This window comes from Taudactylus pleione, unplaced genomic scaffold, assembly GCF_031769625.1.
Source record: "Taudactylus pleione unplaced genomic scaffold, aTauple2 ptg000556l, whole genome shotgun sequence".
In the NCBI taxonomy this organism is placed as follows: domain Eukaryota; kingdom Metazoa; phylum Chordata; class Amphibia; order Anura; family Myobatrachidae; genus Taudactylus; species Taudactylus pleione.
The window spans coordinates 17,034,904-17,106,992 of record NW_028284958.1 but is presented as its reverse complement, the minus strand read 5'-3'; the positions used below and the strand labels follow the sequence as shown (position 1 = coordinate 17,106,992).

The 72,089-nt window shown below is 45.6% G+C and overlaps 1 protein-coding gene across 1 annotated transcript; it reads right to left on the bottom strand.

The window, feature by feature from the left end:
- Positions 1-43,589: 43,589 nt before the first annotated feature.
- LOC148481911 (paraneoplastic antigen Ma1 homolog) lies at positions 43,590-44,504 on the bottom strand. Its single transcript, XM_088452891.1, has one exon. The coding sequence runs from the start codon at positions 44,502-44,504 to the stop codon at positions 43,590-43,592; it is 915 nt and encodes a 304-aa protein (XP_088309017.1).
- Between the last annotated feature and the right edge of the window lie 27,585 nt (positions 44,505-72,089).

The window sequence follows — 72,089 nt, the reverse complement described above, 5'->3', positions numbered from 1 at the left end:
GTATTGCTCCCATTGTACCACTGTTATCCAGATGTCACTGCCAAATACAGTGTGAATTCAATGGCTGCAGTGATGATACACAATAATTATACAGTATAACTCACCAGCTCTAGATGTAGGAGAGCACTGGTGAAGCTGCACCTGCATAAAGTGTCGTATTATAGGTCCTTCCTTACAATACTAATATCTAAATAAAGGCGGTGCACCCTGGAATAAACACACCATATGTATAACACCAAAAGAAAAACTATTCCTTAGTGTGGCACTCTTAGACCAATATATACAGTATACAATTTGATACTGGGCTGTCAACTGAATTGAGGAATGTAAGTATGATTAAAATATAACCTTTATTATTCTTAGTATGAAATATAAAAATATATATAATAGCCCACGAAATATAAAGTGTACAGTAAAGTCTAAATGTAATTAAAAATGTATTACCACCTCAAAATAATTGTATGTTTACTTTGATTGTCATCATGGTATATTAATAATCCATGATTAATGTGTCTAGGGGGTGTCAGTATACAAGGGACGTATCACATAAATTCTGATTAACAGATATAACTACAAGGTTTCTATTTCTCCCGATACTAGACTTATTCAGTATATGGTCCGAGACTCCTCATTATTGGACTGGACCACTGATGACACAAGAACTTATCGATTAACAGATTAACAGGTATATGATAGTTATCAATGACTGGGGAGCCAAGAATCCCCTATATAAGTGTCTTTGTGTCAGTAGTATATACCATATAGGCTAGTTTTCCCTAAAATCGTAGCACACTGCTTTCGGGAAGATTGCAGAATCCCAAATATACAATACACAATAGCTGTGGATTATAATATACTAAATCCACCTGGAGTACATTTATTGTTATGGTCCCCCATACATGATTAGCGGACTCAGGCCCTGATTCAGAGCCGGACGCTCTGACCAGAGCGCTCGCTCTGAATCAGGGCCGTCCTATTTAAATTTGGAGCGGCCTTTTGGACGCTCGCATAGCTGTGGGTTACTACCCACAGTTTATGCGAGCGTCCATGATGATGGTCGCGATGGTCAAGACCATCGCGACCATCGGGCTTGTGATGAGACCCTGCGGTAGGGTCTCGCTGCCGCAAGCCCTGGAGTGATTTTGGCTCTATCAGAGCCAAAATCACTCCCACTGACATCACTAGTGATGTCAGTGGGGCCGGACCCAGACGGTAGGCGTTCCCATGGGAACGCCTCCGTCTGGCAGCCACGCCCCCGGCACGCCCACCAAAAGGGGCGTGCTGTCAATCACCATCGACAGCACGCCCCCTTTGGTGCGAGACCCGGAGCGACAGCTTGGCTGTCGCTATCTGGGTCTCGCGCATGCACATGATGGAGCTCACTCCATCGTGCGCATGCGCATTTGGGTACCATCGACCCGCTTGCGAGCGTCCTGCGCTCGCGAGCGGGTCTGAATGAGACCCTCAGACAGCATCGGTCTTAAAGGGGTTAATATCCTCACAGATATCAGATTCCGATTATCTGTGACAAGGAACATGAATAATATTCATTGCTACATTAGCGACCATAACACCCAGATAACCAACAAAGCAAAGTAACCAAGTGTTAGGTGCCCTAGTGGGGAGTAAGAAGTAGATGAAAGTAGAGTAAGGAGAAGCACAAGATGGTAGAGGGCCCTGCTTGTAAGAGCTTACATTCTAAAGGGGAGAGGCAGACAAACAGGTGTGACACAAATGGGGTAGGCAGGGAGGAAGAAATATGTAGCAGCAAGTTATGATGAGAGCTGGAAGGTTTTGAAGAAGTAGCGTATCTTGAGAGCCTGTTTGAAGGATTGCAGAGAGGTGGAGAGTCTGATGGGAAGAGGGAAAGAGTTCCAAAGGTGGGGAGCAGCGCGGGCAAAGTCTTGGAGGCGGGAGTGGGAGGAAGTAATCAAATGGCATGAGAGGCGGCGTGCATTTGTTGAACGCCTTCAAATAAATTACCCACAAGCAGAAAGTCAAACTCACGGGTATATTATTTCCTGGTTTGTTATTCCTTTAAATACACATCTGCTTTCCACCAGTCTTGTGCCAATCAGGGGCTGGCTGGAAACTATTAGCTCTGGGAATTGTTCAACTGAGTAACTCAGTGTATGCCACCACTGGAGGATGACCAAGGTAGGGGCATGATTAACACTAGCCTTCCCTCCAGGTTCTTCCCTCTCCATGCATACAACAAAAAACTGTAACCACCCACAAACCAGGCGACACCCCAAAAATGCCCTTTTCACTTGCTATATATAATTTGTATATCTTTTCTCAGCAAATAAAAATAAATATTTTTTTTTACATGTGGACGTACCATTAAGTGCACAAGTGTGCCTAGCACACAATTACATTTTGAATGGCTGTTTGTGCCGATCGCTGCCTTTCAGAGCATGTTAAATGCTGCACCCCTACAGGTCATATTTTCATATGTACACGTTATGTGTGCAATTTAAAAAAAGGGCACATTACAACACATAACAATTTGTACTTGTAGTGGGTAAGTTCAGACGACCAATGGGAGACTGAGATGATGCAAACAGGTACGCTTTTTATTCCAGGCTTAAAAAGGCAGAGCCAGTGTAATGACTTTTTTTTTTTTAATCTTTTTTATTATTGTTTTCAAGAAACAATGATAAAACAATACAAAATACAAAAACATTGAGATGCATATAATATTGACTCAATAAGTCTGGATTACAGAGTGTAGTAATTCTCTGCAAAATATCACAGAATACAGTGTAAGCAAGACATAATGTAAGCAAGGAAATTAATCAAAAACAAAAACAATATACACAACCCAACAGTATCAAAAAGAGAAGTAATAGAATATAAGAACATACTGAAAAGAAAAAATCATAATATAACATAAAATAATATAAAATATAAATAAAGTAAAATAAAATAAATCAAAGAAAAACTTAATGAGACCAGAGTACACCAAAAAGAAGATTCTAAATAAATATAGAAGTATACATTTTCAGTAGTCATATCCAATGGGCTTCAAAACCTACAGAAGTAACTCTCAATTAAGTCAGATTGTGAGTCAAAAACCAAGCGGTTGTTTCAAATACCTTCATTATATAAATTTGTGTAGAGGAGTCAAGTGAATCCACAAGAGGGCCCCATTTTTTATAAATTGAAGCCACGCCCACTTCAAGAGCAGGAAACAAGGCATGCCTATCAAAATAGAGGGTTTTAACATTAATGATGTAACTGTGCCTAAAAAAGGAGGAGTAGAAGATGTCCAGTTACACAAAATCACTTTTTGGCAATCGTAATGATAATAGTCAATAAGGGTAGAAATTACTTTTCCTTTATCCCCGATTGCCACTTAGAAAAATCAGCACCTAATAAAACAGTGGGATCCATTGAGAAATGGCAGTGAAAAATAGAGTTTATATAGTTAATTACTTTTCCCCAAAATTTTTTAATCTTGGGGCATGGCCAGAAGTAATGGTAAAAAGTCGCATTAGGGTGTTTACATATCAGACAATCCCCCGACTCTTCTGAAACCATATATAGTCTACGGGCTTGAGAAATGTAAACACGGTGAATGGTTTGTAAATGTGCCTCCTGTAGCCAGGAGCAACGTAGATATCTTACGACAGAATCATAATGGAGTAGATTCAATAGAGGGAATATCACATTTCCATGACTCCACAGTTTGTTTCCATATCCAAGAAGGTGTCTTTCTCAACAATTCTGAACATAAAAATTCTGTTTTGTATGGATGTAATACAATGAATGCTAGCAACGAGTGAATAAAGTCCGGGGATTCCAGCTCTGTAATTGTTTTAATACTGATTTAGCATAATGGGTTGCTTGCAAATACAGAAAAAACTGTCTATGACGGATTTGATAATTGTCATGCAATGTGGTAAATTAATGAACAACACCCCCTGGATCAATCACATCTCTGATTTTAGAATACCCTTATCTTCCAGTGTTGAAAAAAAGGGTTCTCAACACCAGTGGAAAAAGTGGGTTACCCCAAAAATAAATACATTTAGAAGCTGTGTAAGGCCTAGACAGTTTAGAGAAAATGGATTTCCATGCCAGATATGTGTCATAGAACAGAATATTGTTATAAATATGACTGGGTATGAATCTCTTGGGCATATGGAGCAAGGTTGCTGCAAAATAAGGCGCAAATAATGCTGATTCAGAAGGAGCATGGGTGTATACTTCCCTAGAAAATAGCCAGTCACTAATTTATCTAAAGAAAATTGCTTTAGAAAATAAATTAATGTTAGGCAAACCCAGTCCGCCCTTTTCCCTGGGCAACTGCAATTTAGAGGCAACAATTCTTGGACAAGAATTCCGTAAAAAGAATTCCACAAGAATTCCGTAAAAATTTTAGTATAAAGTTTTATATGTGAGAGTGAGATAGAAATGGGGAGTATTTGGATGGGATAAGAAAGTTTGGGAAAAACCACACTTTTAATCAGAGCTAGGCGACCTAGCAGACACAAAGGTAAAAGTTTCCAGGTCTCCAGCAATTTTGTCATCTGGGTTAATACAGGGGTGAAATTCAAGTTATAAAGAGAGGACAACACTAAAGGAATTGTTATACAAAGGTATTTCAAACTATAAGTGGTAATACGAAAATGACTGTAAGCTGGGTCTTTCAAATCCTCATTAGTAATACCACCCATAGGTAGCAGTTCAGACTTATGCAAATTGATCTTATAGCCTGCAAAAGAACCGAAATTGGACAACAATGATATATAATGGCAAGAATAGAATTTGTCGGGTTTGAGGCAAAACCAACATATCGTCCTCAAAGAGCGAAAGTTTAAGCTCCGTCTGACCAATAAATATACCAGTAAATTCAGTCAGTGAACGGAGGGCTACAGCCAGTGGCTCTAATGCCACAGCAAATAATACAGGGGACATGGGGCATCCCTGGCACGTAACCCGGCAGACCTGAAATGGAGAGGATAAATACCCATTGCTGGAAACTTGGGTGGATGGGGAGGTATACAACGCCTGGAGGAGGGAGACAAAATCAGGAGGAATACCAAATTTAAGCAAGGTCGTGTAAAGGTGATCCCAAGTGACCAGGTCAAAAGCCTTCTCAGCATCCATAGAAATAATGACCTGAGGAGAAGGGACAGGAGAAAAGGCTGACGTCTGAATCACCAAGATCACCTTTCTTATATTAACTGTGGAGTGCCTACCCCAAATAAACCCAATTTGATCTGGGCAATAATAGAAGGTAGTATTAATTTCAGTCGATCATAAATAATCTTCATAAATAATTTATAATCCACATCTAAAAGTGAGATGGGGCAGTATGAGGCAGGCAATTCAGGGTCATGACCTGGCATTGGTAACACCTTAATCACTGCTGAATTGAAATATTGAGGGATATTATAATCAGATAGAATAGAATTAAAAAAGGACGTTAATGGAGAACAAAAATCTTTACTAAGTATTTTGAAGAATTCCCCAGAGTATCCATCTGGATCTGGAGCCTTCAAAAGTTTACATTTTTTGACCGCAGCAGCCACTTCCTCAGGTGTTATAGGAGCCAGCATAGAAGTAGCAGCATCTGAGTAGATAGAGGGCAAAACAATAGAATCCCAGAAAGCTGTCTTACGACTCAAGTCTATAGAAGGGGTAGAATACTGGTCAGCATAAAACATTTTTAATAAATTAGCAATGTCTTGACCCTTATGTACCTGACTATTATCAGAAGTGCAAAATACTGAAATAGAAGAGGGAGCAGTATGACTGTGTAATAGATTAGACAGGAGCCTACCCGCCTCGTTTCCATGCTTATAAAATTGACTTTGCTTACGAAAAGTATGGCGGGAGGCAAGCTGATCTAAAACACCTTCAAGATGGGTTTTGGCTTTTTGATATTTCTCACGAGAACTAGGGGAGGGACAAGATTTAAATTCCTGAAAGGAGGACGTGAGATCTGATTGAGTCTGTACATATAATTGGGCACATTGTCTTTTATGTTTGGAGACATATGCAATGATATCACCTCTCAGGACAGATTTAGCGGTCCGCCAAAATAAGGAGGGAGAGGATTTGTGTATCTCATTATTCTGGAGATATTCCTGCCAACGGGATTCCAGCATCTTTCTAAATTTAACTGAATTTGCCAATTAAGATGGGAACCACCAAGGCCTATACGAACCGCTATCAGTTTTTGGGACTAAAAAATCCATATTAAGGCATGATCTGATAAGCTGATAGGTTCAATGTTAGAGTCCTCAACTCCGGAGAACAGCTTTTCTGACATTAAAATGTAATTGATACGTGATAAAGTGGCAAGGGCTGCGGACAAGCACGTGAATTCTTTATCAGTAGGATGGAAAGTTCTCCGAACATCCACCAACTGGAGTTCTGAATTCAATTGTGGGATACCAATAGAAGGTGGGCGTTTAGGGCGAGTGGGGGGGAGATTGCTGATCCATAAAAGCAGAGGCCAAGATGTTAAAGTCTCCTCCCACAATTAAAGAGGAATCTATAAAAGGACTAAGCTTGGCCAATATCAATTGAAAAAATGTTTGGAGTAAACATTAGGTGCATATAAATTACAAATGGTGAACCTATCACCTGAAATAGTGACATCAGAGATGACGTTTCTTCCCATGGGGTCTACCAGAGAAGAATGTAATTGGGGTGCTGTGGCCGGAGGCCGACCACACGTGATTAAATGGATGCCAAGGCATTGAGGGGATTAACCCTCATGCCATTGCGCCATTTTTAAAAGCACACTGGTTTATAATAAACTGTATTAAAATATTTATGTATTGCTGTGATGCACTGCAGCTGATCTGCAAAGCATTAGTGCATGAAGCAACGTATATTTAATAGGCTATGCACTATATGGTTTAAATGTATGTTTTGTAGAGAAAATGCACTTTTTGTATATGACATGACCAGCCTCTGTGGCTGCAGGAAACTAGATGCTAATTGTCATTCCCTTAGCAGGAGGTCTGATGAATAGGCTTAACTGGAAGTTCTCTGTGTAAAGGTGTGACTAGTGTCATATAGCCAAACACTGCAGTTACAGAACTTCCTTTGAAAAGACAATTTGTTTTTAAGAACCTTTTGGAAGTTACTGAATGTGTTAAGGAAATTTATGGATACTTCCATTGGGAAGGATGAATGTCATTTACCAGTTCCTGTGAAATGTTATATCCACAATTTAGGAGACATATATATTGTATGCTAAATCAGTTTGTTTAGGAAGCAACTGCTTTTAGGTGGTGGATTAGAAAGGATGTCTCCTTTGAAATGTAATATGTGGTTAAATTATATTACTGTATGTGAGGAAGCATTGACTGGTTGGGGACCACAGGGCGGACTTACCCCTGTGGCGCTGTGCCCTGAGGGAGCATAAAAGAAGGCTTCGTGCCTGGTAATATGGTACAACCCTGTAACTTCTTTGAGAAGAACTGCTTGATAAGATTTCTTGTATGCGATGTACCCCTTCATCTGGAAGGACGAGTCTTCTTCAAGACTTTGAGCAAAAAACATCTTGCCTGACTTCAATTGTATCTCAATCCTGTGACCATCAGAATTGCGCCAAACGCTATTCCGTTCTCCGGCTGTTCTGGGTAAGAGCTCCGTGTCTCCAAGTTCAAGCCCTCTGCCAAGCTACCGTGCAGACCTGGTCCATTGCGAGGGATCAGGACGAATAAGCCGACACTAATCAGGGGGTATAGCTGCAGCTAGTCAAACGCATACGCAGCAGAAGCGGTTCCAGGTGCCGAGGTAGGAGCCTGAGGGTAACGTAAAAAGCAGTTCCAAACGCCGATGGTAGAGTTTGGTGGTGGCAGTATCGTTACACGCCCACGGTGCAGTGGGCGGAGTCAGTGACAGGCGGTCACTGACGGTGAGTGGGAGTCCAAAAGCGCTAACCCATGACCAGGGCCGGCATAGGTGAAAAGTGTCCGTTCACAGGTGCTAATTGTTTTCTGACCAGCGTAACTATTCCACGTTTTGGGATGAATAATTAGTATAGGATAGTACAGAATATCCCATAATATTTAACCAGTAAGTGTGTTTGCTGCAGCATTACATCATCCATATCCAGCTTCCGTATATAGGTGAAATTTTTTTTTCTTTTTATGGGAGAAAAAAAGAATCTGCAGTGAATATGCAAAGACGGGCAGGGAACAATAATGGAAAACGACGGTTACTTTTAACCAGTCCCGCACATATCACGGAGAAAGCACGCCTTGCTCTTATCATTTCTGCGCAGTAATCCTGGGAAAAGGAACAACTTGTGTCCCTCCCAAGTTATTGAGCGTTGACGTCTAGACGCTTGCCACAGAGATTCTCAGTGAAGAAAGTTAAGGCAACGAAATATGGTCACCCTAGGGCGTGCATCAGTGTTAAGGACCAAGCCGGTGTGCTCTTTCCACTATTATGCCTTCGCATGAGCCCTGCACTTGCAGTAATTCCGGTAAAGAGACAGTAATGAAATGTATCAGTACGTCACCTTTCACGAATTCCGGGAGACCCACAATACGTAAGTTATTTCTTCGTGAGCGGTTTTCAAGGTCGTCCACCTTATTCATAACCTGCATATGTGCTTATAAAGCAAATCGGATTGCTGCTTTAAATTAGAGACCTCATGGAAAGTATCACCCAGTCTGTCCTCAGTAACCAGGGCCCTGTGTTTAAGCTGGACAATGTTGGAGTTTGCCTCCTGTAAAGCTGAAGGAGTCAGCCTGCTCTTGCATCATGGGACCCATAGTCTCCTTAATGGCATCAACAATGTCCGCATAAGACAAGAGCAGACCTGGTTGTACATCCTCAGGAGGGGCACCAGATGGTGAGGAAGGGGCAGAGGAGGGCACAGGAGAGTGATGAGGCTGTGGAGAGGCAGGTAAGGGTATGGTCACGGGGGCCGTGGCCGCCATCTTGGATTTGCGCTTGTCTGCTTCAGAACGATGGCGCTGGCTTTTACCCGGCACTAGAGGGGAAAAATACCTCTCCATACATGGAGGAGGTAATCCCCTTTGTAGCGGTGGCTTTGGTCCGGCTGTGTGAGCCCGCTAAAGGGCTAAAAACGTAGGTGCTGCTGCGACTATGGAGGAGCTGGCTCAGCCTACAACCATCTACATTGGGGGCAGAGCCGGAAGTCGTGTAATGACTTCTAACATAAAGCAAAAACAGTTCAGGAACAATAATTCAGCTTACATGAGACAGCAGTTCAAACGAGCAGAGTATTCCCAGCACAGTCATGGTTCAGATTGTCCGGCATAGAGAGAGCTGCTGACCTCACATTTCCACTGACTAACTCAACTTACCAGGTTTTTATACCTTAGCTGGTCTTAATTAAGGTAAGGATGTGGTTCCTCCCTGTCTACAGGGAGGTTAACCATTTCCTCAGAATGTGGGAGAGACCCACTCTGTCACAGTACTACATGCCCTTTCAGAAATGATCCTTAGTACTCCTTCTCATAGCAACCTGTCAGAAGATGATGTATGACTTTAGTCTTTCTTTGGCGTATCCCACGCCAGGTCTATGACCAGCTCGTGGTACAGGAGGTAGGAAATAATTACTTTGCATTGACATAACATTTTGGGGGGGAAGTGTAAACACTGGTGGATGTCAGGGCAGTATTGACCATCTGGCACTTCTGACATTTGCTGGCATGGTCTCAGGGCTGGTTCGAGGAGGACGGAAGTTCCCTTACCCTCCACCCCATGCCGCCGGATACATGGTATTAGCTCCGGCGGAGGGAAGGGGTGGCGGCAGTGGGCCGGGAAGAGAGGGGGGCATGCCACCACCCTTGAAAGTAGAATGCGCTCCCTTGGTGAGCGTGCACAGGGCGGACTGCCAGGGCTGATGTACAGCCCCAGTCCGTCCCTGGTGGACGTTGCAATACAATAACATTGGTTATTGGTGTGCAGTGGCATAACATTTGTGGGGCAGTGGCATAACATTGGGGGCAGTGTAAACATTGGTGGACATTGCAATATAATAACATTGGTGTGCAGTGGCATAACATTGGTGTGCAATGGCATAACTTTGGGGAACAGTGTATGGTGGGCAGTGGCATTACATTGGTGGGCAGTGTAAACATTGGTGGCCAGCATTGGTGGACGTTGAAAAATAAAAACATTGGTGGCCAGTGGCATAACATTGGTGGCCCAGAGGAATACATTGGCGCTTTGTATAAGAAAAAACATTTGTGTGTATACTCACATAAACCATCGCAGGAAGCCAATATGATCCAAAGCTGTCCAAAATGGTGGAGGGCAGTGGCCAGGAAAAGTGATGTGTTTCAAATCGTGAAAGACAGGTCGTGATTTTTCTGCATGTTCAAAAGATCACAGACCACGTCCAACGACCAGCGGGAGCAAGCATAGGCATCGTTATCGTGCCTACACACGGCACTTTTTAAACAATTTGTCGTTCCATTGGTCGAACACGGCAATATTGTTTATAATATCGTACCATGTGTAGGCACCTTTACTTTATTATGCCTTGTTGTTTCTAGAAGATTTGTTCCCATATGTTTTGTATTTGCAACAATATTTATTGAAAATATTATTTTAAAATTTCCCAGTTGGTTATTTTTTTGTCTTAGATGACATGTTTGCCATTTACAAGCTTCAATACATCTCTGCTCAAATTTTTTTTTTGTAATGATTTATTGTAATTGAAGTGAAATGTTTCTATGTTGTGCTTACAATTAAATTAGATAGTACAAAGTTCAGCAGCGATTCCTCTATAGTTGGTTATTCTATCAAGATAAAGGTAATCATCATTTAAAATAGACACAAATCAGCTTCCTTTGCCAGGACCACTACATTTGTTGTCCCAATTAATATCCGAATAGTTATAATCGCCCGGTAGGAGGACTACTAGCGATATGTTTTTGGATATACTAATTAAGATCTGGCATATATTTACAACTCAATTTCCATTTGATATATTTCTCCTTTGAAATTTTACAATACGTTGTTCTCTGGGGGTATAGTAACTAATTGGGTAACAGTCTATCCCCAGTGGATAAAATACCATCTATATTCATTAACAAGGACATGTGCAAAATGAAAAACAAGTGCCTTGGTTTATTAGATATTTTAAGATAATTAATGAGCTGCCTAATACAATTTATTGTTTCAGTCTATTTCCTATATACTGGATGATAATAATAATAATAATAATATAAGTTTATTTATATAGCACTTTTCTCTATAAGAACCCAAGGAGCTTATAACCATTGATATTAGGGAAAGGTGGGCTACAAAAGTACGTAAAAGGCCCCTATTATAAATAGGGATGTGCAGGCTCGGATAGGTTCGAGTTTGCACGTGGAGTTCGGATTTTTCCCTCCAAAAAAACGGAACTCAGAACGAGGCAAAACGTCATCTTACATGGACGAACATCATCATTCCTGGTCTTTTGTCCAGGAATGATGATGTTCGTCCATGTAAGATGACGTTTTGCCTCGTTCTGAGTTCCGTTTTTTTGGAGGGAAAAATCCGAACTCCACGTGCAAACTCGAACCTATCCGAGCCTGCACATCCCTAATTATAAATAAATTATAGCACAAGTCTACTTAAAATTGAAGGTATTTTTTTGCTATCAAATAGCAGTGCCTTACAAAACAAAAATGTAAGAGTTAATCCTAATATAAAGAATTGTGGGTGGAGACATACAATTTGATCCTTAATATGTCACAATAGGCAAATTCTGGTCACATGACTTATAGTACAACATGATATACAACTTACCAATTATAGTCTTAGCATATTGGTATGTAAGATACACATACGGAGGCTGATTCAAAGTCACAGGCAAGTCAGTGGCCACACTGCATGCACAGAAATAGAAGTGGTTCTATGGCCCCATCACTACGAGTGCAACACCCTGCATCCCCCTATACACTGCACTACATCACTACACTACATCGCTGCACCACATCACTACACTACTCTACATGCCATCTATACGCTGCACTACATCACTACACTACATCCCTCCATGCACTGTACTACATTACTACATTGCACTACATCCCCACAATAACATTAGGACATCACAGTGATGCCCTCTACATCTGCCCTGTGGAACTCCAGACAGAATAGAACGAGGGTAGCATGTCAGAGTGCAAGGCGCTAGAGGGCTTAGCACTTGCATCACTAGGGGGGTGCAGGTCGCACCGGCTGGCACCATCCAACGGGATGACACCAAAATAGCAGAGCTGCCATGCCAATTTGGTGTCATCCCCTTGAATGGTGTTACCCAGCAGCCACACTCCAGAGAGAGGCAGGGGAGAGGCTGCGGGCTGCCCCGCATAGAATGGGGGACGTGGCATGTGGACATGCCCCCAAGATTGGCACACTTAAGGGGGCATGGCTTCATTGGCACAAGCCCACACACCTCGGCACGCGCGAGGACTCCTACAAGTCGTCACTAAGGTTAGAGTAGAAGGAGGGAGGCAAAATAGAGGGGAAGAAGGGGCAGACCTGGCCCTCTGGATGTGAGGGAGCAGAAAAAAGGGGGGCAGGGTAGAGGAAAGGTTGCTATAGTTCCACAAAATCAAAACTACACATTCGCGGGGATTCCGCCGGCACAGTCAACCCGTACCCATAAACCCCATAATATGGCAATTACAATGCTGTGAAGGCAAAATACAGGCTGTACATATATTTTGGTCATGTTTGGAGATTTAAAGCACATTTAAAGTTCACAATTTATCCTGACTGTATGCATGTTCATTAATAAGAAAGGTGACCACTGAAAAATTAAAAATGTATTTTTTAACGCTCACACTACTATAATGTGGATTGTTTTCTTTTTTATTTTAACAGCCCACACACACAGGACACTGGATTAAGTTGTTTTAACAGCCCACACAGGGCACTGACGCATACCCTGGCCTGGTCCCTCTCAGAAAACGGTGGTACGCCCCCCTTTTCGGGAACACTGCCGAGGAACACCCCAGCTTCTGTCAATCAGGCTGCGGCTGGGAGGCACTGCGAGCAGACTTGCAGATGGAGGGCTGCACATGTTCAGTACACATCCTGCCCATGCGCAGTTCTTTTAACAATCGAAGATGTGCGCTAACCATTGGGTTGGCGTGCATCTCTGAATCAGGCCCTAAGTTTTGATGTGTGATTCCCTTGTCACTGCTGGTTCTCTGGAAGATGACTGTCACACTGAAAGAGAGAAGCAGTGTTATCACCCTTTCACTGCTGTTAGAGCAGCTAGACTTAGCATAGACTGAGCGCTGCTGGAACTGAGAAGTCAGAATGGCTGCGACGGCACAGCTGGCAGGAAGACAGTAACAGTTGTCTGCAGTTGGTATCATAGTGGCCGACCGCCGAGGACCATGTGTACTCTGATGCGTCATCTGACCCGGCAGTTTACTATCTTCCACCCATCCACCTCAGCAACTAGCTCGAGACCTCTTAGCCTGGGCTGGTATTGGAAAATAGGGGCAAAAAACAGCACCAGGCCGAAACGGCCGGGGTAATAATGCTATAGCAGGGGAAACACACAGTGTGGGGTACCCCTGCCATCACATTACCCATCACCAAACTGGTCAGCCCAGGGTTGGAATTCCTTGGAAAGTGGGGACCCCAAAAAAATAAAATAGGGTCCTATTTTTGTTTCGAGCAACAACCTTTTAGCCCAGGGCTATTTCCTGCACCCCTGGTGGTGGTGGGTGCAGAGTTAATGGAAATAGTTAATATTGTACTTTACAGGCGGCCTGTAGGTCCCAGAAAGCCTGCCCGGCCATGTCAGCCTTGTGGAATAACAAATGCCAGCATGCCCGGACAGTAAGGACCCGCTAGCACCTGTAGTCCACATGCAGGGCTGCCATCAGGAATTGTGGAGCCTGGTACTGGCAAACTAGGCAGGTGGTGCACTGCTGTAACCTGGGCCCCTGTCTCTCGGGGCCTGGTACTTGAGTATCCCCTTGATGGCGTCCCTATCCTCATGTAAAGAATATATTACAGTCAAGACAGAGCACAGACACCAATTGTTGTAATCATTTATTCTTCAGCATCTTCACCAAGTGGGCGGCGATTTTAAGCTCTTTTGCATGCCGTTGCCCCTCAGGACTTCCGGGGTCTTCTATCCTCTATATTCACCTGGTGGGCGACCTTTAAGCTCTTTTGGATGCTGCCGCCCCACAGGTCTTCCGGAATCTTCTATCTTCACCTGGTGGACGTCGGCCTTTAAGCTCATTTGCGAGTCCGCCACCCCCCAGAACTTCCGAGGTGTTCTATCTTCACCTAGTGGACGATGGCCTGTAAGTTCTTTTGCATGGCTGCCACCTACCAGGACTTCCTTGGCATCTACTATCTTCAGGAGCACTTCTCAGCTCCTCCTCCTTCTTCGGATTGACTGCCCCTGCCTCACACTGGTGAATTTAAGCTGGCCCAAGGGGGCAGAGTGATGACTCTGTGAGCCGCGATTAGCTCACCACGGCCATCTTGAATTTCACAGCTCAAGGCACCATTTTTGAAATGGGATATTCGTCACCATGTGCTACCACTGCCCTACGGCCACTGCGGGCTGGAGCTGCATTAATGGCTGACGGATCCAGGTCCGCGGCAGGCCCAAGCCCCTTTGAAACCAGAAAACAATGTTCGGGACACTGGGATGTACGTCTGGATTCTGGGATGTTCCTGGTAAATCCGAGACGTATAGCATCCATAGAAGAAAAGTAGGGCGCCAAGGTAGAGGGGAAGGAGTGTGTGGACCTGGTCCTCTGGATGGAAGAGAACAGGATAGAGGGTGGTAGGATAAAGGGAAAGCAAGTCAGCATGGTAGAGGGTAAGGAGGCTGGCAGGGTAGAGGGGAGAAAGAGGGCAGACCTGGTCCTTTAGATGGGAAGGAGGAGAATAAAGGGTGGTAGGGTAGACGGTAAGGAGGGCGGTAAGGTAGAGAGGAAGAAGAGGGCAAACCTGGTCCTCTGGACGGGAGAAGCAAAATAGAGGGCGGCAGGGTAGATGGGAAGGAGGGAGGCAAAATAGAGAGGAAGGAGGCTGGCAGGGTACAGTGGAAAGAGGGGCAGGCTTGGTCCTCTGAACGGAAGGGAGCAGAATAGTGTTAGAAGGAAGGAGGGGGCTGGCCGGGTTCTGCAGAAGAGAAGGAGCATGGGACAGTACAGTTGCAGCACATGGGTGGCTGGTCCTGGAGGAGGGACCAGCCACCACATAACAGAACACTTGCAGAGGAGGTGGGCGCAGCAATGTTTGGATCCACTGACACTGTGAAGTTTTCAAGTCAAGTGTCACTGTCAGTGATGGCTGACAGCCGCTGTCCCCTAGAAGGAAGGAGGGGGCTCCCCTCCTATCTTCCAGCCAGACCACCTTCTCCTTCATTACGGCCTGCGGTGCCCGGCCGGCCAGCGTACTATAATGAGTCACTCAGACTCTTCTTAATAAAGCTAATATTGTCACCAGTGGGCCCTGTCATTGCCATGGGCTTCCGATACAATCCACTGTCTACACTGCTGGTTGTTCCATCCCTGATGCAGACCACCTACCATTAAGGCGTAAATTAATTTTACAAGAATGTCATCAATGATTGATTGTTAAACAACATTCTCCATTCATGCTGTCTATGTAGCAACACAACCAGTGAAATACAATTTGTCACACAATAGTTTTACACAAGGTATCTACACAGGTGACCTCTGACATCATCATCCTCATTCCTGGTATGAAATTGACAAGTACAAAATTAAATTTGTCCAAAATAAGTATTTATATATTTTAAACCTATTGTTTAGAGATGTGCGACTAAGCTTTACTCAGTTATGTTCGGATCTCAAAAACTGCATCATATTGGCTATCTGGCTCTCACGTGTTTTGGATAGCCAATAAGGTAAATGCGGACTAATCTGAACTTGCGCTAATTTGGTGAAGAGAACAGAATCAAAACTGAACCCGCACATCTCTAATTTTGTTTCAAATTCTATGTAATAAGAAAAATATTAAAAGATCAAAAGGGTGCATAGCTGTCAGTGAAAGAGTTAATATCCATCTGGATTCACATCAGGATGCTTTACGTCACATACACACTGAAAATACCTTTTACCCTGCAGAGACCAATTTCTTTTTCCATCACCTGTGGCTCTCTCCGCCGGCAGGTTCAGCAGCTTCATACCAAATGCATCTGCAACAAAGCTGAGAGCTTAGATGAAGATAATGAGGGGTATTCAATATGGGAGCGAAAAGTCCGTGCTGGACTTTTCGCTCCACATCGGAGATTTTCCTGGGATAAAGTATGGGGCGCACGCCCGCTTTATCCCAGTATTCAATATAAAAGCTACGAAAACGGGAAACTGCGAAATGGGATCTGCCTAAAAAAACGAATTTTTCCTTGAATAAATTGTAGGAACCCCCTAAAGTTGTAAAAACATGGGGGATCACTATGTGTACCCCTGTTTTAGCCTGCAAATGAAAGTCGGGGATTTAAATAGCCGAAGCAGGTGTTTTTTCCCAACATTGAAGAAGTGTTTCAGAAGAGCACTTAGGTTATTTTTTTCGTTTTTTTAAGTGGTCCCATCAAATTTGGGGTACATGAAAATGGGTACTAGCATATTTTTATGTCCCTAACGTAAGTTTCAAAAAATTCTGCAACTATGCACCTGCCGCTAATAGCCTATTCTAGAATACACCTGCCGCATATTACAGAATAGCCCTGAACCTATTTCCCTATTTTTAAACACTTTTCTCCCATTTTTTTTTTTTCACCCCAATTTTTTAATTAATTTTTTGGGGTGTCCCTATTTTTTTTTTTTTACTTTTTTTGACACAGTTATTTTTAAAATGTTATTCCCAGGGGTGCAGACTATTTTTTTTAAGCCTGCACCCCTAAACCCCAATTCTGCACTTTTTTTCGCCACCTATTCAGTGGTGAAAAGTTATCCCCGTTTTTTTTTCAAAGACTTTTCGAACCTGCGAAAAGTCTTTGAAATTGAATACAGTGTAAAACCAAAACCAGCCTATTTATGAATAGTTGCAGTGCACTAAAGCTCTGAAAATATGTGGCATATTAATTTAGAATATGTATTCAGAGCAATTTATGAATGCTCCAATTGGGTAAGAGCCCGTCCCAGCAATGAGTTAAAAGTAACAACGTAACTCCAGGCTTGGTAACAGAGGGGGAGAACACCTGTAATAGGCCATAAGATCCCAAGGGGCCCCAGCCACTTGGTCCTGCTGATGCAGTCTTTCTACCACTTTCTTTCCCCGGGCCACTTCGACCATGCCTGACAGAATAATGCTAAGCCATGTCAATGGCACAATAAAGTTTATTTTTATTCGGTGCAGCACTCTTGATGTCCGCGCCGCTGAAGGAGAATGTAAGAGGAGTAGACAGAGGAGTCAGGGCAGGTAAGTGTGGGATGAAGAGGTGGGGGAGGGGCTGAAGTTACTTAAGAGACATGGGGGTAACTAAAACCACTAAAGAGACAAAGGGGGGATGCTGAAGTCCCTGAAAAATAAAGAGTGTACTGGGGCCCAAGATTTCTGTTGCCAGCCCTGGCTTAGTGGCTAACTCTAACACTTTCCTTCCAGGTTCAGGCCCAGGCTCACAACTGCTCATTCACAGCTCACATGCATGTGTAAACTGAAAATAATGCAATGTGCATCATGAACAGCTCCAGAAGAAGATTCTTCTCAGCCGGGCCATCCTCTATAGAGTAGGAAACAGGAGATATCTCTGCTATCTGCTCCTTTCTAACCTTCTAGGTGGGAGGTGCTAGGAGTATGATGCTGTAAATCTCTTCATCAAGCCCTTTCACCACCAACTTCACTGGCAGTGAGAAGAATTCCAGAGGCTGGCCACGGCATACTTGCCTACTCTCCCAGAACATCTGGGAGACTCACAAATTTAGGGCGGCTCTTCCAGTCTCAAGTTCAGTCCGGCAAGTCTCAAAGAGGGCACCGCTGCCGCCGCTGCCACCACATCTGAGTGAAGTAGATGGTCTGGGTGGCTCGATGATGCGATTTTTGCTGAACTGCATCATTTGTAGCCCCGCCCCCTACTTTACAATGCTAGCAATCCTGGTATTGTATAACAAAGGCGGAGCCCCAAAGACGTGATCGCAGCATCCTGCCTCTCTCACCACCCACTTAGACGTGTACTGCCCCCCCCCCCCCCCCCGCTCCACTGACCCGGCAGCCAAAAAGCAAGTACGGTCCACGTTAACAGTTGGGAGAACTCCTCACAATTCTGGAGTCCCCTTGACATTCTGGGACAGTAGGCAAATGTGATCCTGTGCAGGTGTCTGTGCTTTTATATAGTCATGAACTCCTAAGGGGCTTCTAATATCTTTATATTTCACAGCAAGTAATGCATTATTCATATATAATAGATGAGTGATTAAAGATTTCATCATCCTTACACAATCAAATAGAATGTTTGCTTTGTAAAAACGTGATGTTTAAGGTATTTTATGGGGTCTATTTATTAAGCCTTGGATGGAAATAAAGTGAGCAGAGATAAAGGGGGTCATTCAGACCCGCTCGCAAGCGGCAGTACGCTCGCAAGCAGGTCGATGTTCCCCACTGCGCATGCGCAGTGGGAGGGAGCTCCGTCGTGCGCATACACGAGACCTGGGGAGCGACGGGCTTTCCATCGCTCGGGTCTCGCACCAAAGGGGGCGTGCTGTCGATGTTGATTGACAGCACGCCCCCTTTGGTGGGTGTGCCGGGGGCGTGCCTGCCAGACGGAGGCGTTCCCATGGGAACGCCTACCGTCTGAAGCCAGCCCCACTGACATCACTAGTGATGTCAGTGGGAGTGATTTTGGCTCTGATAGAGCCAAAATCACTCCAGGGCTTGTGGCAGGGAGACCCTACCGCAGGGTCTCCGTCGCAAGTCCGATGGTCAAGACCATCGCGACCATCTTTTTGGCCGCTCGCATATGCTGTGGGTGGTCACCCACATCTATACGAGCGGCCAGGAGGCCGCTCCATTTTCATGGAGGAGGGCCTGATTCAGAGCGAGCGCTCTGGTCAGAGCGTTCAGCTCTGAATCAGGCCCAAAGTACCAATCAATCAGCTTTTAACTGCCATGTAACAGGCTGTGTTTGAGTATGACAGTTAGAACCTGATTGGTTGGTACTTTATCTCTGTCCACTTTATCTCCATCCAAGGCTTAGTAAATAGACCCCTAAGTCACCAATATTAAAAAGAAAAATGACCTGCAACCTTGTGCTTATGTATATGAATAAAACTCATTAGTGTCTTCTATTAAAGTATATTCCACATGGGAGGTGGTCCTGACAGCCAGGATCCAGGCGCTCACAATGCCGGCGCCGGAATCCCGACACCTGTCAGAATCCCGGCGCTCTCATCCCGATCTCTTGACAAAGGAGACAGAGATCTCCGATACACGCGGATGTTATAGTGAGAGACTGCCGGCCCGGTGAGAGGGAGCGCAGGGCGCCGTGAGGATTACACCTGCCTTATTCAGTAGGACCTTTGGGCCTGATTCAGACCCGCTCGCAAGCGGGTCGATTGGCGGGCAGTGCACACGCGTGGCGCGCGCACTGCGTGCGTGAGTCCTGGAGCAGCAAGAAATCACTCGCTCCGGCGCACGCATCCAAAAAGGGCGGCTGTCGATGTTGATCGACACCTCTCCCCGTTTGGTAGGCGGGTTGGGGGGGGCGGCTGGCCAAACGGAGGCATTCCCGAAGGAACGCCTGCCATTTAGGGACGGCCCCACTGACATCACGATTGATGTCAGTGGTGAGTTTCCGGCTCTGTTAGAGCCGGAAGCTCACTGGGGCTTGCGGGAACGAGACTCTACCACAAGGGTCTCGTCGCAAGCCCGATGGTCGCGACCATCGCGACCATCACCTGGCCGCTTGCAAAAGCTGTGGGTCACCCACAGCTATGTGAGCTGCCAGGAGGCCGTTTAAAAAAAAAAAAAAAAAAAGTGGCTGCCCTGATTCAGAGCGAGCGCTCGCTTTTTGCGTGCGGCTCTGAATCAGGCCCTCTGTACGGAGCCACGTGGAGTTTCCTTCCTGATCTCACCCCCAGGTACGAGACTTTATTTTCAGTTTAAAACGTATGCCTTGTTATTTTATTATTTTTATGTATTACATATTAGGCTCATGTTTGGAGCAAATTCAAATGATCTTTTCCGAACGCTGCATGATTAGGATCCTTTTTACATTTTTTTTGCATGCCGATACATTGTGTGAGCGAAAGAAAAAAAAGATTTGAACACTGCATGACCTCTGATGGGAGACTGATTGCCTGAAAAGAAACCTTAATGTGAACTGCTGCCAGATCACATAAATTTGGGGATAAAAGTGAAAGAAGTTACTTTTTCTGACACATAGAGAAAGATTTGTGTGGAGGAGGAAGAAAAGAAACCTTTACGCGCACATATGGCGACATATAAATGTGAGTCATTTTATTTGTGATTTACCATAACAGAAGTAAACTGTAAGCTGAAGACTTCAGACAACTTGTACCACATAAAAGAAACCTTTATGCGCATATAAGGGATGGTTGCATATGTAAGTTTTATTTTGATTGGCCCAGACCGCTCCTGAACAGAATCAAATTCAGTCTCTATAGACATCATATTTTATTCCGTACACAATTACCTATAGCTAAGCAACTTATAAATAATAATTTGCTGTTATGTAGAAACTTGTTTATGCTGTGTTAATCACTCATGAGCTTATGGCTTTGATGCTACTATGGTCATTGAGTGTACAGAAACAGGCCAGATAGCTGCATTTTCCTTTACTGAACAAGCCAGTGCATGGAAACCCAGCTTGCATAATATCAGTCCGCGCACGACTGCTGTGTCTGACAGTGTTATGTGACAAAGGTCTGGACAAGGACATTTTGACCTTGGCAGTGAGTGTCTGAGGTGTTCTGAGAAACATGACAGCTGGTAGCTGGGACTAGTCTGTACTTAGCGTAGCATTATCTCTTTCAAGGCTTATGATGTGTCCAATGTTAAAAATTTAAATGTCATGATATTAACTTGAAAAAAGATCAACTATTTCTTTCTGAAGAAACATTCATCAATTTAATAGCTTCTTGCTTTATTATAATTATAAAATGTGCAGTAGCAAAATCATAAATATATCTCAAATAGAAGGTCTGACTTATTGTCATTTAAGTACAGTGTGCTATATGAATTTATATCACAGAAATAATTTTATTCCTCAGAATGTCCTTTAATAGCTAGATTGTTATGTAAAGGCCCCCATACATCAGAGATGGATTGCAGCAATCGTGCAATTTGCAATCGATTGTGTATAAAAATCTGCAATGTATGGGCTTCACAGATCACAGATTGCAACCAAAAAGTGATTGGAATTGTTTAATCAGATTGTCCAACATGTTGGATTTCACAGATCGATTGGGGCTATAGATTGCTAGTGTATGGCCATGATCAGCAGATTTGCAGACCGTTTCTAGCAAAATGATGGGCCTTTCAAGATTGCCAGATCTGTTTTTGTTGCAATCGATCTGCAAATCACTGAAAAAGATCTGTAATGTATGGGTGCAGATTGCTCAATTGGGAAATCCTAAGATCGGGCAATAAATCTTCAAATTGTTCAATTGTGGTTTTCAGATTGCTGATGTATGGGGGCCTTTAGGCACGGTTATCCACCTGATGAGCAGTGTGTTACAAGTCACGGTAACGACTTGTCTCCCTCGAGCAGTTCGCCTTCCCTGGATGTTGTTCCGGTTCTGTTAGGATCTGTAGTTAAGCAGATCATATTGTTTGCAGTTTCCAGCCTAAAGGCCCCCATACATCAGCAATCTGAAAACCACAATTGAACAATTTGAAGATTTATTGCCTGATCTTAGGATTTCCCAATCGAGCAATCTGCGTCCATACACTACAGATCTGTTTCAGTGATTTGCAGATCTATTGCAGCAAACACAGATCTGGCAATCTTTAAAGGCCCACATTTTGCTAGAAACGGTCTGCAAATCTGCTGATCATGTCCATACACTAGCAATTTACAGCCCCAATCGATCTGTGAAATCCAACATTTTGGACAATCTGATTAAACAATTCCAATCACTTTTTGGTTGCAATCTGCTATCTGTGAAGCCCATACATTGCAGATTTTTAGACACAATCGATTGCAAATTGCATGATTGCTGCAATCCATCTCTGATGTATGGGGGCCTTTAAGGCGTCTGAAGTGTCATCCCGGCGGCACTGGTAGGAACTCAGCATCCTACGTGTGCAATCCAGCGCACCGTTGCCAGTGTCATCCCGGCGGCACTGGTTGCAACTCAGCACCCTCAGTGCACCATCCAGCGCACCGCCGCCAGTGTCAACCCGGCAGCACCGATAACAACTCAGCGTCCCAAGTGTGCAACAAGATGCACCACCGCCTGTGTCAACCCGGTGACATTGGTAGCAGCTTTACATCTTTGTACCCACTCTGTCAAAGGCTGCATCAAACCCTAGGGCCCCAGGTCACACCTAGCCAAGGCAAATCAACCCTCAAGACTGCTTCAACAGCCCATTGGCTGCATCACATTTCTAGCCCCAGGTCACAACTAGCCAAGACAAATCAGCCCTCAAGGCTGCTTCAACAGCCCATTGGCTGCATCTCATCTTTAGCCCCTTGGCTGCAACTAGTAAATTCAAATCAACTCTCAGGGCTGCTCCAACAGCCCAAAGGCTGCATCTCACCTTTAGCCTCTTGGCTACAACTAGTCGATGCAAATCAGCCCTGAAGGCTGCTTCACAGCCCCAAGGCTGCATCTCACCCTTATCCCAGGGGCCACAACTAGTCAATTTAAACCAGCCCCAAGGCTGTCTTCAAACTGGGTCTAGCTAAACTAACCCTGTATTCATAACAGGTTCCCTCGATTGCTAGGTGATCAGCACGCCTCAGGACGTCTCATGCTATCCTTAGCACTGTGTGATTGGATGGTCCTCCTATTTGAACACACTGGCCTTTGGCCGGCTCACCGACTATAGCATTCCTGTGGGTTCCCTCGGCTCAGCTGCATGGTCAGCATTCTGTTCCACCTCGTGGTGAAGATTCTGAGTTTCCCGTAGTGGCTTCCGTGCTGTCTCTGGCTATCCAGTTTCTCCTACAGCCTTCTAGCCGCACCAATACTACCGTGCTGCCATCGGCTCTCAAAGCCGCAGCATCTACTACCAACTCTCTACCACTGGCTCTTGCCGCATCATTGGCACCTTAACTCACATCAACTCACAAGCCACACCATCGGCTCTCAAAGCAGCAGCATCTACTACCAACTTTCTACCATCGACTATTGCCGCACCATCGACACACAAGCCGCACCATCGGCACATTGGCCGCACCACTGGCTCTCAAAGCCGAGACATATACTAACAACTTTCTACCATCGGCTATTGCCGCACCAATGGCACACATGCCGCACCATCGACACATAAGCCACACCATCGGCACTCTTGCTGCACCATTGGCACATGTGCCGCACCATTGGCACACAAGCACCATCAGCACATTTGCTGCACCATCGGCACTCAAGCCACACCATCGGCACTCTTGCCACACCATCGGCACACAAGCCGCACCTTGCTAAGCTACATCATTGACTCTTCTTGATTTTAACTCTTTTCCTCATCACTGGATTCCAACCAACACTCCTGTAAGCTGCTACTACTCCAAGCAGTAAGTCCAGGGGGGCGCTAAGTACCGGTGAACTAATAATCTCCTAAGGGAACAACGGCTGTTAGTGGCGGAAGACTGCAGAAATATGCACAGGAAATATGCACAGGTACCCACGCCTGGGGACATGCTGCTGATAATGCTTATGATAGCTGCAATACAAATCTCTCATCCATGATCCTCCTGCTCTTCCCACTCCCAGCACATTCCAGTGGCCGTGCCTCAGCAGCAGTGGGGATTGTGACACTGGTGAGATGAAGGGGGCAGGAGTGAGAAGCAGGGGATTGTGATGAGATGCAGGGGGCTGTGGTGACAAGGCGTAGGTTGTTATGAGATGCAGGGGGCTTTAGCGAGATGAGATTACTCCCGTACGAAACCAAGGCGGGTTGCTAGTATGTATTATCATATATGTAGCTTCATAAAAAGTGGACAAAACATTTTGCTGCCTACCTTCCTTTATATGCACTTGGAGTAGGAACATTCATTTCCTGATGGAACTTGCACCCCAGTATGCCAGAAGGCAGTGGTCCAGACAGTATCCACAGAAATGCATTTAACTAGAATACCAGCATTTGTTATAACCTATTCCATTGAAATCGAGGAAATAGCGCTATATATAAATATGAGTAACCCACCATTCTTCATAACCATTGAGACTGCAAATCTCTGCATTCAAAACTGTGAGATTTCTATAAAGATTTTACTTTTGGGACTTTGGGGGAGAGATGTATCAAGCTGTGTAAAGAGTGGAGAAGTGGAGAAGTTGCCCATAGCAACCAATCAGTTTCTTCTACATATAATTTTATAGAATGGACTTAATAAATGCTACCTCAAAGCTGACTGGTTGCTATGGGCAACTTCCCAACTCTTTACACTGCCTGATACATCTCTCCCTTTTATTTCCTAAAACACTCTTAAGCGGCTTATATGGACAAATGATGCATGCTATTAAAGTTCTACTTAGGACCGTAACTAGTGGTGCGCGGCAAGTGCCACCGCGCAGGGCTCTGTAGGCGGCACCGTTGCTGCCCCACAGCCCTTGCGTCTGACTAGAATGCTTCAGGCAGGCACCCTGCAGTCTGAGCAGCTACTCGGAATGTCCTCAGTGCTGCACTTTCCAGTGTAGCCCCATATGTTATGACATCATGTGCTAGGGGAGGGGGCCAGCACAGAGCTCTCTGGAACCCAGCTAGATATCATGTAATTGTGCATTGTTTTATGATCATCAATAATGGTATGACTAAAAAAGGTGTTCAGCGCAGAAGCCATAGAATCCTGCTTTCCGGTGTCATGAGGCTATTCTCATGTCATTGTATCTGCTTTTATTAGTTAGAAAGAAAATAGCGCCTGAGTAGCACTAGTGGTCTCTAGTTACATAACACTCCAGCAGCGGCCTCGAGATAAAGGGGAATTGTCGACCCCACATATAAGCTAATTAGAAAAAGACGCTGACATAGTAGTTACAGTACCTTAGAATATAAATGATAAAAACAGATCAATGCAATAATAAATGATTTATTTATTCAAAATGCATAAACATCATGTTCATGAACATATAAAAAAATATACACTGTACTAACAATAAACTATAAAACAAAAATTGCAATTCCTAATTAGTTAGGTAAACAATAAGATAAAGATGATGATCATAAAACAATTCACAATTACCATTATGCTTCACTTTAGAACCACATTTCTCAAAAATTCCATGTTATTTATGAGTCCTAAAGAATATATTCCAAATAAAATGATTGTTTCATTTAATATACAATTGAAATCTAAAAAGATGTAAAAATGTAAAGTGAATTAGTAAATGTCTATAAGACATATAGACGTTTAATGGGGAAGAGCTTTGCCTTGGGAGGTCCTGATTTTGTGTTCAGACCATTTGGTCTCCATATCACATCAAAGAACCACATGTTTATGTGAGGTGTAGGAGCAGCTGCAGTCTCACTCTTTAAGGATTCCACAAATTCATATCATACTCTGTACAAGCAACTGTATCAGCCTGTGTCCACAGGGAATGTTGCACAGGAACTACCCTGGAGCTCACAGATGACATACAGGGCCTGATTCAGATTTAATAAATAAATATGGATCATCTCCTGTATTTAAAGTTGGCCACAACAATGTGACCTTGCCACCTCAGTCATCATCACTATTTACATGCTTTTGACTAGCACAATACCTGATGCAATGCAAGGGATCCGTCCGAAATCAGATGTAGGCACAACTCTGAATAGCCTGCCAGTCCGTCTACATGAGCACTCAGGATGCTCTCAGAACACATAGCCAGGTGCGAACGTGTACTTGCCGCCAAGTTACAGCGACTCAGCCACAGGTGGAAATGAGATGTGTACAATTTGAATTGCTGTAGGTACTCAAAGTTGCATATGCTTGGCAACGGAGCATTCACTGTGCGTATAAATAACATCTGACCACAAATCGGCGTTACATCCAACTCTGAATAATGTTAACTCTGTATTAGCCCTGAACTCATCTCTTTATTGTTTATGAACTCACTGATCTAATGCCCAGGAGTTTATTGCTGTCATAACCTGGACCTTACCGCTGTATTTACCCTGTATTGTTCATGAACTCAGTACTCTAATTCCCAGGAGTAAATTGCTGGTAACCCTGAATGGAAGACCTCATCTCTGTATGGGCCATGAACTGGCTGCTGTAATTCCCTGGAGTTTATTGTTGTCATAACCTGGACCTCACCTCTGTAGTACTAGTACCCATGAACTCTCCGCTCTAATGCTTCAGAGCACATTGTTGTAATGCTCACCTGAGCATGTGTTGTGAGCTCTGGGGATTACTTTCTCTATAAATAGCATGGGCTCTGTCATCTTCAGTATAGGGTTATCCGGCCTGTCATTGTCTTTATATTTCTTTGTTTGTATGTTTTTTTATCTCACTGGATAATAAACTGCCAGCTATATCATGACTTTATCCCCGGAGAGGTGTCATATATTTACAGGGCAGTAGACAGACAGAATGACACATTCATCACATATACGTATTTGTGCAAAATGTTGATTTAAGTATCCTCATGTTAATAAATTTTTCTCTTTATAGTACATACAAATCACATTATTTGTTTGAGATATTCATAGCATTGCCCAGTATAGTCACATTGTCACATGGGCTAAACCTGTGACACCTTTATCCTGGTATGTGTACTCAGGGGCGTCAGAATGATTTTATATTGTGGGGGCAATATATCATTTCTTTTATTCATGCTGCTGTGTGCTGGGCTCGGGAGAGAGGCTGCTGGAGGAGCAGACAGTATTCTGAATCCCTCTGTGAAGTGCGGCGGGGGGGGGACAATTGCACCCACGCCCCTTGTATGGCTGAAGCACATGTGTATACTATATTTTTTTTAGGATTCGTAAGGAGGGGGCCTGGCCACACCTCCATGAGTCGGCCATGCACCCACTCAGCCCCTAGGCCCAGCGGCACAGTCGGTAGCCCTGCACTGAGTACCAACTGAATAGAATGCTGGGGACCACAGTAGAGAGTAAGAGAGACATTGTGCAGACAGCAGGGCAGCGCTGAGGACCACGGCAGGATCTGTGGAAGCAGTGAGTTGTGCTGTGCAAGGAGATGTCCCTGTTGTAAGTGAGCTGCAATCTAATTTGCCAAATACTGAGTTATACATATGCCAAAAGACTGAGTTTGCTAATCTACAAATAGAGAGACATTTATAGAGATATAATACAAGGGTTGAATACAAGTACACTAATGACTGAGATATAATTATTGCTAAGTGCTGAAGACAGTTGTGCTACTAAAGGCTGATCTATTTATACATTATTATTTGAAAGTTGAAACTGTTGTTTTCTCTGAATCAAGGATGATCAGCATTGTATGCTAACTTTGTCTATTGTGAATTTCAAATACATGCATATAATTCATAATTGCCTACTTTTGAAAAAGCAGTTCAGGGAGATTATAAAATCAACAACTACAAGTGCACATTAAAGTGAACGTGTAGTGCTACATCTGAGAGGTTTGTCATAAAATTGATTTATATCCAAACGTAAATGAGCCCCAAAGCAGTTAGTAAGATCTATCTGTTAATGGAAACTAGAGATGAGTGGGTCTGGTTCTCCGAGAACCGGGCGCACCCGAACTTCACATTCTGATGCGTGATCCGAGTCCGGCTTGAGTTTTCCCGCCCGACTCGGATCCAAAAACAAGGCAAAACACATCATCCTCCCGCTGTCGGATTCTCGCAGGTTTTGGATTATATAACGGTCCCCGCGATCGGCATCATTTTCACTGTGGAGAGAGAAGCTAGCAGATGTAGTCAGTCACTGTCAGTCACTCAGTGTATGGTGTCCAGTCGGGGTCTTGGCCTGAAGGCTGCTGCTGTGTTGTCCATAAAAGGGCTTAGGCTGCAGTATATAAAGGGGGGCTTCCTCCAGTGGGTGCTGCAGCTGTTGTGTCTCTTGTCCTGTCAATTAACTGTGGCTGCTGCTGTGTTGATGCCCTGTCCACCAGGCTAGGGCTGCAGTCCATAAAGAGGTGCTGTGTTGTCCAGGGGGGGTGCTCTGTCAATCAGGGGTGCTCTTCCCCAGTGTAAAAAAAATAAATGTACTGGGGTTTTTTTGTGTGTGTGCATTAGCAACTTAGCTGCACTATTATTGTACGGTGACACTGCCGCAGTTTATCGTCCACATATTTGTGAATCTGCAGGTGGTCTGTCCGCACTCAGCAGGGGTGCTTTGTTGTCCATAAAAAGGGGGTGCTGTCTCTGTTGTTCATCAAGGGGCTGCTGCCTCATTCAGGAGTGCTCTTCCCCAGTGTCCAAAAAAATAAAAGTGCTTTTTTTGTGTGTGTGCATTTGCAACTTAGCTGCGCTATTATTGTACGGTGATACTGCCGCAGTTTATTATCCACGTATTTGTGACTCTACAGGTAGTCTATCGGCACTTGGCAGGGGTGCTTTGTTGTCCCTAAAAAAGAGGTGCTGTCTGTGTTGTTCATCAAGGGGCTGCTGACTCATTCAGGGGTGCAATTCCCCAGTGTAAAAAAAATAAAAGTTAAATTAATATCAATCCAGAATTTTTTTATTTTTTTTTGTGTGTGTGTGCGTTAGCAACTTTGCTGTGCTATTATTGTATGGTGACACTGCCGCAGTCTATCATCCATGTATTTGTGACTCTGCAGGTGGTCTGTCCGCACTCGGCAGGGGTGCTTTGTTGTCCATAAAAAAGGGGTGCTGTCTGTGTTATTTATCAAGGGGCTGCTGTGTTATTTATTCAGGGGTACTCTTCCCCAGTGTAAAAAAAAATTTTGTTCGGTGACACTGCCGGTCAGACCGCAGTGTAAGTATGTTGGTTTGGAAGACGGTCAAATGAGAGGAGCGCAGGATCCACATACCAGTCTTGCAGCTGCTGCCAGCAGTCATGATGACAATGCAAGGCCGTCAATGTCATCTACGAAGGCCGATGCCCAAGGCTTAACTCAAAATCAAACAAGCAATGTTTTACAGTGTTAAGGGAAAAAAAATTAAAAGCTAAGTTAGCTGCAGAAAAACAAAAAAATAGCAATATGCCATTTACTACACGAAGTGGCAAGGAAAGAATAAGGCCTTGGACATTATTTATGACTGGTGGTTCTGCATCTTATGATGATGTAAGCCCTTCTCCTTGTAGGAGTGTCAAAAATGTTTAAATCACTAAGGCACATGAACCAACTTTGTGCTCAGAAAAGTCACAGATCCCCAAGGAGAGTCCAAGTGTGTCTGCGGTTGCCATGTGTGAGCCTGACCTGTCTAATACTTTACTTGAAGAGGATCCTCCTTCCACCATCAGCAAATGTGGGGATGAGCAGCACAAATCAACATGCTGATGTAGAAATCGAGAATGCTTCTGTGGAATTGCACCCGGAGGATGAGGAGGATATTTCTGATTTTTGTAGTTGGCGCTAACAAGGATGATAAGGATGTTGTTTGTGTAAATCAGGCAACAGTTGTTGCCCATGGTATGAAAAAGCCCATTGTTGTCATGTTGGAGCAAAAGACAAAAAAAATCCACTTCTCATGTGTGGAATTATTTCCACCCAAATCCGGACAGCAGTTGTCAAGCCATCTGTAACGTTTGCCAAGCAAGAGTGAACAGAGGTAAAGACCTTAAACATCTAGGAACCTACTCCCTGTTGCAGCGCATTCATCAAATTCAAAAGTGTTTTTCAAATTCAGAAACTTTGGCTAAAAATGTAACAATCAGTCCAGTGTCACCTAGCTGCTCCCTTCTCTCTTTTAGATCCTGCAATCTCCACCACCAATACCTGCATCATCATCAACATCCTCAATCGTGATCGGAAGTAGTACTGCATCCAATTTCATTAGAATGACTGACTCCTCTCCTATCCGTGATTCCTCAGAAGGATTCTTGAGTGCTATGCCTGTTGTTGCTGCTGCTGCTCTTGCTGCTGTTAGTGGCTCTTCATACCAGAAGGGGACCAGGAAGAAGACTACTTTAGTAGTTTAATAAAACAATTGACTGTCATACAATCCTTTGCAATGGGGAACAAGTATGACAGCAGTCACCCAGTTGCACAGCGGATTACTGACGCCATAACAGCTATGCTGGTATTAAATGTGCGTCCAGTATCCGTAATTAATGCAGTGGGTTTTAGACAGTTAATTGAGGTCCTGTGTCCCTGCTACCTTGTCCCTTCTAGATTCCACTTCACTAGAACAGCAATTCCCAGTTTGTATGAGGACATTAAAAAAAAGCTTATTAGTGCCCTCTAAAATGCCGTTGTGCCCACTGTCCACTTAACCACAGATATGTGGACAAGTGGGACAGGGCAAACTAAAGATTACATGACTGTGACAGCCCACTGGGTAGGTGTATTGCCTCCAACAGTGCAAATTGCAACAGCAGCAGCATCTAACAAATGCCAGCTCATTCAGAGGCAGACTACTCTGTGGACCTCATTCAGAGTCGGTCGTTGCGGCCGCTCGGTCGTACGCCACCGATGTCCGCTAAACTGCGCATGCATAAAATTCGGAATGCGCGTGCGCAAACTAGCTATTACGATCAGAAATTGCTCTCTCCTTGAACACAGCCAGGTCATTAGTTTGAGTGACAGGATGAGGCATTTGTGGGTGGTAACAGGGGAAGGCGCTTGTGAACGTGGAGTGGAGAGCCGAACGCAGGCGTGCCTGACTATGCAAACGGCGTTTTATGGGAGTGCATAATTATCTAAGTAGTGTCATGGCACATGTGACATGGGAGGTTTTTACACTGACTAGATCGTAGTGCTTAAGAGAGGGTATGGTCAACCTTAAGCTCTGCGAGCAGCTCCGATGGTTTCCGATGGTCTTGATTAATCCTTATATGCTCGGAGATGACGTGTAATGCGAACGAGAAGGGGACATATTTTTAGTCTTACGGCCTCATCCTCCCCTCGCTCGTCCAGCTAACGATCCCATCTTAACGACGCAACTTGCGAGCGCTTCATTTGCATATCCGGCCCCTTTTACCTTACAACCGTGCAGCCGCAACGACCGACTCTGAATGAGGTCCTGTGTATCACCAGTTTCACTAAGAGGCATACCACTGAGAACCTCTTAGAAAAACTCAGGGAAATCATTGCAAAATGGCTTATCCCGCTTGGACTCTCCTCGGGATTTGTGATTTCTGAAAATGCCACCAATATTGTGCGAGCATTCTATCTGGGCGAATTCGAACATGTCCCATGTTTTGCTCACGCAATTAATTTGGTGGTGCAACATTTAAAAAAAAATGCCAGGGGCGTGCAGGAGATGCTCTTGGTGGCCCGAAAGATTTTGGGACATTTTTGACATTCAGCAACTGCGTATCGAAGATTGCAGCACCAGCAAGTACTGTTGAATTTGTCATGCCATCAGCTGATGCAAGAGGTTGTAACTAGGTGGAATTCTACCCTCTATATGCTTCAGCAGATGGAGGAGCAACAAAAGGCCATCCAAGGCTACACAATGGCCTATGACATAGGGAAAGGAGCGGAATGCACTTTAGTCAAGTGCAGTGGAGAATAATTTCCGTGTTGTGCAAGGTTCTCAAACCCTTTGAACTTGCCACATGTGAAGTTAGTTCAGACACTGCCAGCTTGAGTCAGACTTTTGCAAAATCAGCTGGAGAAACTGAAGGAGGAGCTGAAAGGGAGCGATTCCGCTAAGTATGTCGGACTTGTAGATCAAGCCCTTCATTCGCTTCGCCAGGATCCAAGGGTCGTCAATCTATTGAAATCAGATCACTATAGTTTGGCAACCATACTTGATCTTAGGTTTAAGTCATACCTTGGGTTGACTTATTCAGTTAGTTTCACATCGGCGAGAAAGTTCCGCCTGCCTGTTTTTCACCGCCTTCATGTGTTTTGGACACGAAAACTTTTTGTGCACGCTCCCGATTTACTCCATATTCATTTGTCAAACAGGCGAAATGCCTGTGGTATGCCTCAGTGGTATGCCTCTTAGTGAAACTGGTGATACACCCAGCAAATGTGAAGCAGGTGAAAAGTGCCGGTTGAATCGGGGGAATCACTCTGTACCCGAGATAAAGATGGGCTGACTTCGGAAATCATTATGGTAGTTTAGTATTAGCCCTAATTGTACTAGTTAGGGTACTTAAGTGGTGGTAATTGCTTGCTATTAGCGTCTTGGTAAAAGAGGTGAAGAATGGCATAAAGCAGTGTTTTTTTTGTGCAAATAAGTAGTTGCTTCAAATTTGGGATGCTTGAAAATGGGTACTACCACATTTGTATGTCTCTAAAGTGAAGTTTTAATAAAAATGAAATTCCTCCTTTATACAAGCACCTGCAACCCCTGAAACACTTGGCCCCTTCTTAGAGCACCCCCAGAAGCTTATTTCGCCAGTTTTTTAAGTTGTCCCCCCACTTTTTTAATTTTCGCCCCAAATTTGTAATGTGTTTTTTGGGGTGTTCCTTTATTTCTTTTTTTGGATGAACTGTCCTTTGGGGGGGGTGTGTACCAAGGGTTCTGAGTGGTTTCCCAACATCTGCACCCCAAAATATGGATTTTGCACTTTTTTTCTCCTTCTCTGTGGAGAAAAAGTTCCGCCTATTTCAGTGCTTTGACTTTTCGCATAGGCGAAAACGGACTGGAATTGAATACGGAGATACATTTCAGCCAAAATTTTTGCCAAAAACCATGTGAAAACGGCTTTTCACTCCGAACTGAATACGGCCCCTTGTGTCCTTCTTTCTGATGGACATAAATCTGAAAAGATGCAAAGCTGTTGTGAAAAAATTGTCAGCTCACGCGGCACATGACACGGCAGCATCTCCTCCTTCAGTTTCTGCTGCCTGGAAAACACTACATTTTCCTAAGAGACCCACTGCTGGTTATGCAGATCAGTCAGCAAAACCTAATGACATCTGGATGGGTCTGAAAGAACTGCCTACAATAAGTAACATGTCTAACATGACTTTGTCTGATACGGCCACCATTCATAGAATGGTGGATGATTATTTTAGGGATAGCATCCAAATAGGCATGTCACACAGTCCGTTTTACTACTGGCAGGAAAAAGAGGCAATTTGGAGTCCCTTACACAAACTGGCTTTGCTGTACTTAAGTTGCCCACCCTCCTGTGTGTACTCCAAAACAGTTTTCAGCGCACCCGGGAACCTTGTCAGTGATCGGCGTAGGAGGTTACTTCCTCAGAATGTGGAAAAGAGGATGTTCAGCAAAATGAATGACAAATTCCACGAGGAAGACCTTTACCAGCAATTAAATAAAAAATATACAGAGACGCCTGTAATGGTGGATTCCAGCGGGGACAAATTAATTTTGTGTGAAGAAGAGGATGTACACTCTTATGGGGATGATGATGACGATGATGACATCTGATCTTACCTATGTTGTAAAGCCAGTTTGTGTATGGGATCATTGCCACCAATGTCCACTGCGCATTGGCAGCTTGTTTTGTGGGAGTCCAAACAAACCAATAATTTCAGCCACAAGTGGCAGTCCCTGTTGCTGAAGTGATTGGTTTGTTAAACTGTGAATGTCCTGTTTCATATATACAACATAAGGCTGGGTGGGAGGGCCCAAGGACAATTCCATCTTGCACATCTTTTCTTTGCATTATGCGCTGTTTGGGGCATTGCTGCCTGATATTTTTAATGTTATGGTTTAAGAATGTCCAGAAATTGTAATGGCCACAGACAGCATCCCCTGTATGCCCCTTTTATTTAAAAAAAAAAGAAAAATTCTGAACCACCAAGTTGATGGGGTGGGCAAATATGAGCAGCAGCCAGAGCATCTTCCTGCCATGATGTGTGCAATAAAGTGCAAATGTGTTTAATACAAAAATTAGCTGTGTATATTGGTCACATACATATATATTTATATGGTACATACAATGAGTAAAGCAGGCTGAGGTAACCTGAAGCACGCCACCTGTTGTTGACAAATGACTTCCAGTAGGCCCAGCAAACCTCCCTAATTCGCCTTTAGCGGTGTCTTACCCTAACCTCCCCCCCTAGTGCCCAGTGGCGTAAGTTCATCCCAGATGCCCGGAGGCAAGGTATAATTTGGTGCCCCCCTCCCCATCACAGCCACTGACACTGTAATGTAGGAAATCGCATGCAGACGGGCTATAGATAGACGAAGGCGGCAGCTGATGGTGTAACATGGAGCTCTCCACTAGTGTATGGTGGCTTCTCAGGTGCCGGGAAGGAGTGCCATGTATTGGGCAGCCATGATGGTACACTCTGGGTACATAGTTACAGCCCTAAGTGGGGTGAATGTGTTGTGGACAATGGAGGAGGTGCCCCCTTCAGAGCTGGAGCCCGGCGGCAGGCGCCTCCAATGTCTCCCATAGTTCTGCCCCAGCTAGTGCCTAACTCTAACCTCCCCCCGTTAGTGCCTAAACCTAACCCCCCCTCCCCGCTCCCTAAACCTAACCCTCCCGGTGGGGGTGCCTAACCCTAACCCTCCCTTCCCCTAGCCGGAATGGGTATGATTCCCGTCAGCGGCAGCCCGACAGGAGCAGAGTGCGAAGCAGCGGAAGCCTGACAGCGCTGGAAATCCCGACCGTGGCTAGGTAAGTATCTGCTAACCTAACCACCCTAACCCTCCTTAGGGGTGCCTAACCCTAACTTCCCCCCAAGTGCCTAACCCTAATCCCCCCTCTAAGTGCCTAACCCTAACCACCCCCTTCCCCGCTGCCTAAACCTAAGTCCCCCGGGGGGGTGCCTAACCCTGTCCCCCCCTGGGGTGCCTAACCCTAACCCTCCCTCCCCCTAGCCTAACCCTAACCCTCCTGGGGGGATGCCTAACCCTAAGTCCCCCCTGGGAGCCCTAAACCTAACCCTCCCCCCCCCGCGGCTGTCCGCTCGTGGCACCCGGCATCACTACGATCGTGATGCCGGGCGCCGTGATGCCGGGCGCCGGTCTCCCGGCGCCGGGGAAATGCGGGCGTCTACATCTAGACGCCCGGCATTTCACCCATGCCGGGATAAGACAGTCGGGAAGCCGGCTGCCGGTATTTAGACAGTCGGCTTCCCGATTGCTTCCCCCCTAGCTTAACCCTAACCCTCTCCAGGGTGGTGCCTAACCCTAACCCTCCTTCCCCTAGCCTAAACCCTATCCCTCTCTGGGGTGGTGCCTAACCCTAAGTCCCCCCGGGGTGCCCTAAACCTAATCTTTGCGGCCGCTGGTCATATAACTACATCCCGATCGGCGCACGTCCCTAATGGAAAAACACTGTAGCCATAGGAATCACTGTGCCTTATAATTATAATGCAGGAAAATTATACTAATTTTCCCATTTGAATGTACATACAGCGGGTAAAATAAGTATTGAACACATCAACCTTTTTCTTGGTAAATAAATTTGTAATGGGGCTATTGTAATGAAATTTTCATCAAAAGTCAGCAACAACCCATGTAATCCACACATGCAAAGAAATCAAACCATAGATGTAGATAAATTAAGTTATGTGTAATAATGTGAAATGACACAGGGAAAAAGTATTGAACACGCTTACTGAAATGTATATAATACTTCGTACAAAAGCCTTTGTTGGTAATGACAGCTTCAAGACGCCCCCTGTATGGATAAACTAGTCGCATGCATTGCTCAGGTGTCATTTTGGCCCATTCTTCCACACAAACAGTCTTCAAATCTTGAAGGTTCCGTGGGCTTCTTCTATGAACTCTAAATCTTTGCGAGGCCAGGAAACTCCATCCGTCGCTGGGCATCCCTGCCCCCACATCCCCAAGAAAATGCCGCTGCCTGTAAAACAGGCAGAGGCATAGCATGTGCTGCATGCGAACACGCAGGACCCGTTCTGTACAAGTGCAGAACAGATCCTGCACACGCACAGATTCCATTCCCGATAATCGGGAATCTGCGCTCAGCATTGCACTTAAGTGCACAGCTGAATCAGGCCCTGAGAACACTTGAGGTCAAATTTATGTTAGCAAAACTACAAGCACAAACTTTATGAAGAGTTCAAGTTATCATTTTATCCTTAGTAAAACTAGCAGAACTTTATGTTCCATAAACCCATTTCACCCCCTTGTAAACCTTACAGCTATGTTGTTCAAGGCATCTAGCTCTACAGTGTTTTAATATATTATGTAGCACTGTGCATCTTCATGCTTTGGGTATCATTATCATTATTAAGATACCCAATGCACGAAGGTACACAATGCTACATAATAATAAAATAACCATCCCTTTACAGAATAACAAAATATTGCTAATTTAAAATTGGCGAACTGGTGACTTTCCTGTAAATAACGCACATGACCGTTGTAGTATATGCCATGGGCTATAAAGATAATCATGCATTCCAAAAGTGTAAAAATAAATAAATATGGCATCATACACAACTATACACAACCATACACAAGACAATCAGTAACTATTCCTTGTCCTTTCTAACTAAGAGGGAGCCGCACTTCCTGACTCAGCTCCTCTCTGTAACAAAATAATGGAACAAGTCCTAGTGACTGCTTCCTTTCGCTCTGAAAACAAAGCCCTGTCTGGATTATAATAGATCTCTAGCTAAAATTATAACAGCTGTCATCCATCAGATCAGAAACAATGGCTGACCCGAGACCACCGGATTTACACGTCACTCTCGGCAGTGTGTGACCCTGTGGATTCCCTACACATATCACCATTGACACATTTTATCGTAAGCAGCAGTTTCAGAGCTAACAGAGAAATAGTAATGGGAAAATTATATAAATAGTTTCACAGTTAAGCATACTTGCCTACTTTTGAAAATGATGGCTGCAGAATGCGACGCGTCGTTGTGGGGGCGTGGTCTGCTCCACCCAAAGGGCGTGTCTAACTCCACCTATGGGCGTATATATTCCTATAAACTGACGCCCTAGCTCCCCCACTGACATTAATACATCTCTACTCTGCCATATTGACAGTAATAGACTCCCCCCCAGACACACACATTCATTTATATGAATAGATTCACACACACACACATCACATGAATAGATTCATACACACACACAGTCACACACACACATCACATGAATAGATTCATACACACAGTCACACACACACACAAATAGATTCATACACACACACACACACAGTCACACACACTCACATACATCACATTACTACACACACACACATACATCACATTACTACACACATACATAACATTACTACACACACACACACACACATACATCACATTACTACACACATACATAACATTACTACACACACACACACACACATACATCACATTGCTACACACACACACATACATAACATTACTACACACACACACACACACACACACACACACACACATACATCACATTACTACACACACACACATACATCACATTACTACACACAGACATACAAACACACAGTAATAGATCTCCCTCTCTCCCCCATGGCACTGACATGAATTATACATTTGGCAGGAGCTGCAGTGAGCTCTACACTCACAGTCTCAGGCAGCTCCTCTGTCTCTGTCTTCAGTGTCCTCCGGCGTCGGCTCCTCCCCCCTCCGTCCTCTGTCATCACAGGCTGGCCAGGGAATGCTGGGAGCAGCAGTGTGTGAGCAGGGGAAGGCATGCCCAGGAGACCTCCGGGCCAGCAGCAGCCACACTCCTGCCTCCTTGCACCCGGTGAGTATGCCCCTGCGCCTTAAGCTCAGGCCTCGCCCCCTTTACCTCCGGACTCGCGCATGCGCAGTCCGGATTTTTAGACAGGGCACTGAGGGCAGAGGGAATGCGGGGGATTCAACCTACTTTACAGGGTAGCGGGAGCTACCACCTTTATTCGGGAGACTCCCGCGAAATTCGGGAGGGTAGGCAACTCTGCAGTTAAGATCTACCTTACCTTATGAGAACATCAGACTAAACAAAGCTGTATGAAGGTAATTGATATCTATTTTGTTAAATTCAAATTGTACATAAGTCATTTTACTATTTTTACTGTCTGGACAAGTGTTACCGGATTATAGATTAAGAGTTGATGCATATTTAGCTTTTGTCATTCGCTCTCTGGGCTAGATTCAATGATGTATGTAAATCCGATATTTACGTACATCTCGATGTTTAATGATCTGTGCAACGAGCCACACTGCCCATGTGCAGATCTAGTTCTGCGATGTCCCAAAGCCGTAGCATGAATGACATGCTACTGGCATTTGAGGGCACTTATAGTGAGCGTTCCAGAAAATGGGGACGTGCCAGCTCCATTTTATGGGCGTGTAAAAGCCAGTGTCTGCATTTATGCAACTTCACTGGGCCTGGCAGCATGATTTTGCCGGACATCCTGAGTAACCTGAGGGTTCACACAGATGGTGCGATTGCTGGCAGTGGGCGTCTTATTACTTAAGATGCCTCCTGCGGTTTTCGCATATTTCGCACAGCTGCTGCATAAAAAGACACAGCGGTGGCAAAATTAGTGTACATCTCTAAATCAGGCCCTCAATTGTGATATTTATACAAAGGTGAAAAATAATCTGAAAAGGTTCTTAAAAATGTATTTGAATGAATGACATACACATTTTACACCATATTCGATTAAACTTAATTTAAGTTATATTTAGTAATGGGCCAATGGCATTAACAAAATCCTAATTGTACTCAGTGTAACAACTAAAAACATGACAGCATGAAGTCCAAAGGAGGAAAGTTCTGAAGACAAGATAAAGCAAGACTGAAATTCCTGCTACAGAATATGGTCACATTTCAGGTATACATACAAAGATGTCACTGTATGATCAGGTGATAGGCTGACTAGTGAGTGACTGAGGAGATATACCTAAGTGAGACGGGTGTGGTCTGATGTGTCGACGTTGACCGTATTGACATTTATCATGTAGAAAGTGATAAAATGTCGACATGTTTGACTGTTGACATATCGTCCGTGGTGGCCCAGCGGTGACTTACCAGCTCCTGACGACTGAGTCCAGCGCAGCTTCCGAGGGCCAGCTGTCATGTCTCTGTCACTTTTGGGTCAGACTTTCGATGCTGTAGTGTTCTAGTGAGTATTTCTGCCCTATCCCTAACCCTCCCTCCAGTGCCTAACCCTAACTCCCCCCTGCAGCCTAACCCTCCTTCCAGTGCCTAACCCTAACTCCCCCCTGCAGCCTAACCCTAACTCCCCCCTGCAGCCTAACCCTCCTTCCAGTGCCTAACCCCAACTTCACCCCAGAGGCGTCACCGGGTCTGGTGACACCCGATGTGCACTCTGGATACTTGCGCGCCGGAGTCACACCAGACTGAAAATGGGGCGTGGCCTAAATAAAGGGACGTGGCCTTGCGGGGATCCCGATAACATCACTCTGGGGGCAGCCCAGCATCACCGGAGCAGCCCAACCCTAACTTCCCCCTTACAACTTAACCCTCCCTCCAGTGCCTAATCCTAACTTACCCCCTGCATACCAACCCTAACTCCCCCCTGCAGCCTAACCCTAACTTCACCCCTTACAACCTAACCCTCCCTCCAGTGCCTAACCCTAACTCCCCCTGCAGCCTAACCCTAACCCTCTCACCCGCAGCCTTACCCTAATATCGATATTTCACATGTTTACATGCTTAGAATGTTGACATATTAACAATTTCAATATAACTATCAACATTGATGTATAGACATTATGAATGACAATATTGTGATTGTTGACCTTTTGACTACATCCTATTAAGACCTGGCTGTCTTGTGAGGCTTTTGCAGAGGCCAAGCAACATTGCCACATAGCCATTTCAAATTAAAGAAACAAAAAACGTTTAATCTGATTTCTTAAAAGGGCTTTATCATATCTTTATTTTTATGATATGGTGCTTTTAATGGAGAATTCCTCACTGAGAAGTCTATGTACTAAGCCTTGGAGAGAGATAAAGTACCAATTAATTAGTACCTAAATGCCATTTTCAAACACAACCTGTAAAGTGACAGGAGCTGATTGGTTGGTACTTTATCTCCATCCACTTTCTCTATCCAAGGCTGAGTACATCTCCCCCTATAAATCCAGGTTCCTACTCTATGCTCGTCTGATCCAAGAACATATATTAAGTGAGACAGACCGCGTATGTGTGTCCGATATAAACTGTCTGCAGCTTGTCCACTAAGACCAAGGGGCCTATTCATCATCGAAGGCCATATGGCCTCCGATGATGAAGTTTTAAACTCGCTGTGAGGGATACTTAAGTACAGAGTCTAACGTGCCTGTGGTTTTCACCAGGGACCCCCACAAGGAGTTTGGGCTTCGCTGCACCCAACATGCAGATCATAAGATCACCATATACCAAATTTTAACCTGTTTTTTTTTTATTTTGTATTAGTGTATCCAAAGTAGGGCCAGGTAAACACTACATTAGGATGTATTACTCTAGCAACATTCCTAGGTTCCCCTAACTGATCATAAGTGAGAACTAAGGGAGGTTTGACTTGCCTCTGCGGCCTCTCTTGAATTCCCCCCATTTCCACCCTTTCATTTTCTCTAACCGGACTAATCACTTCCCAATTTCTTCTATCACCCTGAAAGAAATCCTGATTACCAAACTCACTAGTTTCTATTCCTAGGGATTCTGTACCTTTCCTAACTATGTTTTCCTTATTCTCAATTTTGTTTAAGTCTTCAGGTGAATTATCCATATAATAATAGTACCCTGTTTCTCCAGCTTCCTCCTCTTCTCCTTCACTATTGTTATGAATTTGAGCAGCCATGTCTTTTGTATTTCTTCCTGGTGACTTGGTTTGAAGAGCAGAGAATTCTTTGTCATCCCCAAAGTTGTCCATTCTGACTTCCCGTCCTATTGGGAGCAAATGTTGACGATGGTTAGTTAATACAACATTGGAACCACTTTCCGGCCTGATTTTGTAGACAGGCAAATCTAGGAATTTTTCCACAACTATATATGGTTCTTCCCTCCATCTATTGGCTATCTTGAACTTCCTAGATAATCCCAGTCTTCTAAGCAGCACTCTGTCTCCAGGGGCCAATTCCTGGTCCCGCACCCTTCTATCATATTGTGTTTTGTTTTTTTTCCCAAGTTTTTTTGGCCTATATTTTAATTTAAAATCGTACAATGCAAGGGCAGATAACCATCGGTGTCCAGTGGCATCTAATTTAGCAGTTGTTTGGATATAAGTTAGTGGATTATTATCCGTATGAACTTCAAAGAATGTCCCATATAGATAATTGTGAAATTTTTCAACTACACACCGCTTTAATGCCAAAAATTCCAACTTATGTGTAGGATATCTTTTTTCGCTTTTAGATAATCCTCTAATCACGAATGATATATTGCCGCAGTGTGTCCTGTTGCTGCTGATATAATACCCCTCCGATCCCTTCTTGAGATGCATCTGTATGCAGGGTGTATGGCAAATTAGGGTCAGCATATGCCAGCACTGGTGCATTAGTCAAGCGTTTTTTTAATTCTGTAAAGGCCCTCTCACACTCATGAGTCCACCTGCCTCCAAAGGGTTCATTTGTTTTATAGTATAGCTTTGAGTTAATCTTCTCCTTTGGCCCCTTTTGTTTCGTACCCCAGACTGGGGGATACCCTTTAGTTAGGTCAGTAAGAGGTTTAGCAATTTGGGAATACTTTGGCACAAATCGACGGTAATAACCGCAGAAACCTAGAAAAGATCGTAAGTCTTTTAGTTTGTTGAGACGTGGCCACTTATTCACCGCCTCTACTTTGGAAGGGTCAGTAGCTACCCCATCACGGCTTACAATATGGCCTAGATATTTAATGGAAGATTGACAAAGCCGGCATTTGTCTATGGATAATTTTAATCCTCCTTCCACCAATCTGTCCAAAACTTTAAGCAGGCGCCTATTATGTTCTTCCAGAGTATTGCTGAATACAATGATATCATCTAAGTTAACAATTACCTCTCGATAATTCATGTCCCCTACTATTCTATCCATTGTTCGTTGGAAAGTAGCAGGGGCTCCCTTAATTCCTTGTGGCATCTTCAGAAATTCAAAAAATCCTAAGGGACATATGAAAGTGGTTTTTTCACAGTCATTTGGACACATAGGTATTTGATAAAACCCGCTTCTCAGCTCTAATACGGAGAACCAATTACTACCCTGAAGACAATCCAATGCCTCATCTACCTTAGGTACAGTGTACTGGTCAGGTACAGTTCTTTGGTTTAGGGTTCTGTAATCCACACACATACGTATACTTCCGTTTTTCTTTCGCGCTACTACAATTGGGGAAGCATACGGACTGCGGGATTCAATAATAACTTGATTTTCCAATAACCCTTTCAGGTGTAATCTAACGTCATTAAAATCAGCAGGAGCTATTCGCCGGGAATGCTCTCGGAATAGGGTGTCATCGGTAAGCCTAATATAATGTTCGACTCCCACAGCTACCCCCAAATCCCATTCCTCCAATGAAAAAACCTGGACCTTTTGTTCTAACTCTGTAATTAGCAGGCCCTTGTCGCTTTCTGATATATCGCTTCCGTGGAAACAACCAGAAAACCTACTCTCAACATCAGATTTTAACCCATCTATCTCCACTTGGACATTGAAAGTAGCAACCTGAGGTTTCTTATCCCCTTGTTGACACCATTCAGAAAGAAGGTGATATAGATTAGTGTTAGTACCCACAATAATGGGACAATCACTTCTCCCTCCGGGTATTTCAGGGCAAATTAAAGCTATGAATGGGACCTGGAGTTCTCCATTAGTAAGATTAGTGAACTCTAATGTTGTTTGAATGTACCCCAAATATGGGTATCTTTCTACACTCAACCCCCAAATAACTAATCCTGTTAAGGGTTTTATAGATATTTCAGACAATTTTTCTCGATACCATGACTCAAAGATTATTGATACTTATGAGCCACTATCTAATAATACTTGGCAAGGGTGTCCATCAATTCTTGCTGACATGATAGGGGCAGGTCCCATTAAACCCTCTGGCAGGATTCCACTCCACCAAGTATTCCCCATAGCACATAAGCCAACTTCTAGGGGGCCTGTGAGGGGGTCACAGACCTCCCTCGGCCATTTCCCTGTTCTTTCCGTTCTCTATCCTGCTCATTTCCACTAGATGCACTTCGGTTTGGACCTGCATTTTGATTACATTCGTATGCTATGTGACCCATACGTCCACATCTAAAACAAGTCCGTGTCATAGGTCTAACCCCTCTTCCCATACCTCTATTAGTGGTATTTGATGTCACTCTCCTTAATGACTGACCTACACTTGTTGATGCTAGAAATTGATCAATCTTCTTGTTTTGTTCTTCCATTAATTTAATGATCTTTTCTTCAAATGCATTTTGTTCTAAAGTGGGTACCACTACTTTTACTTTTTTCACAGTATGTTCCCTCATCTCAATTAGCATCTCCTCTTGTTTAATCTCCTTCATTAGTTCATTGAACGTAGGTGGTGGCATCCTCATTTCAGAACATCTTAATTTTTGAGCTACAGGGTCTATAGTTAGGCGCCCCGTAATAATTGTCTCATCCTATTTTTGTCAATATCTGCTTTCACTATCCCACCTTTCTCAACAATTTTATATAATAATTTATCTAATCTAAATAGGTATATGCTTAATTTTTCTCCAGGCTCTTGGAAAGTATGAAGTAGGCGAGACAGTAGATCTCCCACATCCTCAAGCATCCCGTAAGCATAATCTAATGCTTCAAAGTACATCTCTATTGTCGCATCAGGATTACTACGCCTAGTAGCCTGTATGACTCCCATAGCCGGTCCCCGTAAACTTTCTACCACTCTCTGTCTTTTTATGTGGTCTGGGCATTTCCACTCTTCAGCTTGCTGTACTGCAGCCTCTTTCCAGGCCTCATAGTTTTCCTCTCCTACAGGAACAGGCTGAATACCGGAGAAGACTCTCAACCTGCGATAACTTCCCTCGTAGTGCCAACGCTCTAATTGTGTAACCACTTTATCTACGATTGTTACAAATTGGTTTCCTAATCTCCCTTCATTATCATTAGCGTCACCCCCTGCATTTGCCCGTGTGTTAGAACCTGGGGAATCAGGGGTATTATTGTTTATCAATGGGGGTGATACTGCCTCTTCCTCTTCCCTTACATTTGGCCATATAGTGTTCCACCTTCTTCCCGTACTTCTATCAGCAACCATCATTATAGGTATCAAATTAGGATCCAATTCCCCATCTGTCTCTATGAGCATAGCACACACCAGCCCCAAATCTCCTCTCCACTTGTCCACTATCCTAGGGTGAACCACCCCATATAGCATTTTTACTTGAGCAATAATATACTCATTTGAAAACTCCGAAAAGTTTCCACTAACTCCAAAACATTTCTTGGGATTTTTTTCTTCCCTTTGGCACCACATGTACAAATCATCCCCTGTGAAACACTCCATTTTACTTAGGATCTCAGCAGTGCCTCCAAATGTAACCCCACTTACAGGGATACTAAATTTATGTGCCTCCACCCAATCTATAGAGCGGAAAAGACATAAGACTTTTAAAAAGAACATATGTGGTATTAATGTGTTAATCTTATAATATGCAAAACATAATATCTTGAGGGCTTTCCCAAGCAACCCTTAGACAAAGTCATAGATACATAAATACAGATATACTTAACCATCTTTGGCTTGGGTGGAGGCACATAAATTTAGTATCCCTGTAAGTGGGGTTACAATCCAGGTTCCTACTCTATGCTCGTCTGATCCAAGAACATATATTAAGTGAGACAGACCGTGTATGTGTGTCCGATATAAACTGTCTGCAGCTTGTCCACTAAGACCAAGGGGCCTATTCATCATCGAAGGCCGTATGGCCTCCGATGATGAAGTTTTAAACTCGCTGCGAGGGATGCTTAAGTACAGAGTCTAACGTGCCTGTGGTTTTCACCAGGGACCCCCACAAGGAGTTTGGGCTTCGCTGCACCCAACATGCAGATCATGGCCCTCTGTCTGGGTTCCCAAGTATGGAACTGATAACTGAACTGGGCGCTTGAATGCTCACGAAAGCGTAGTCAGCCAAGCGTGTCATCTACTTGGCAGGCAGATTCAGTTCCAGGAAACTGGCAATATCAGGTCGTAGGATAGCTGGGTCAAAACCAAAAATCACTAGGCGCAGTACAAAGGATGAGACAAAATTAGGTCAGGTAATAGCTATGGTCAGGAACAGGTTAACAGATAAGGTAGCACAAGCTGGGAACAGGAACGATGGATATAGGAAAAAGACCTAACACTCTGGTACTTGTCAGTGCTCTGAGTCTCCATTTTATAGACAGGAGATTCAAATTTGGCGCAGAACGTGATATCAAGTCAAGAGGAAAGCATCGGCCGCCTTTATGTCACCGCAGGACCCACTAGGTGAGCTCTGGGTTCCGGCGCGATGTGACAATTTGTTTATTTAACACTAGCTAGCACCTGCTATCCATTGAAAACAGATTCCTTTGTATGTTTGTTAGAAGTGAACTTGAAGTAAGCTGCACTAACTTACAATTAGAGATGAGCGGGTTCAGATCTCAGAGATCCGAACCTATCCGAATTTCAGGGATCCGGGGCGTTCCGAGCGCAGCTCCCTGCCTGCCCTGGATCCCTGACCCGAGGCAAAACCTTGCGACCCCTCTGTCAAGTCGCAAAGTTTTGTTTTGAGCAGGCTTAACGCTGATTGGCTGAGAGAGCCGTCTGTCACGGCTCTCAGACAATCAGTGTTAAACCCACTGGAAACAGCACAAAGGATAAAAAGAAGATGGCACCTGCCTCCTGACACCGCCGGCACCCCCCACTGCCGACACCGCAGGCACCTCCACTGGCAGCATCACCCGCTGCGGACACTCCTGCACTGCTGCCCAACGTACTGAGGACACAATCAGTGACCCCCACACTGCCGAGACTCCCACACTGAGGGCACCACCAGCACCCCTGCACTTCCGACACAGTCAGCAAACCTGCACTGAGGACACCGCTGGCACTCCCGCTCTGCTGACAGCGCCAGCACCCTGCATTGAGAACACCCCTGCACTGCTGACACAGTCAGCAAACCTGCACTGAGGACACCGCCATCACCCCCGCTCTGCCGACACCGCCGGCACCCTGCATTGAGAACAGACCCCGCACTGCTGACACAGTCAGCAAACCTGCAATGAGGACACTGCTGGCACCCTCGCACTGCCGACACAGCCAGCAAACCTGCACTGAAGACACTGCTGTCACCCCCGCACTGCCAGCAAACCTGCACTAAGACACCGCTGCACACCTGTACTGCCGACACAGCCAGCAAACCTGCACTAAAGACACCGCTGGCAGCCCTGCACTGCCGACACAGCCAGCAAACCTGCGCTAAAGACACCGCTGGCACCCCGCACTGCCAACATCACCGGTACCTTTCACTGAGGAAAATGCCAGCACCGCAGCACTGCCATTCCATGTATTGAGGACACCGTCAGCAACCCCGCTCTGCCAACACTGCTGTCACAGTAAGTGCACTATTGGTGTATCCAACCCACACTGTATAACACACTGTGGCCCTGATTCAGAGCCGGACGCTATAGCGAGCGGCCAGGTTGATGGTCGCGATGGTTATCGTGACCATCGGGCTTGCGACGAGACCCTTGTGGTAGGGTCTCGTGGCCGCAAGCCCCAGAGAAATTTCAGCTCTAACCGAGCCGGAATATCTCCACTGACATCACTCGTGATGTCAGTGGGGCCACCCCCAAACGGCAGGCGTTCACATGGGAACGCCTCCGTTTGGGCAGCCACCCGCCCGGGCCGCCCACCAAACGGGGCGAGCTGACACTCAACATCGACAGCTCGCCCCCTTTGGTGCGAGACTCGGAGCAACGGATTGCCCATCACTAGCCGGGTCTCGCGCATGCGCACGACGGAGCCGGCTCCGTCGTGCGCATGCGCTGTGGGCCACCATCGACCCAGTTGCTAGCGTTCAGCGCTTGCGACCGGGTCTGAATCAGGCCCTGTATCCGTGTTGAAAATTAGAGCTGAACTGCCACATGTTAGTGCCGCTCACTGTGTCACTTAGCTTAGTCAGCCAGCTAGCTGGATGCAACCTTTTGGCCTTAACTAGATGAAGCAAATAATATTGTGAGGTGGTCAAAAATGATTGGAAATTACTGGAAATAAATGTTATTGAGGTTAATTATACTGTAGGAGTAAAAACAGGCCCATTTTATGTGATTTTAAATCCAGATCCAAAACCAAAACACGAAAACAAAACACCAAGGAAAAAAATCCAAAACCAGATTCAGATCCAAAAAAAGGGGAGATCCAGATCCAAAACCAAAACACGAGGGTTGGCGCACATCTCTACTTACAATTGTTTTTCATAGATGTGCTTCAGTTTATTCTTTTAAACTACCCTGTGTTTGTGCTGATGCTCTGTCGCTCAGTTTAGCCAGCCAGCTCGCAGCAGTCTTTGGCCAATATTGGAGCTGTGAGGTGGTCAAAAATGACTGGAAATTAATGTTATTGAAGTTAATAATACTGTAGGAACTAGGGGTGTGCACCGGCCACTTTTTGTGTTTTGAGTTTTGGTTTTGGATCTGGATCTTTCTTCGTGTTTTGGATCTGGATTGGTTTTTCCAAAACCACCATTCCGTGTTTTGGGTTCTGGGTTTTGGATCTGTATTTTTTTAGAAAAAAGCATAAAAACAGCTAAAATCACAGAATTTGTGGGTTTTTCTATTTCTATGCTATTATTAACCTCAATAACATTAATTTCCACTCATTTCCAGTCTATTCTGAACACCTCACAATATTGTTTTTAGGCCAAAACGTAGCACCGAGGTAGCTGCATGACTATGCTAAGCGACATAAGTGGGCAGCACAAACACGTGGCCCATCTAGGAGTGACACTGCAGTGGCTGACAGGATGGCAGTTTGATAAACTAGGCCCCAAACAGTACATAATGCAAAGAAAATAAAGAGGTGCAAGATGGAATTGTCCTTGGGCCCTCCCACCCACCCTTATGTTGTATAAACAGGACATGCACACTTTAACAAACCAATCATTTCAGCGCCAGGGTCTGCCACACGACTGTGGCTGAAATGATTGGTTCATTTGAGCCCAAAAAAACAAGTTGGCAATTAATCTATCCCTGCACAAACTGGCTCTATGGAGGCAAGATGTCGACCTCATCCTCCTCATCCACCGATTCCTCACCCTCTTCAGTTTTGTGTACATCCTCATCCTCACAGAGTATTAATTCGTCCCCGCTGGAATCCACCACCACGGGTCCCTCTGTACTTTCTGGAGGCTGGTCTCCCTGGAAAAATTAATAATTCATTTTGATGAACATTATCTTCTCCACATTTTGCGGAAGCAACCTCCTACGCCTTTCGCTGACAAGGTTCCCGACTTCACTAAACACTCTTTCAGAGTACACACTGGAAGGGGGGGCAACTTAGAGCCAGTTTTTACTGGGGCCTCCAACTTGCCTCTTTTTCCTGCCAGTACAGGTAAGGACTGTCTGACATGCCTACTTGGATGCTGTCACCTCCATCGGTTAAGTGGACACTGGGTACAACCGCATTTTTTAGGACACTGAGGACACTTTTTCTGACATTTCTGTACAGTCTCGGTATCACCTGCCTAGTGAAGTGGAATCTAGATGGGATTTGGTACTGTTGACACACTACCTCCATCAATTGTCTAAATCCCACTGCACTAATGGCGGATACCAGATGCACGTCTAACACCAACATAGCTGTCAAGGCCTCAGTTATCCGCTTTGCTTCAGGATGACTGCTGTCATACTTCATCCTCCTCGCTAAGGACTGTTGGCGGGTCAATTGCTTAGTAAAAGAAGTAGTGGTGTTCCTACTTCCTCTCTGGGATGAATGACTCCCAGCAGCAACAGCAGCAGCAGTTAGCGTAGCAATGCAGGATCCTCCCGAGGAATCCTGAATAGGAGAGTCAGTCATGCCAGTGACATGGCATGCAGGACTACTTCTGATCCTGACTGAGGAGGAAATTGACTAGGAGGGAGTTGACGGTGTGGTTTGCAGGCGCTTGGATACAACAGGAAAAAGGGATTTAGGTGTCCCTGGACTGCTTATGGTCTTAGCCACAGTTTCTGAACTTGACAGTAACTTTTTATGAACATGCTTTAGGTGATGTATAAGGGAGGATGTTCCTAGGTGGTTAACGTCCCTACCCCTACTTATTCCACCTTTACATATGGTACATATGGCAAGACAGTTGTTGTCCGGATTTGGATAGAAATATTTCCTGACCAAAGAGGTGTAATGTTTGGTCTTCTGCCCAGGCATGACAGTGATGGGCTTTTTCATCTCACGGACAACAACTGTCTCCCCAGGAGCCTGATTTAAACAAACCACCTCACCATCAGAATCCTCCTAGTCAACTTCCTCCTCAGCGTCAGCTACACCAATGTCCTCATCCTGTTGTACTTCAACAGTGACATCTTCAATTTGAATATCAGCAAGTGGACTGTGGGTGCTCCTTCCAGCACTTGCAGAGGGTGTGCAAATGGTGGAAGGAGCCACCTCTTCCTGTCCAGTGTTCCTGTCACCACGCCAGAGCAATGATGAATTGCTCCGGTAGCCGCGGCGAGTTAGAATGTTAATTATTGGGGGCTGTTCGGACCCCGATAATTAACATCACGAATAGGCCCCACAGTCTTCTATGTGATTGCCCCTCTTTCTACTGTGCTAAACTTGTGGATTCCATGTGTAGCAGCTTGGCTCCATTATCTGGACATCTTCTGCGCTAAATTTGTGGACTTTTTTTGCCGACCCAGCTCTGTTATCTGGGCGTCTGCTATTATAAACTTGTGGATTCATTGTGTACCAACCTGGCTCCATTACCTGGACTTTTCTCTTGTCTGATGTCACAGTTGCCTGACAACATCCACTGTATTCTTCCTACAGATGAGCAACACACATCCTGCATATACATCCACTGTATTCTTCCTACAGATGAGCAACACACATCCTGCATATACATCTACAGAATATTGCCGTTTGCTATTACTGATATAACAGGTCTCAGCTATTGGGGTTCAACTTGTTGTGATAATGATCTGACATAGAATGCAGAAGGGAAACTAGGGTATTGGGCAAATAGTGCGGATTTGTGGGAGCAACCCCCTATGTTCAGTGAGGTTGGGGGTGGGGACTTCGTTATCTAATTAGAGAGAGGGGCATTTGTTTGAAATGTTATGGAAGAACCATCAATGATCTCTTTTCCTATTTTAAGGACGAGATAGACAAGATCTGATGTGAAAGGTTATCTTCTTACCTGGGCAACAACTTGATTTTTTTTCTCCTCACCCAGGAATATGAAGTATCTACTCTATTCCTCTACAGTACGCCACTCTAATACATGTCCTCCATGCATTACACAGTACACTCACAAATTATCACTGCATTTTGTTCTCATCCCAGCCTTTACTAACATTTGCAATCTCTCCCTCTCCCCCTCCTCGGCAGTTAATGATTTGATCACTGTTTCTCTCTCCTAGGCCACAGTACTTAGCTGCGGATGGCAGGTTGCAGTGCACTGCTAGCACAGAGATTTGCAGAATCATTACCTTACACAGCAAAAGCATAATGGATGATTCAACATCCTTATATTACATTTAGTTCATACTCAGCATTCTGCTGCAGGTGAAAATTGATTTTTCATTTATAAGGGTATCAAAATTGAATCTGTAAATATTATCATTATCTCAGAAGTACATACTTATGTTAACTCTTTGGAATAAATTATTTGAAGAGTTTTATTTCTGAAAATTTTGCTGAGTTACCACCCATTCTTCCAAGTCTGGGAAATTATTAATTTAGACATTATAGCTTATTTAACTTTTTAACTATTTTTCAATGGCAATGTTGCCACTATTCCATTGAGGTCTGTACGTGTCATTTACAAACTGGAGCCACAAGAAAATCTCCCACAAGTGCCGTTGGCCATAACAAGTCTTTGTGCAGACCATAGGTTGTATCAAATAGGTGCAAGGCGGCTCGTCACGCGAGTAAGTGCAGTCATAGCCGCTGACCATAGGGCTGCATAATGGAATCCGTGAGACTGGGGTGTGATGGGGGCGAGATAAAGAGATGTTGCCGGCATTTCAAATTCACCCTCCTCCATCTCCCCTTAACTGAAATGACCCCCAAGCATAGATTTTCTGTGGAACAGTGTATGGAAGCTAGCTGTGAAACATGGAAACATGAAGCAAGCATGCAATGATGGATGCATTATGGGAAAATCTAAATTGGTGAATTCCACATTGCTGTTGGATAGGTGGACTGACATGCATAACTCTATGCACAACCCATGAAACTCATTGTTTATATCTGAAGATGTTTCTGATTATACAGATGTAGCAGGCTACATAGTAGCTGCGATTCGTGTGCATGGCCACACGCATCGCGGCATAGCGTGGCTCGGAGAGAGTCCATTGGCGCTGGCACACTATTCGCACTATCCATGCCATGATGCGCTCGCATTGCAGGATGGATGAGCATGGCTACATCTGTATCTGAAGGTGAAGGACTTCTAAGCCTTGCAAAGTGATTTCATTCTTACATTAGAGGTGGTGGAATCAGCACTTTTCATTAATGGCATGCAGGGAAGCCGAGAGGGAGGGAGGGGGGGTTCTACTTGCCCGGACCTGGGCTGGTAGGAAGTGCCTGGTGGGGCCTGCTACCGCTGGCTGTTGTGTAGCAGCGCACCCACAGGGGCACATAGGGCAGTGAGAGAAAGGAGACTGTAGTCTCTGCTCTCACTGCTGGATATACCACTGCGGGAGGCTGCACTGCTATACAGCCGTTGTGGGCAGAGGAGAAGTGTGACAGGTGAGGGCAATGCAAGTAAGCCACAAATAGACGTAGCATTGGGATCGGAAACCAAGACATTTAAGGAAAGGGAATAATGTAATTGCTAATGGGAATATTTGAGTTAATGTTGGTTGAGGGTCAAATGTAATACTACAGATGCACCCAGTTACATTGTGGCTGATCACTCCACGCCATGTGATTCCCTGCGCCTGCATACACTACGGCGCACACTACGATCGCACCATGCATTCCTATGGAGGAGCAGTCGTGTACGCAGTACGCCAGCGGCAACACTATAGTTGGGCATATCTGTATATCATGCTTAGTGGAGATATTTTTAGTTGTCAAATATGTTCTGTGGTGTCCCACCTTTCAAACATCAAAGATTTTGCGCATCCGATGTGCTAAGTCATCTTGAATGTGCTCAGTGTGGGAATGAAAATGTGTGTGTGCTGGCCGCGCGTGCGCATAACACCGTCTTCTAGGGACTGCATCAGCTGCAGCCTCTAGAAGCCCAGACTGGCAGTCCCAAGGGAGAAAACAATTCCCCTGGGGCTGCCTGTCCTGTGTGTGTAATAGGAAGATACTGCCCGCCACAATGTAGCCAGTGCAGTCACAGAATGCCATTGACTCACTGAAGTGACAGATTTTACTGGGGGGCTGCAATGCATGTGTTCAAATTCTGGAGAACGTTACCTTGTATTCATGTAATAGGCACTGACCAGGTGCTTTTGCATTTTGAGACTTTTTATTTTATTCACCTATCAAATTAGCTGCTATGGCAAATATATAGCCAGTTACCACGTGAGCAGCAATTTGGTCTTCTGGATCCACTGGTCAAAAAAAAATGTATTTACTATGCAGATATGAGGAGGGGCACGAACAGTGTGATCGCTCCCCCCTCCCCCCCCTGGGCTGAGGAATGACAGGTAAGGGAGAGGGGGGAGGCGGATGGCGGACCCTGGCCCCTCCATCAAGCCAGGGTAATTAGTACCCGCTCCGTCCCACTCTCGGCGCCCCTGCCTACATTAATAGTGAGTACCGACTGAAGTCACCATCTGCCCAGGGAGGAACAATTTCTTCAGAGGTTCCCGTTGCAGTGAAACCACACACAGATAAGGAAAACTCTCATGTGACAGGCCTGTACCTGCCAGGGACTCGGGGATGGGGGGACCCTACAAGAATTGGTACACCAGGCTCCATGATTTCTGTTGCCTGCCCTGCACAGGACGCCATGTTCACACAGAGAAATCGCACCTGCCATAGGGCTTTCTAAATTTTACATTGTAAATGATACACATGAGTAATAATAGGTCAACAACCCCATAGTTTAACTTCTGTACATCTGACCATGCAATTGAATCAAGGATGATATGCGTCTTTGTAGATGAAGGATGTCGGTACTGTTGCTGATCTGGAATAAAATAAATACGTACAGTTTTAAATATGTACATGAACTCATTCACACATTCTTCATGCGTATTTATAAAGCCGTAATTCAGGCAAAATACACACAAATGCTGAATGTGTGAACAGGCTCTTAGCTATAATGTAGATTTTTTAATTTGACAAGATCGCTTTTCACATTGGAGCCATTTATATTTTAGGATTAGTGGTAAAAATGTATAGTTTTCTGGTACTTCTTCTTTAAACAGTGTGAAGGGGAGGGGGATTTACAGATGGGTTTCCTGTTTTGTCAAGTTCAGCCACTTCCATATGTCACAGCCCTACTGTATGCAGCTGGGCGAGTATTGGTTGTTGAGTCACATTGACGGAAGCAGTAGTGGACAAGCTGCGGTTTGTGCTTCCTCTGTGGGATATAGATCATCAAGTAGGGAGTGAGGTCTGTGGGTTTGCACAACTTCACGTTGAGTATTGGATGCAGTGTAGAAGGCTTTGGTTGCTAAAAAAATATAGAAAAATATATATGTTATCTTGTATTGCAGTTGCCTTCGAACAATAATGTTGCTACAATATTTTGATGATGTACGGTGCAGTTTACATCAGTACAAGAACAAATGGCACCCTGTCTAAGCCGTATTCAATTAGATTCGCCCGGCGATACTTTTTCGCCTACATCACTTGTTTTGTAGGCGAAAAAGTATCGGCCGCATCCCTGCGTATCCCCGTATTCAATTTGAAAGTAGGCGAAAACGGGACCCGGCGAAACTGAAACAGGCAGAAAGTGCTGTCAGATTTGGGGAAATCAGCCTGACACCCACCAAAAGATACACTGACATGGGGGATCACTATGGGTACCCCCGAATAGGTGCCGTTTTGCATTTTTCTGTAAGTGGTGAAGAATAGTATTTTGCAATTTTTTTGGGCCAAAGTAACTATTCCCATCAAATTTGGGGTACTTGAAAATGGGGGGTAGCATATTTAAAAGTTGCGTTAGTGTAGTTTAAAATATTGTGAAAAATCAACCAGCCGCAAGCACCTGCAATTGAAAAAACACCTGGGGCATACTTGGGCACCCACCTGGAGTCTATTTCGCTAGTTTTTAACTTTGTCCCCCCCAATTTTTTTTTTTCGACCCCTTTTTCAAAGTCATTTTTTGGGGTGTCCTTAAGTGTTTTTAATTTTTTTTTACACAGTTTACCTTTGGGGGACTGTCTTAAGGCTGCACGGGGGTTCCCGCAATGTTGCACCCCAAAACCCCAATTCTGCATTTTTTTTCCACCTGCTATTCATAGGCTAAACTTTTTCGCCTATTACATTGCATTGACTTTCCGCCTAGGCGGAATACGGCGGAAAGTCAAAACAGGCGAAAATGACGTCATCAGCGAAAAAGTATCGCCAAAAAGGACTTTTCGCCTCAAGTTGAATACGGGCCTAAATGCAAGTCCCTTATCTCAGAGTTTCCCAACCTCCGCAATTACATGCCAGGTTTTAAAGATATCCATGCTTGAGCACAGGTGACTTAATTAGTACCTTGGTCAACAGGGGAGTATCTACCCATTGGCCAGGATGGCACTCGCCAGGGGCGTCGACCAAAGGGGGGGCGCCGCCCAGCAGTGCATCCAGTAGCCAAGGGCTGGGCAAGTCCCTCGGCCCCACAAGTGTAGGGCAGACTACAGTGAGAGCGGTCTGCCCTACACAGTTTACATACAGACAGCCGCCAGCGGCTGTCTGTGTGTTTGTAATAGCAGCCAGCTAATGAGAGTCATACAGACTCTCACTAGCTGCTGCGTCATCCGCGGAGGGAGCCAGCTGGAGCTCACTCATGAGCTCCGTATTCCGGCTCCCCCTGCAGCATGTGATGGGAAAGACGTCATACGTCATGACATCTCTCCCATGCAGGAGAAGAGCGGGCCGGGACTCAGACAGCGGTGGTCGCATCAGGAGCGGGGACCAGGTAAGTTGATTTTTTTTTTGTTCTTTGTGTGTGTGTAAGCCTAGGGGGCACTGAAATAGAGGGTGTTCGCTACTGGGGCACTTTATGTGGGGGTGCCTGCTACTGTATTGGGGTGGCCACTACTGGGGGCAATTTATGGGGGGTGGCCACTACTGGGGGCAATTAATGGGGTTGGCCACTACTGGGAGCACTGCATAGGGGTGGCCACTACTGGGGGCACTGTGTAGGGGGCCTACAACTGGGTGCACTGTATAGGGGACTACTACTGGGGGCACTGTATAGGAGGGACTACTACTGGGTACTATTACTGGGGGCACTGTATAGGGGGGACTACTACTGGGTACTATTACTGGGGGCACTGTATGGGGGGGACTACTACTGGGTACTATTACTGGGGACACTGTATAGGGACTACTACTGGGGTCAACTACTGTTGGCACTGTATAGGGGGGGACTACTACTGGGTACTATTACTGGGGGCACTGTATGGGGGGGACTACTACTGGGTACTATTACTGAGGACACTGTATAGGGACTACTACTGGGGTCAACTACTGTTGGCACTGTATAGGGGGGGACTACTACTGGGGGCAATGCAGCATAGCGGGGATTACTACTGCGGGCACTGTATAGGGGGGGCTACTACTGGGGGCAATGGAGCATAGGGGGGATTACTACTGGGGGATTACTACTGGGGCACTGCATAAGGGGGGTAGGGGGGCGCCAGTACATTACATTGCCAGGGGCGCTTGGATCCCTAGATACACCCCTGTTGGTCAATTTGATTTAAGCATCTGGACTCAAGCATGGATACCCTTAAAACCTGGATTTACTGGTGGAATTTGGGAAACTGTTCCTTAACTCATATCTAGATGGTGGAACAAAGAGACACTTATTTGGCCATTAGAGTGATATTTATAGATCCCAGACTGTGAGCATGGCTTCATTTCTGTTTAGTTGCCAGTGGCAATTAAAGGAAGTGGCGATGTGAAGCCCTTTTATAGAAATGTTGTGCATCAGTGTGGGCTTATAAAACAAAAGGAAATCATACTGCAAACTTAGGGCCGGATTCAGAAATGTATGCTAACCCGATGGTGAGTGGTCTGCGTATGTGTAGAATGGGTCCTGCGATCTCGTCCGCAGACCCTCCCTAGCCCCAGCATTGCGATCGACGGGTGGAGTGGGGGCGTTCCTGGGCAGCGAGGCAGAGGATTCTGATTTCCTGGCCTCGCAAGCTACCAGGACCCGGTCCAGCTACTGTAAGCTTCAGCAGCCTGGCCAAAGGGGCATCCTTCCCTCCGTGGTTGCGATGGTGATCAGAGGCTGCCAGGGCCGCCATCAGGGGGGGACTGCCGGGACTGGAGTACCGGGCCCGGGGCTGAGAGGGGGCCGGGCCGCAATCCCAGTCCCCCCCTTGCCTACAGATCCATCGCCGCTGCTAAACGAGTGTGTTTGTTTTTTTTTCTGTGAGACGGAGATTCTTGTCTCCGTCTCACTGGAGTTCCCCATGCCTGCCTGCGTGTCAGTGAAGAGAGCTGCCGCGCATGCGCGGCAGCTCCTCGTACTCTCGTGGCCACAGATATCACATAGAATGAAGGGAGCAAATGTGGTGGTACATAGCTCCACCTAGGCAATTTGCACTGCCAGCTCCTTTGGTTACAGTGCTCGGTCAGCCACTGCGCTCCTACTCCAGCTGCAGGTAAGGCACACTTTCATACATTGGGGGATTGGGCTGTGAGTTGTCACATGTTGAGGGAAATCATCAGAATAAATAACTTGGCAATGTGGGCACTGGGCAGCATGTGTATGTATGTATATGTATGTGTAAATGTAGTATATATATATATATATATATATACACATCTATATAGTATATACAGTATATATATATAAGCACACAGTGTGTGTATATCTATCTACCTATCTATATATATATATAATTACATATATATGTATATAGATATCTATATCATTATATATATAGATATCTATATATATATATATATATATATATATAAACAAACCACTCCAGCAGCACTCCTCATCCAGTTAATAGAAATAAGCAAATAGGTGCCTTCCTCACATGGGCCCCTTCCGGGGATCACGATGTATAAATCACCAACTCGTGTCAATAATATGGCGGGAGACCAAACGTTTCAATGTTTTAATATAAACATTTTCTTCAGGGCATATATTATATATTTAATATTTACAGTGTATATCTATAGGCAGTAACCTGACAGTGTGGGCAGTATGTGTGTATATATATATATATATATATATTAGGGGTGAGCGGGTTCGGATTTCTGAAATCCGAACCCCCCCGAGCCCCCCCGATCCGAGTCCGATCCGAGTCAGGCTCGACTTTTCCCGCCTGACTCGGATCTGAAATCGAGGCAAAACGTCATCTTCCCGCCTTCCGAGTCTCGCGGGTTTTGGATCCTATATAAGGTACACACGTCGGCGCCATTTTCTCACTCGGCTGTGGACAGTGAAGAGGGAGGGTGGGAGTTAGGGCTGTGTAGTGTAGTGTAGTGTAGTGCTGCTGTTGTCCACTACTTCAAAGTCCATAGGGGCTGGCTGTGTTGTGCTGTGCTGCTGTTGTTAATAGGGGCTGTGTCCACTACTTCAAAGTCCATAGGGGCTGGCTGGACTGTGTTGTGCAGTCAGTTCTCCATAGGGGCTGTGTCCACTCCAAAGTCCTGTGCAGTGTCCCAGTCCTAAAGGAGTGCTGTAGTGTTGTCCAGGGGGTGCTCTGTCCATCAGGGGTGCTCCCCCCAAGTGCTAAAAAAATAATATATTTTCTGTGTTTGTGAATTGTGTGCGCAGTAGCCGCACGTGCATCAACAAAGTAGTGCCAAGCGTGCGCCTGTGTCATAAGTAAAGGGCCGGCTGGCTTGACCGTTAAGGGTGCTGTAACCCCCGAAAGTACACTCCAGTCCAAACCAAAAAAAAAATTATTTTCTGTGTTTGTGAATTGTGTGCGCAGTAGCCGCACGTGCATCAACAAAGTAGTGCCAAGCGTGCGCCTGTGTCATAAGTAAAGGGCCGGCTGGCTTGACCGTTAAGGGTGCTGTAACCCCCGAAAGTACACTCCAGTCCAAACCAAAAAAAAAATTATTTTCTGTGTTTGTGAATTGTGTGCGCAGTAGCCGCACGTGCATCAACAAAGTAGTGCCAAGCGTGCGCCTGTGTCATAAGTAAAGGGCCGGCTGGCTTGACCGTTAAGGGTGCTGTAACCCCCGAAAGTACACTCCAGTCCAAACCTAAAAAAAAATTATTTTCTGTGTTTGTGAATTGTGTGCGCAGTAGCCGCACGTGCATCAACAAAGTAGTGCCAAGCGTGCGCCTGTGTCATAAGTAAAGGGCCGGCTGGCTTGACCGTTAAAGGGTGCTGTAACCCTCTGAAAGTACACTCCAGTCCAAACCAAAAAAAAATTATTTTCTGTGTTTGTGAATTGTGTGCGCAGTAGCCGCACGTGCATCAACAAAGTAGTGCCAAGCGTGCGCCTGTGTCATAAGTAAAGGGCCGGCTGGCTTGACCGTTAAGGGTGCTGTAACCCCCGAAAGTACACTCCAGTCCAAACCTAAAAAAAAATTATTTTCTGTGTTTGTGAATTGTGTGCGCAGTAGCCGCACGTGCATCAACAAAGTAGTGCCAAGAGTGCGCCTGTGTCATAAGTAAAGGGCCGGCTGGCTTGACCGTTAAAGGGTGCTGTAACCCCCGAAAGTACACTCCAGTCCAAAGCCAAACCAAAAAAAAATTATTTTCTGTGTTTGTGAATTGTGTGCGCAGTAGCCGCACGTGCATCAACAAAGTAGTGCCAAGAGTGCGCCTGTGTCATAAGTAAAGGGCCGGCTGGCTTGACCGTTAAAGGGTGCTGTAACCCACAAAGTACACTCCAGTCCGAACCAAAAAAAAATTTATTTTCTGTGTTTAGCCGCACGTATATATCAAATCGATATAACATAAATGGAGGACCAAACTTTCTCCGATAAAAATAAAATAGAGAAAGATCAAGAACCACTTCCTCCTAGTGCTGAAGCTGCTGCCACTAGTCATGACATAGACGATAACATGCCATCAACGTCGTCTGCCAAGGCCGATGCCCAATGTCATAGTAGAGGGCACATACAATCCCAAATGGCAAAGTTCAGGAAAATGACCTTGAAAAAGACATTTAAATCAGCTGAAGAGAAACGTAAACTTGCCAATATGCCATTTACGACACGGAGTGGCAAGGAACGGCTAAGGTCGATCCCTAGTATGTTCATGACTAGTGGTTCAGCTTCACATGACGATGGAAGCCCTCCTCCCACTAAAAAAATCAAAAGAGTTAAGCTGGCAAAAGCACAGCGAAGAACTGTGCTTTCTAAGAAGATATCACAAATCCCCAAAGAGAGTCCAAGTGTGGTAGTGGTTGCGATGCCTGACCTTCCCAGCACTGGACGGGAAGAGGTGGCTCTTTCCACCATTTGCACGCCCCCTGCAAGTGCTGAAAGGAGCACCCACAGTCCACTTGCTGATATGCAAATTGAAGATGTCACTGTTGAAGTACAACAGGATGAGGATACTGGTGTAGCTGGCGCTGAGGAGGAAGTTGGCGAGGAGGATTCTGATGGTGATGTGGTTTGTTTAAATCAGGCTCCGGGGGAGACAGTTGTTGTCCGTGGGATGAAAAAGCCCATCACGGTCATGCCTGGGCAGAAGACCAAACATTCCACCTCTTTGGTCTGGCAATATTTCTATCCAAATCCGGACAACAACTGTCTTGCCATATGTACCATATGTAAAGGTGAAATAAGTAGGGGTAGGGACGTCAACCACCTAGGAACATCCTCCCTTATACGGCACCTGCAGCGCGTTCATAAAAAGTTACTGTCAAGTTCAGAAACTTTGGCTCAGACCGTAAGCAGTCCAGGGACACCTAAATCCCGTTGTCCTGTTGTATCCAAGCGCCTGCAAACCACACCGTCAACTCCCTCCTCGTCAATTTCCTCCTTAGTCAGGATCGGAAGTAGTCCTGCAGGCCATATCACTGGCATGACTGACTCTCCTATCCGGGATTCCTCCGGAGGATCCTGCATTGCTACGCCTACTGCTGCCGCTGCTGCTGTTGCTGCTGCTGCTGGGAGTCGTTCATCATCCCAGAGAGGAAGTAGGAACACCACTACTTTTACTAAACAATTGACCCTCCAACAGTCCTTAGCGAGGAGGATGAAGTACGACAGCAGTCATCCTGAAGCAAAACGTATAACTGAGGCCTTGACTGCTATGTTGGTGTTAGACGTGCGTCCGGTATCCGCCATTAGTGCAGTGGGATTTAGACAATTGATGGAGGTAGTGTGTCCCCGGTTCCAAATCCCGTCTAGATTCCACTTCACTAGGCAGGCGATACCGAGACTGTACAGAAACGTCAGAAAAAGTGTCCTCAGTGTCCTGAAAAATGCCGTTGTACACAATGTCCACTTAACCACGGACATGTGGACAAGTGGAACAGGGCAGACTAAGGACTATATGACTGTGACAGCCCACTGGGTAGATGTATCACCTTACGCAGCAACAGCAGCAGCGTCACCAGTAGCAGCATCTCAGAAATGCCAGCTCGTTACAAGGCAGGCTACGCTGTGTATCACCGGTTTCAGTAAGAGGCACACCGCCGACAACCTCTTAGAGAAACTGAGGGAAATCATCGCCCAGTGGCTTACCCCACTTAGACTCTCCTGGGGATTTGTGATATCTGACAACGCCACCAATATTGTGCGGGCATTACATCTGGGCAAATTCCAGCACGTCCCATGTTTTGCTCACACAATAAACTTGGTGGTGCAGAATTTTCTGAAAAGCGACAGGGGCGTGCAGGAGACGGTTTGGGTGGCCCGAAAAATTTCTGGCCACTTTCGCCATTCAGCGACTGCGTGCCGAAGACTGGAGCGCCAGCAAACACTCTTGAACCTGCCCCGCCATCACCTGAAGCAAGAGGTTGTGACGCGGTGGAACTCAACCCTCTATATGCTTCAGAGGATGGAGGAGCAGCAAAAGGCCATACAAGCCTATACATCCACCTATGACATAGGCAAAGGAGGGGGTATGCACCTGACTCAAGCGCAGTGGAGAATGATTTCCGTGTTGTGCAAGGTTCTTCAGCCCTTCGAACTTGCCACACGTGAAGTCAGTTCAGACACTGCCAGCTTGAGTCAGGTCATTCCCCTCATCAGGCTTTTGCAGAAGCAGCTGGAGAAAGTGAAGGAGGAGCTAAGACGGAGCGATTCCGCTCGGCATGTGGGACTTGTGGATGAAGCCCTTCATTCGCTTTGCCAGGATTCCAGGGTGGTCAATCTGTTGAAATCAGACCACTACATTTTGGCCACCGTGCTTGATCCTAGGTTTAAAGCCTATGTGGTGTCTCTCTTTCCGGCCGACACAAGCCTGCAGAGGTGCAAAGACCTGCTGGTGAACACACTGTCAGCTGAAGCGGAACGTGACACGTCAACGGCTCCTTCTTCATTTTCTCCCGCAACTGGGGCTGCCAGGAAAAAACTTAGGTATCCTAAGCAACCCGCTGGCGGTGATGCAGGGCAGGCAGGACCAAGTTTGGACATCTGGTCCGGACTGAAGGACCTGGCAACAATTTCTGACATGTCTACTGTCACTGCATATGATACTGTCACCATTGACAGAATGGTGGAGGATTACATCGGTGACAGCATCCAAGTAGGCATGTCAGACAGTCCATACCTGTACTGGCAGGAAAAAGAGGCAATTTGGAGGCCCCTGTACAAGCTGGCTCTATTTTACCTGAGTTGCCCCCCCTCCAGTGTGTACTCCGAAAGAGTGTTTAGTGCAGCCGGGAACCTTGTCAGCGAAAGGCGTAGGAGGTTGCTTCCACAGAATGTGGAGAAGATGATGTTCATCAAAATGAATTATCAGCTCTTCCAGGGAGACCAGCCTCCAGAAGGTACAGAGGGACCTGTGGTGGTGGATTCAAGTGGGGACGAGTTAATACTTTGTGAGGATGAGGATGTACACACTGAAGAGGGTGAGGAATCGGTGGATGAGGAGGATGAGGATGACATCTTGCCTCCGTAGAGCCAGTTTGTGCAGGGACACATTAATTGCCAGCTTGTTTTGTGGGGGCCCAAACGAACCAATCATTTCAGCCACAGTTGTGTGGCAGACCCTGGCGCTGAAATGATTGATTTGTTAAAGTGTGCATGTCCTGTTTATACAACATAAGGGTGGGTGGGAGGGCCCAAGGACAATTCCATCTTGCACTTCTTTTTTTTCTTTGCATTATGTACAGTTTGGGGCTTAGTTTTTCTAACTGCCATCCTGTCTGCCACTGCAGTGTCACTCCTAGATGGGTCACGTGTTTGTGCCGCCCACTCGTGTCGCTTAGCATAGTCATCCAGCTACCTCGGTGCAACCTTTTGGACATGAAAACACTATTGTGAGGTGTGAGGTGTTCAGAATAGACTGGAAATGAGTGGAAATTAAGGTTATTGAGGTTAATAATAGCATAGGAGCAGAGAAACCAACAAATTCTGTGATTTTAGCTGTTTTTATGCTTTTTAAAAAAAAAAATACAGATCCAAAACACAAAACCCAGAACCCAAAACACGGAAGGGTGGTTTTGGCAAAACCAATCCAGATCCAAAACACGAAGAAAGATCCAGATCCAAAACCAAAACACAAAACACGAAAAGTGGCCGGTGCACACCCCTAATATATATATATATATATATACTATAAACACATCTCCAGGTAATACCATCCCACCACACAGTGTTGGAGAGATGGCGACACTCAGGTACTATCATGTAAGACTTCACACAACAAAAAGGGTCTGTGCCACCATTTCAGTCCATCCAGACTTTTATTAAGAATATTCTTGCTAAAAGATACTTTGGGCAAAGACACTGTTTGAATTCATCCATGAAAGTACCCATGAGCGACGCCGTTTGTCCAATATTGTATTCCCACTAAACGCCCATTTTGCCGCCTGCCCACATCCCTGCCCATCACACCGTGCCTCTGAAAGGGAGGAGTGCATCACATAGGGAGTAGGTCTCAGAGCAACAAGTACAAGGTTAGTGTGGGGGCTGCCTGCAGACAGAAGGTGGGCTGGCTGGAGACACAGCAAAAGGGGGCCAGGCTCGAGACAGAGAAGGGGGTCAGGCTGGGGAGACAGAAGGGGGCTCACTGGAACTGGAAAGACACTGCATGGAAAGAGTTGCAGAAACATGGGGGGCCCTGCCTAGTTTTATCAGTCCCGGGCCCCACAATTTCTGATGTCAGCCCTGGAGGCTGCTCTAGAGTTCATTCCACATCTGAATCAGGCCCTTAGTACTTGTGAATTAAATGGAAAGGTTTGAGACAATACTATAGACAACACTGTAGAAATGTGTAAACGAGGTAAAGGGCCAAATTCAATTAGACACGTTAATTTAACGGGGGTGAAAAATGGTGGTAGCCTCAGGCTTTAAAGCCTGGGGCTATTGAATTCCAGCTCCTTTTTCCTGTTAAAGCATAGGCCCATGATAAGCTCACGGACCTATGCATTATCAGACCCGAAAAAAATCCCTGTTAAGTGAGCCTGTGGGCTGCCTTTGGGGCAAATTGAATAGCCCTGTGGGATCAATTAGCCCAGGTAAATTACTGTGACTAATTGAACTCCCCCCAAATAATAGTGATATGAAACATTCTGACAGGATAATTAATGTGCAGTGTTGAGTCATAATTAGATGTCTGGTTGTAAAATATAATAATAATAATATTATTTACTGTGCGCTCTTTCTCCAAAGGGATTTAAGGCACTTAACAGGTAGAAATAACATGATACAGAGGTTTACATTGTCAAAACAGTATAGAAATTAAGAATATAATCTATATAATAAGCAAGAAAGCGTGCCTGTCTATTTGTCCTTTATGCACGGCCAGAGTTTTGGACCTAGCTCTGCCAAATTTGGCATGGTGGTGTAGTTTGACCAGGATTAGGTTTTTGCCTAGGTTTGAACTTCGTCAGGGCCACATACTGTCACACAATCCCTAAAAACGAGGACACTCCTAAATTACACAGGTTCCGGGGCTGTCTCCAGTGGAAATTGGCAGTCTGCCAAAAACCTGTGTGAAAGCTACAAAAGTATCTTTTTAACCTTATTGTCTGAGCAAGTGTCAATCTTTATGACTCATGCAAGTTCATATTAAATCCAGAGTTAGGCCCCTTATTCTGACTCAATAACCATGCTGTAAGTGTAAGGCCCCTGAGATAATACCTCTGTGAATATCTGTATTGAACCAGTACTTACACCAATCAACTTTATCAGACAGCGTCAACTCAACTAGTAAGGCACATATGAAGAATCCAGATGAGTGTTTATTTAGAGCTGGTATTCTTGTAATTATGCACAATATAGTAGGTGAAAAGATAATTTACCAGAGCTCAACAGGAACAACTGCAAATTTAACAAGATGCAAAGCCTTGCAATAGTAACATGACAAAAACTTAACAGCATATGAAACACATATAACGTGGGACATGACACCCCTATTTACTAAAATCCGCATTTAAAAGGCGGTTGTAGTGCGATATTTCCGACTAAATTCGCATTGCAAATTTAGGAAATATCACATGGATGTACTAACATCCAAATGCAGGGACAGAGCTTGCGATAAATCCCGTCTGCACTCTTCTCCCTGTATTTTTAGGAAAAAATACAATGAGGAATGTGTCTACGCATGTGACGCCACCAGATACCGCAACCACTCCTCCCCCCTCGCGACCACTATACATCCCTGCAAAGCTGGCCAGGGTCACAGTGCAGGAGCCCTGAGACCAGCTGACTGGAGCCCCAGAGGATATCACTGGAGCACCGATCATCAGTCCCTGGATGCAGGTAAGTGTTTTTATTCTTTAACTATTTTTTTCATTTGCAGTGATCAGCTTGTGGTCTATTTAGACCACACAGCTGATCACTGGGGCCCAGCTCCCGACTCTGCTATGCCTGTTAGAGCATAGCAGGAGTCGGGGAATAGGGGAAACCCTGGAGAACGCCATCTCCAGGTGGCGTTATTATTACAGGGATTCCCCGGTATTTTTTCACAACATATTTTTAGTAAATCTGGGAAGATCACATTTCCCATTATAAGTTTGGGAAATGCGATCTGCTCAGGGCCAGATTGAGGGGAGGCAACAGGGGCAGTCATCCAGGGGCCCCCACATACAGAGGGGCCCCCACACAGGGTCGACGTGACCTTGCCAAGAAAAGGTGTCCAGCGGCACCTGTTCCAGGATGCTGAGAAGCTGCAGCTGTTCTATTGCATGCAGCAGCACTCTCAGTGCTGCTACATGCAGCACACACTCCGAGTGGCTCCTGAGTCCCCTCATCAGCGTCATGTGACATGTCCGTGACGCTGAGGAGGGAACCCATGGGCAGCTCTGCCGGCCGGGACACATCAGGTGAGAGAGGCTACATATGGGACTGGAGGGAGGGGGGCGGAACGTAGGCACAGGCATCGTGCGGCTTTGGGGGGGGGGGGTTAGGCACAGGCGCCATGTGGCTTGGAGTGGGCTCCCACAACTTAGTTGCCTCGGGGCCCCCACAAGCCTTAATCCGGCCCTGGATCTGCTTACTAGAAATATGTAATAATTAGGGTTTGGAGCAGATTGCGATTTCTACTCCAATTGTCCTTTAGTAAATTCATGTGATACTAAAATAATGTGAAAAGGGTGTTATTTTAGTAAAAATAATGTTAATAAATATGCTCCTTAGTCCTTTTTAAAGTGACCATATATATTAGTCAGCCCTCTGTGTTTGCATGCAAGGGAGTAAGTAGAACTTTGGCGTCTTTCAAGACCCTAAAAGGGCCCCCCAGAGGTAAAAAAAAAAACACACACATTTGCCCCCACACAGAGCCCATTCATATTATGCCACACAGAGCCCATTCAGGTTATGCCAAACAGTAGTAACCCTTATACACATTATGCCATACAGTAGTAGTGACCATTATGCCATACAGTAATGCCCCTGACACTAAACAGTAATGCCCCTTAAACATTATGCCACACAGTAATGCCCTTTACAGATTATGCCACATAGTAGCAGGGCACCATATAACACATTATTCCACACAATAATAGTGCCCCTTACATGTTATGCCACACAGTAATGTCTCTTACACATTATGCTAACCCCAACTCACCTCCCCATGTCTCTCCAGCAGCCTCTCGACTCCCTGTGCCATCAGCAGCCTGCAGGTGTGGATTTGAGGCCGTGCCGCCAGCTAAGTACAGCTGGCGTAACCGGCAAGCAGCGGCAGACATGGACAGACAGCACCAGCATAATTGAATCTGGCGCCTGTCGCGAGCCAATAGGAGCTCTCGGACTGGCAGCCAATCAGGAGCTGCCCATGCTGATTGGCTGCCGGTCCGCGAGCTCTGATTGCCTCGTGACCGGCGGCACTGTTTATCGATGTCTGCCTGATGGTGCACCAGCTGTAATTAGCTGTCAGCCCGGCACCAAATCAACACCGCTGCCACCCGGGCCCCCCTCAGTGGCCCTGACTGGACCAGCACACCTTGTGCATGTGACTGGATGCAGGGAGAGCGGCGTGCCACAGAGGCAGCTCAGGCACCACAGCAGCCGCACCCCTTGCACACATGGTAGTATACGCCACTGTTTCCATGCATGTTAGCAAACAGTGGGGTCCTTTTTTCAGGATCAATGGAATGGGGTTATAGGCAATGTAAACAGATAAAGGCTGCAGGCAGGGGCAGAACTATGGGAGACAATGGAGGCACCTGCCGCCGGGCTCCAGCACATAAGGGGCACCTTCTCCATTGCCCACGATATATTGACCCCACTTAGGGCTGTAACTATGTACCTGGAGTGTACCGTTACAGTCGCCCAATACATGGCACCTTTTCCTGGTACCTGAGAAGCCACCATACACTAGTGGAGAGCTCCATGTCAGACCATCAGTTGCCGCCTCCATCTATCTATAGTCTGTCCATACTCATCAGTGTGACACGTCCAGCGCCCCCTCACCCACAACTCTCTGTCTCACTCCTCCATGGCATGCCTATATTCTGTGTGCAACTGCGGGTGTATCTGCTTGGGAAATGCAACATTACAGTGTTGGCGGCTGTGCCGTGGGGGGGCACCAAATTATAACTTGCCTCCGGGAGTCTGGGATGAACTTACGCCACTGGCTGCAGGTGTACTTCAGGTCCATTCTTCAACCTGGGCAACGCCGGGTATCCTAGCTAATATTACATAAAGTACATTTTGGGTCATCAGTTGCAGGAGTTTTTGTCCTAGCCACAAAGGATCCAGGTGAGGCAGCTATTTTAGACACACTGCATAGGATCACACTGGGCAGAATAGGCAATGCCTGGAATCAACGTCACAGGGAGAGAGAAAATGACTAGGCAAGTTCCTTGTGAGTTCATCAGATCCATTGCATTTTTCATTCCACACAGAACACCAGGCAAGGTAGCCATGTTAGGCGCTCTACATTGGTTACAGTGTGCGAATAAGCAATACATGGAGATAAGACGTGCTAGGATAAAATTAATAGTGAGCTAACAGGATATCCCCTTCATCACCTCTTCAATGTGTTGCTCACCCTGCCCTTGAGAAGGTATGCGTTCGTCATTCCGACAGTCTGGATGCCGACACTTACCTTAACGGCGCCATAATACCATCCCCAGTCAGAATCCTGGCGCCAGCATCCCGACCGACGGAATGCCGAAGGTAAGTAGAGGGGTGTGGGGGGAGGGTTAGGGGTTAGGCACTAGGGGGAGGGTTAGGCACTAAGGGGGAGGGGTAGGTTTAGGGTGTGGGGAGAGGGAGGTTAGGTTTAGGCACTAGGGGGGGGTTAGGTTCAGGCACCAGGGAGGGAGGGTTAGGGTAGGGAGAGGGGGAGGGTTAGCACACCGACCACCATGTTCAGTATGTTAACTCTGTCGGGATCCAGGCATCTGGATTCTGAGCACCTGGATCCCGTCTGTCGGTATTACATACTGATTCCCTTGAGAGTACCAGGCCAGGTAGCCATCTAGGGCACAGTACATAGGTTACAATGGGCAGGTCGAGCAACTCATGGAAGTGTAAAATACAATGGGCTGGGGAATTACAGAGAAAGGAAAATGAACAGATATGAGGCAGTAAGCAGGAAGAGAACAACGATAAGAGCACATAAGCAAATAACATACATAATTAAGAAAACTAGAATAACATGAAATACAGTATGTTAATGAAATGATAAATGAGTGTCCTGAATATATAAATGTCGTGCTCTCGTGGGAGTGTCCAGGCAGTGTGAGAATGTGCGGTGCCCACTAGTATGCGGAAGAAATGTCCCTGCTGAAACTGGTCCCTGCATTCCCCCCTTTGTTCAGAGGGCAGTCCAAGTGTTGCAGTCCCGGTGTTTTCTTAGCTGGAGAAAAAGCCCCAGAGTATGGGTAGGTCTGGTCCTGGTGTTCTTAGCAGGAGGGGTGGGTCTGGAGCTGGTGTAGGCCCGATCCTGGTGCTGAAGGCAGCTTTGGGGTCCAGACCAACAGATAAAGGTTAGGACTGTTAGGGTAGCAGTATTGGCAGGCCAGCAGGCAAGGTAGGTGGAGGCCGGGAGCTGATGGAAAGCATCTCCGGCAATGCAGGAGGCGGTCCAAGACAGCCACGGTAAAAAAAAATTGAGGCTGCGACTGCTACTAGAAGAGCAGGCCGTGCGGTCCGGGCATTGTGTCTATCCCCTACAGTGCCAAGGGACCAGGATGGGCAGCAAAGCAGGGGCAATGCTAGACCGGCAGCGAGAGCCACAAACTTCCCTCGGTGTAATGATGGATCCAGATGGATAAATGCATGGTGATCGTGGGGTGATTGTGGAGCGGAGGATGGGAACTCTGTGAGCACGCGACAATTCTCAGCCCCCACTGGAACTAATTGACTATTTTCAATGATTTTTCTCATAAGGGAATGAACAGCAGTTGGAAAGGATAACAATACTGAATGGTGAAAATAACAGTATAATACATTGATTGTTATAAATCTTTGTATAAACTTCTGACATAAGCATTGACATACTTGCATACTGCCCCAGAATATCGTGAGACTCACAAAATTGGGGGAGTCTTCCTGGTAGAATAGCCGACCCTCCCATCACACATCCCGCACTTACCGCTTGAACCACTGAGAGGAAGTCCAATAAGTGGCAAGGCATTCGGTATGATTTACCGCCGGCCGCAAACGGCAGCCCGACAGAGAAGGAAATCCCGATCGTCCTAAAGGTAAGTTAAAACTAATATAATTCTACCCCCTAACCCTCCTTTAGGGTGCCTAACCCTAACCTCCCCCCCGTGCCTAAACCTAACCCCCCCTTCCCTGTTGCCTAAACCTAACCTCCCCTGGGGGTGCCTAACCCTCCCTCCCCCTAGCCTGACCCTAACCTCCCGGTGGGGTGCTTAACCCTAAGTCCTTAACCTTAACCCCCGCGGCTGGCCGCGCCTGGCATCGGTTCTATCGGGATGCCGGGCGCCGGTCTCCCGGCATAGGTTAAATGACAGGCGTCTAGATTTAGATAAATGTCATTTAACCCTCGCCGGGATTAAGCAGTCGGGAAGCATTGCGTCGGCCGGCTTCCTGAACGTATACCAGTGGCAAGTATTATGCTTATTGGTTAATGGGTGGGATGCACCCTGCCAATGATCGCATGCATACCAGCTTTTAGTAATGCTGTATGCATGAAGATTTAAGCAATGGACAGCACTCCTGATTAGAGCTGTCCTTTGCAGTCTGGGGACTTCCAGATTTATGACCCAGGAGTCCTTCTGCGCATGTGCACTGCAGGGGACCATGGAAAGGATTCTATTGGATCCCTCTCGGGAAAAATTCAGATAAAAAGCCTATCGGTAGGGCTGCCAAGAGAAATCCAGGCCCCGGTACAGACACTTCCCGGGCTCCCCCTGGAGGGGGTGTGGCCACAGCATGTTAGGGGCAAGGATGCACCTCTTATAATTATTATATATACACACACACATACATACATATACACATATATATATATATATATATATATATATCAGGATTTTGACATTGCTCTAGGGTGCTAATGGCCTCTTCCTTCTGTCCAGTTATATTTTATGATCTGTGGGCTGCTGGAGGATTCCAAGCCCCCTCACATGCCATGCCCCAGCACCCCCCTCATGTGACAACCTTATTACTATAGAATACACACAGCATCACCTCTTCACATGGCCATGCCCCAGCACCCCCCTCATGTGACAACCTTATTACTATAGAATACACACAGCATCACCTCTTCACATGGCTATGCCCCAGCACCCCCCTCATGTGACAACCTTATTACTATAGAATACACACAGCATCACCTCTTCACCTGGCCATGCCCAGCTTGAGAGAGAGACCTCGAACATGAATTTAAAGAGGAAGAAAGGGCCAAAATCACCTCGTCAGACATTTTCTTGACCATGAAACAGTGTCTGTACTATATAATTTTGTCTATTACAACCCCATTCCGTGACACATTGTTTATTGGCATAGCTGTTTTAGCCATGTGTATTGTGGTGTTCTGTAAATCCATAAAGTTAAAATAAAATACAATATAAGTACATCAAAACACAATTAACACAAATAAACCAATCAATCTATTGTGGACATGGCAGATTGGCTGAACCAAGCATCAGGGTAACTAAGACAGGATATAGGGGCATATTTATTAACCATTGTGGCTTCCTACACCCGATAATTATAATTTCTTATCATTGCTATTCATGGCAATAAGAAATTAACATTCGCCAGGATGTACTAATACTCGCCCACTGTTACAAGTCCCGGTCACGACTTGTCTCCCTCGAGCAGTTCGCCTTCCCTGGATGTTGTTGTTTCGGTTCCCTCAGTTGCTTGGCGATCGGAACGCCTCAGGACGTCACATGCTATCCTTAGCACAGCGTGATTGGATGGTCCTCCTATTTGTACACACTGGCCTTTTGCCGCCTCGCCGACTATAGCGTTCCTGTGTGTTCCGTTGGCTCGGCTGCATGGTCAGCGTTCTGTTCCACCTCGTGGTGAAGATTCTGATTTTCCCATAGTAGTTCCGTATTGTCTCGGGCTCTCCTGCCTCTCCAACGAACTACATCAATACTTCCATACTACCATTGGCTCTTGCTGCATCATTGGCACCCAAGCCGCACCAGCAGCGTGTGTGCTGTCTCCGACTCTCTAGGTTCTCCAACAGCTTCCTAGCCGCACCTATACTACCGTGCTGCCATCGGCTCTCAAAGCTGCAGCACCTACTAATCTTCCTACCATCGAGCTCTTGCCGCGTCATTGGCACCCAAGCCGCACCAGCAGCTACCGTGCTGTCTCTGGCTCTCCAGTTTCTCCAATGGCTTCCTAGCCGCACCAATACTACCGTGCTGCCATCGGCTCTCAAAGCCGCAGCACCAAGTACTAACTTCCTAAAAGTTTTTGAACCATCGGCACCTGCCACACCATCGGCACACAACCACACCATCAGCTCTCAAAGCCACAACACTGGTAACCAGCTGTCACCCATCGGCTATTGCTGCACCGTCGGTACACAAGCCGCACCATCGGCACATTTGCCGCACCATTGGCTGTCAAAGCCGCAGCAGTTATTAGCTTTCTACCATCGATTTTTACCACACCATTGGCACACAAGTCGCACCATCAGCTTTCTAAGCGGCACCATTGACTCTTCCTGTTCTAACTCTTTTCCTAATCACTGGATTCCAACCGACACTCCTGTAAGCTGCTACTACTCTGAGCAGTACGTC

Bases quoted from the DNA above. Each gene is read 5' to 3' on its own strand.
- LOC148481911 (XM_088452891.1), bottom strand. From the start codon at position 44,504: ATGGAGTGTTTCACAGGGGATGATTTGTACATGTGGTGCCAAAGGGAA.